Source organism: Callospermophilus lateralis, unplaced genomic scaffold, assembly GCF_048772815.1.
Source record: "Callospermophilus lateralis isolate mCalLat2 unplaced genomic scaffold, mCalLat2.hap1 Scaffold_105, whole genome shotgun sequence".
NCBI lineage: Eukaryota > Metazoa > Chordata > Mammalia > Rodentia > Sciuridae > Callospermophilus > Callospermophilus lateralis.
The window spans coordinates 2,174,721-2,246,809 of NW_027510702.1; positions in this window are offsets into that span (position 1 = coordinate 2,174,721).

Sequence of the window (72,089 nt, forward strand, 5' to 3'; positions counted from 1 at the left end):
TGTCTTTTCATTCCTGTGATATAATTTTGAATAATTCAAATTTGTGTTACTTATTGAATCAATTTCATCAAACTATATTTTCTTAAAGTCATTAAATTTATCTCATATTTTAAATACATTGCTATATGTATGAGTGCATAAATGCATTAAAAATACTCAGTATGTATAATTATATTAATTGTGAATAGATTAATTTGTACATTCCTCAAATAACCCTGTAATAGTCTTTCCAAGGTTCATAGTATTTTTTATACTTTCCAAAGTATATGTTTAATGATTAAATTTGATATTTTTCTATTTCTAACATTTTATTAATTTATTTAGCATATTGGATTATTACCCTGATACAATTATCTACTGTTCCCTGTAACTTATAAATAAGTAAAGTTTTGGTAGAATCTAAATAATATGTAAAACTATATCTATTTTATATATATATTAAGAGGTATGGGCCCTAACTATACTGATATAGACCTATAAAAATTCCACTAAACCCTCTTTGTATTGGGATGTATTATTTTTTTAAATATTACTATTTTATATATTACATATTAGTAGTATATAGCTTAACATGTAGTATAAATATATTTCCATTTATCTTACTCTCATTCTTTTTGTGCCTTTCATATATATATTATACCTAGGAAAAACTTTTCAAATTTTTTTTGTACTAATTTAGCTGACTTATTAAAAAAGAAAAAAAAAGGGACAGGATAAATAATGAAAATTATTCCAAAAATAAAACAATCAAATAAATTATGTTTCTCTCATGTATTTGTAAATTTGAAATGACCAGTTATTCAAGACCAGCTGCTAAATACTTTTAATGGTAGTAGAAATTACTCCTTAAGAATTTGTATTAACCAAAGTATTTTTTCTAACACACACACAAAATGATTGCTACAAAAATGTATGCTCCCATGTTGTCCAGAAAACACAAAAGAGGAAAAACAGCTTATTAAGAGATAAAGAAATTAGAGAAAATGGAATAATAATGAAGTGAAGAAATCAAGTGAAAAATAGTAAATTAAAAGACTAAGTTCTTTATTTAATAGACAAAACAGGATCAAAGCATATAAAGTCCTTTTAGCAAATAAAAGAGTGATAAATCAAAGCTTGAAATGCAGAAATAATGATGTCAGCTAGTTTAGAAGAGAATTAATGTTGAGATAGGTTAAAAATACTGCCATTCAAAATACACTTTTAAAAGAGAAGATAGTTTAATACTTTATATAATTCAAACCTACAAAGATATATGAATACATCAGGAGAATCTATCTGAAACTCAATTTCTCATCTAATCATAAAATGGAAAATGTCCTTTTGTTTGAAATGGTCTTCACTCAGTATACCAAGATATTATAGAAGCTAAAATCAAAAATATTTAAGAGATTATGGTAATAACATTTGAAATAGCATAAAGAAATGATAGGATTATCATGAATAAAAAATGTCATGAACTATACTTGGAATTTTATCTCATATTTCATGTGAGTGTTTTATGATAGCAAAGTACACTTTTAAAAGGAATATTTGAGGGCTGCACTTGATTGGAATTGTAACACAGAAATTTTGACAGATTCTGTTTTTGAGTACTGATTTCTTCCATTTACAGTTATATTTATGCATGCAATATTCTTTCAAAACGATTCCTTATCTGTCAATCAAGCAATTCTTTTTATATATTATAGCAATCCCAAATTATTGGGATAAAAATCAAATATGGTATATAAAAACATAAAGAAACCAAATTAGGCTGTGTCCATGTTTGTTATCAAGAAAATAGACTAAGATTTTAAAGTAAAATGAAGCAGCTCATTATACTCTTTTCTAAGTGTACGCAGTGTGTTGTGGGGCAGTGTGTTCTGGGGCAGGAAAACACACCCAAGTCCCTGTTTTGTCCAAATTTAAGAGCCTTTATTTAGCCAGCTGGCTGATAATGACTCCCCACAGAACCCATGACTGTCTCTGCAAGGAACAGCACTGAGCCAGAGCGTTTTAGGATATTTAAAAGCAAACACTGCAAAAAACACATCAGGGTTGATGTAGCTGCAAGAAAGCAGGTACAGAAACTGAATTGGGCAGTTAGTGATAAAATGCAATGGGTACATTGGTATTTCCCCACAGGATTTCCCAGGTTGGCATAGTGGCAAGCAAGAAGAAGGAAAGTGGGTCAAAATGACCTTAGTTCCATAAAATTTAGAGATTGGTTACTAACGTCTAGACAATCTATTTCTGACAAGGTACATTGCCCAAGAAAGATGGAAACCAAAGAGAACAATTTTACATTGTATAAGAATTACTATTTTGTGTTGGCAAGTATGCTATGCTAGGTAACTATTAATGGGTACAGAGGTGGGGCTTTCCCACGGGAGAAGAATTTCTTACATGATATGGAGTCTCAGGGTAAAATGGAGTCTGTTTGGCCATTGCCCATATAGTGTGGGCCATAACATGTGTTACGTGTGTATAATCATTTTGAAATAAATGTATGATTAAAAATGTCATACAGGGGTTGGGGTTGTGGCTCAGTGGTAGAGTGCTCATTTGAGACCCTGGGTTCGATCCTCAGCACCACATAAAAATAAATAAACTAAATAAAGATGTTGTGCCCATGTATAACTTAAAAATATCAAAAAAGTAATACATTTTACATTGACATGTCTTAATACTTCATACAATATTGTCTAAAAGTAAGGAATTAACCCTTTTAGTACTATTTAGTGTGAACTGCTTTTTTGGTTTTTGGTGGATGTTTTACAGAGGAACCAGGTAAATTATTAAAATTTGTAAATACTAATTTGTAACTACTAAAAAATTTCTCTCACTTTCAGGAAGGAGGATTCATCCATAATAACAAATTATCTCTGATATAAAGAAAAACATAAATAATATAATTTTTTTAAGAAAGTTTGTCTCTTTTAAACAAAAAATGTAAGCAAAGATCTATTTTATATATAGTTTATTGAAAATATGAATGTCCTTTCTTCATAAAAAAGTCAACATTTTTAGAATTTTTAGAGTTTAATAATTTTTTAAACTTCTTAAAGCTTTCAAATTTCTGTCTTATTTAATGTTCTAAAATATGCATGCCTTAAACACCAGACACAATAGTCTTTGTTGAGGAAACTCAAATAAATAAAAGATCACTTGCCTTCACATATTTTATATAGGAGTTGTAAACCTATACTACATACATGAAAGAATGCTTAAAAGTATTTAACAAATGTGTGACAAACTGATCACAAGCCCAAAATTAACAATGAAGGTTGAAACATGAAATGTCTACCACATCACAGACCAGATCGATATATAACATAAAAGTGGAAAATAGAGTATGAAACTAGAACAGGTCACTATAGAGATTTATTTTATATTTAATCTTTCAAATATTTCACAATTTCTTACTGAAAAGAAATATAAACATCACAATTCTTTATATTTTTATAAGAAATGTTCAGGTTATGGCTCAGTTGTAGAGCACTTGCCTAGCACATGTGCATCACTGGGTTAAATCTTCAGCACTACATGAAACAAATAAACAAATAAACATATTTTTTTAAAAAAATGTTCAGGGAGGGAAGATGACAGATTAGAGAAAGGGTGTACTCTTCTGTTGCTCCTTAGGTTGAGATTTAAACAGCAAGTATATGGCTTCTCAGGGAGGTGGGTGATTTAGGGAATCCATTGGAATTCAACATTGGAGAGCAAACTAATCATAGAGACACAGAAAGTCAGAAACTTTGAACATAAAATAAGGAATAATATATTAGAGACATGCCAATTTAGTTATTGGTGGTGGTTTTGGAATGGGTAACACAGAGTTATGGTTTAGATATGAGGTGTCCCCCAGAAGCTCATGTGTGAGACAATGCAAGCAATGCAAAATGGTTCAGTGGGGAGAGGATTGGGTTGTGAGAACCTTTACCCAATCAGTGAATTAATCACCTGATGTGCCACAGTCCAGCTGCAGCAAAATAACGGGGGTGGGGGTGTGTGTGACATGTGACGAACAACGTGTGTACATTGATACAGCAGGAGAGGGAGCCGTTTATTATAGGACAGGAGTGGTATTTATACATTCCACACAGCTTATCTTAATTAGCATAAACTAGATACAGCAGTCAACCAAAAAGGAATCTCCACACTTAATGGCTCTCTTCACAAACCACTACCTCTGGCATTTTGCCAGGTGCCATCCAGACTTGTGTACAGACTCTAACTTTTCTCTGGCAAAATGCCAGGCGCCATCCTGACTTGTTTACAACTCTAACACTGATGGGATTAATTGAATGGTAATTAAAGGCAGGTAGGGTGAGGCTGGAAGAAGTGGGGCATTTGAAGCATAGCTTTGGGGTATATATTTATACCTGGAAAGTGGAGTCTCTCTCTCTCTCTCTCTCTCTTTCTCTCTCTCTCTCTCTCTCACTCACTGCTTTCTGATCATCATGTGACCTACTTCCCAACATCACAGTCTTCCACCATGATGTTCTGCCTCATCTGGAGCACTGAGGAATGGAACCTACTCTCCATGGACTGAGACCTCTGAATCTGTGAGCCCTCCCCAAAAAACTTTTTCTCTGCTACAGTTGTTCTGGTTGGGAAAAAGCTGAAAAATGCTGACTAAAACAGATAGACAGAAACAGAGAAAAGCACTTTGAATAAATTTTGCTTGGGAGAACCTGTAGAATAGAGTGATATATGTACAAGAAATATATGGGATTATTGGCTGATGATTATATTAATTAACATGTGTGTTGGATAAAAGACTATAAGCAATATGTCCATGATCTAATGTGAACTGCAAAACTTAAGTAAACTGCGGAACTTAGATAGACTTAGTGATGTAAGTGTCTACACCCTGGGAATACAATATGTTTTTTCTTAGGAACAGCTACACTTGCAATTGTTCATTAAGCAACAGAACACAGGGGAAGAGAACAAAAAGGGAACTTTCTCAGGAGAACTGTTTTTAAACTATGAGGAGGCTTCGGTGAGAGGTGTCATAGTCAAGTTAATGGAGACTACTAACATTGATATATGATGTTCAAAATCTGTGATTTTTAAAGTCAACTAACATAAATTGAAGATAAGGGGTTCATTTAGGAATTCCCTCAGTTACTCTGTATTATCAAGAAAATAAGAGAAAGATTTTCCATAGGGTAGAATTAAGGAAATCACCCCCAAAGGAAAAAGGAAGGCAAAGTTTAGTGAAAGCCCAGTGGTTTGGAGGCTGAGGCAGGAGGATTGCAAGTTCAGAGCCAGCCTCAGCAACTCTGTGAGTCCCTAAGCAACTCAGTGAGACTCTCTCTAAATAAAAAACAAACAAACAAAAAAAGACTGAGTATGTAGCTCAGAGGCTAAGCAGATAACCCTAGGTTCAATCCCTGGTACCAAAAAACAACATCACCACCACCACCACCACCACCAACAACAACAACAACAAATCTTTCCCACAGGAATCACAAGAGGACAGTTGTAACAAGGAGGATTGTCTATGTTATTAGAATTAATAGAGAGGGTAAGTACAATAGAAAAGTAGTAGTTTTGGAAATGGAAATTTGAATGACTTAGTTTGGACCCAATACAAAAGTAAATAAGAAATAAGAATGAATTTGTATTATAATAACCATCTCCAAGAATTTTATCTATGAGGCCAAATTAGGATGGAATTAGGACAATAACTCACTCTTGTTGTAAAAACAAAAGGAGGACTCAATTTTCTGTTCATTATATGATAAAAAGAGTGTCAATAAAAGTATATGATAATTCAGCAGATTGAGAGATCTTATCTATCCTAAAGATGGTCAGCTTTTTATTTTTTAAATGTGAAGCGTCTGTGAGAGTTAAGTGCCATCAAGCAATAAGGCCAGGGCATGAAATTTCCCATCCAGAGATGGCTAAGAAGCAAATGATTTACATAGCAATGTGAGCTTCTTGGCATAAAATCTTCTGAAGGACTCTGTTGAAATGCAAATGACTTTATTATGTTGAATCTCATTAAACTTCATAAATAGTACAATGCACATAAATCCCATGAAAACTGTTTGTGCAGAGAAAATAAAATGAATTAATATGAGAACATGCATATATTAGGTAATACCTATAAAGCAGCACTATGGAGATATTGCATTTTGTCATTTAATGTTTATATTTTTCAAGATTTTATAAAGCAATCCATTCAAGCGACATGAATTGGCAGATGCTTGAAGGTGAATATTGCATGTGATTAGAAATGTGAAGATGATAGAGATAAGTAGCCTTAGTAAGTAAGCAACACCAGACAAAATATTTGTTCCTTTATTCACTCGATGTATTCATATTTTCAGTATCACTAATATTCAGAAAAATGTTTTCTCATTAAGAATTGATTCAATTAAATATATGAAACAATCAAAATATTTATGCAAATAATATTTTTATGGTTTGTAAAATATAAAGAGCCCAAATTATGTTATTAATCTGGAAAATTATAAGTAAATTGTCAACTATAAAGCTAATGAACTGTGATAAACTTTTCTCTTACTTTTGTGAAAGAATACAACATGAAGATGGTGTTTATAAATGACTTACATTGCTTAACATAACAGTGTAGACAAAGGTGGCCAGGAATACACCTCTAATAAAAAGCCTGAGTTTATTGTTGCACTGAAGGGAAACACACCATGAGATACTGTGGAATGATTCAGTAGGTGAGTTTTAGAGAAGACTTCTTACAGGGTGTGGGCTTCTGGGAGGTTGGTGATTGTGGGGATGATTTAGCTTAGTGAAAGACCTTGGGTTGGATGTTGTCAGAGAGTAAGTGTAGTTATATAATTGAGAATTTTAATATCTTTAGAAGGAAGGAAAACCAAGCCAAATGCTTATTATAATTAGCAAAGAATCAACACTCAATCATATCAGAAAGAGATTGTGAGTGTTTGGTATTTTGTGGCATGAACATGGTTGATCTGACTTTAGACATGATGAGGAAGAATTTCTGTATTTGTCTTGTTCCATAGTGGTTAGAGTGGCCCTGTATGATTTTGATGCTCTGTTAAAATGCCTGTGATCAACAAGAGGCAACCAAAATTTACCTGAGAGCCAGACCAGCTCCTAGGACTGATAGAGTCAGTTTAGCTCAGGAGTATTTCTTTTCTTTTTACATAAAGAGTGGAAGGTGACCACTCATAACTTTTTTTCTTCTACATATCTTATAATGTATGTGTAAAGATAGATGAGATTAACAGGAAAATAAGGTTAGGAGATTGATTCTATAAAATTAGCCCACTATGCTGACACCCCATATTCTTTCTTTGCAAAAAAAAAAATGCAATCTGCCTGCACCTCCAACTGAGTGGACAGGATATATCACATTCCTTAGCAAACTGAGGCAGGGGCAAAGGTCAGGCAGTCAGTGTAGGTAAGGAATGATGGGGGTCCAGAGAAGAGGATGACTGTTCATCATTTGTTATCAAACAGAGAGGACAATGGATTGTTAAACTCTGTGATCTTACTTCTGGGCACTTTAGGTAACTAAAAATTAATCTCCATATTCCTACTGTAGGCACATACACAAAGAGAAAGCAATAATAAAAGAAGGGTGCTGGGGTCCATAAAAGAGCAAGATGCAAACCCTCCTTGGATAACCAGATCTGGGTCCCCTTTTCTTCAAAAAAAAAAACCTATTGATATCACTTTCTTAAGTAAAACTTGCTTTCTATCTTTGTCCTGGCATTTCTCAGGTATTTAATCTTCAAAACCAGTGAACAAGGACTGGCTCCTTATCTTCAAGACTATTATCAATAACATGATAAAATGGCACATAAGCTGAAAATGATCAATTCCACAATAATATTGATCAACAGTAAAGGTTGTCAGCAAAGTAAGAAAAATGCAATAACTTGAAATCAGGAAGAATGGGAAATGAAAAGGTTAAAAGTCACCAAAATGAAAAACTTTAACAGAGAGGCACAAAAATAAAAGGCAACTTTAGAACTACTGAGGGAATTACCAGGATAATTGATTGAAGAATCACATTGTGGTAAATTGATGAGCTAATTTTAATTTTTGAATATTAAAAAGAAATACAAAAGCAGGAATTACTATGAAGATTAATAAACTATAACAACCTTGAAAAGGAAAAATCCACAGTGTGTGTGTGTGTGTGTGTGTGTGTGTGTGTGTGTGTGTATATATATATATATATATATATATATATATATATATATTAGATATGAATAATTATCTATAAACTATAATAAAAAATAACATGGTTTTAGAACAGAATACAAAAGTAGTTAAACAGAAGAGAATCTGGTGATAATATCACTTGTAATTATTGCACTGTAATGCAATGTGGAGAGGAAGGTCATTTCCTAGATGTCACTGGACCAACTGGAAAAAAAAAATATATATATATATATATCATATATATATATATTTAAATATTCACTTACAACACAATTTTCACAAAAACAAATTTAAGTTCATAACACAAATTTTAGTTATAATATAAATAAAAATATGAACTATGAGCAAAATAAAAAGAAGTTATAACAAAGGGAAACACCCTTAATATCTTGATTATAAAAGTCATAGAAATAAAACAGATGAAATTTTATAATATAATAAAATTATTATCATTTCATACACTGCTGATTGGAATTTAAGTTTTGAAACCATGCTGGATAACTGAAAGTGTCTGTGGAAGCTGGATATGTAAATACTCTGAAAAAAAGCCATTCCATTTTTGGAATAAAGTCAAGAAATATGTATATATTTCCCCCAAACATGTGTGCTAATAGTCATTAGCGTTCCTTTTATAGCAGCTATAAAACAAAAAAAAATGCAATGATGCATTTCCTTCAAAATGGATACAAGATGCACTGATACATTCACCTACCAGATGTGGCAGGCAGCATCTAAGATGGCCCCTAAGATTCTTGACTCCTTGTATTTGCATATTATGTAGTCACCTCCCTTTCAGTGGACTGAACCTAATGACTCATTTCTAACTCATAGAATATATGAAAAGGGATAAGATTTTACTTCTGAGATTAAGTATTAAAGAGATTGTGGTTTTGTCTTGAGTGTTTTCTCTCATTTCCTCTCTTACTCTGAGGGAAACCAGCACTAATGTGAGATGCTCTATGAAGATCCTCACAAGGCAGGTAACCAGCATCTCTGGCTGTCTAGTGAGCACATTTGATTATTAGCTATCCAGTGAGCACATTAAATGGCTTGGAATCAGAAATCCCTCTTTAGGGGCTTGGATTGTAGTTCAGTGTGTGAGGCATGTGTGAGGCATTGGTTCAATTCTCAGCACCACATATAAATAAAATTAAGGTCCATCAACAACTATTATATATATACACATACTGTCTGTCTTTAAAGCTTGAAAAGATGGCCACCCTAGACTGTGGGCTAATGGAGACCTGGGCCAGACTCACTTAACTGAATTCTGTGGCCTAATGGAGACCTGGGCCAGACTCACTTAACTGAATTCTGCCTGGATCCCTGACCCTCAGAAACTGTGAGAGAATAAATGTTTATTGTTTGAAGTTCAATGTTTGAGATAACTTACAGCAATAAAATAGTGGGATATGAGAAAGAGAGAGAGCTATGAGAACAAATGAATAATAATTATGTGAAAGAACTTGCATAAATATTATAAACAAAAATTGAAGCAAAAAATACAAACACAAAACAGTACGTGCTATTTGATTTCATCTACCAATAGAGCATATAGAGACAAAACTGGTCTATGGCAATGAAAATTAAAATAATAGCAGTCTTAGAGAAATAGACTGTCTAGTAGTTATCATAAGAGGAAGCTGTAGGTCTCTTGCTTCAACATTTGAAAATGTATAAAGTTGTTTTCTTTTGATTTTCATACTTTTCTGAATGTATGTTTTACTCAGATAATGATCACATTAAAACAACTTCTATAGTTTATTCTTTTATTATTGGACCTGATTTGGTTCATAATTTCATTGCTAAGTTTCTGTCTTTTGTTTTTTAATGTTTTTTTAATCAAAATATGGATTTTTTTTTACTTTTAACCAATTATTTTAAACCTTTGCATTTATTGTATTTAGTGATGACTTAATATTTGTTTCTTCCATCTTTTTGTTTGTTTGCTAATAATCATATTGTATTTTGCTTGTCATTTTTAAAGCTATAACTTAATGTTGGTCCCTGAAATTAACTCTCCGAACACTATATATAGTTATGTCTCATATCTATGGTTCTGCAAATGAGCAGGACTAACCCATTAGAGATGTCTTTCTTATACATTTGTCAAAGAAAAGAGAAAGATATATTCAAATTTTTAAAATCCAAAATTACTATTTTACAGACTACATGTTGGTCAAGAAAATCTTGTGGACATTAATCTAGCTTTCATCCATCTATCTGTCTGACAGAATTGTTGACAATTTTTCCTGTGTACAAAAGTAAGAGAAAGTGGCCAAGGATCTAGCATTTGAATAACTTGATTTGAAGTTCTATAAAAGATTTCACTGTGCAGTTATCACTTCCATTTGCCCTGATAATGGGTTTGCACCCCATGCAATGACAATTTAAAAAGTCATTTCCAAATGAAGTAAAGAGCTCTTAGAAATGTAGCCACAAGTGGTAGAGCCAAAATCTATTAGGGGGAAATCTGTAGATGATTTTAGAACTAAAAGGAGAAATAAAATTGGCCATAAAACATACTAAAATGTTCAAGTTCTAATAGTGTTTTTTAAAATAAATATTCTTAATTTTCTATTAAACTGTACAAACAGCTCTAAAAACAACCAAGTTCACAAGGGCAGCAGAAACAACAAACAAACCAATGGGCCAGTTTAATATTGCGTAGGGTACAGAAGAGAAAATAAAAGGTAATTACCTGAATCTTTTCAAAATTTCATCAGAGAAACTTCAGACAGTTGTGCCACACTGAGAAGAAAATCTGGTAGAATTAGATTTATCATTCTGAAATCACCTTCCAGTTGACAAATTCTACCATACACTCACTCTTTTTAATGATAAAGAAAATGAAGGCAGACGAATTTAAGAGTGCAATTTGGGCGCAGAAATGGACAGTTTAATAGAATTGTCCTGGGTACCAAATACTCTCCAAGGAGTTATAACAACAAACCACAAAAAAAACTAAAAGTAGAAAATTATTGTGTTTTGCATAAATGTATGCTTAAAAACCTCTAGAGGTGCTTTGGACCAATTTAAATTTACTCTCTGTGTTAATGTTATCAGTATTAAAAGCATTCTGTTCCTTTCCCATTTCTTCTACCAGCAAACAGAAAAACAATTTTCTTCTGTAAAATGGGAAGTTTTTTCAATTTTAAGTCTTGTAAGTTTATGACTTTAGATTTAAAGTTTACCATAACCAAATTTTTCTTGTTATTTTTGAGCTTTATAAAAATTATAAAAGCATGTCATTTTATATATTAAGATATATAAATTTATGTATGTATATATACATATATATGATTAAATGTGCTTTGTTTTGTCATTAAATAAGAACATATGTGTCTTGTATATTTATCATTAAATATACATATATTTATTGTGTGTTTTATTTTAAAAAGTATGTATGTAAACCAATATGTGGGTGTTTGAGAACTACACCATCTTACATTTCTTTCAGGTGTTGTTTCTATTACTTAGTTGGTCAACATCACTCTACTACTTTCTGTTCTTGTTGGTTATAATGTTTTTTGAGTGTTTGGCAAGTAATGTCTGAGAAGGATTTCATCCTAGAAAATTTCATAGTTTGATTATCCTTCAATCAGAAACATTTTATAGCCTGCCTCTTTTCAAAGTAGGTCATGGAGTCAAAAAAGGATTGCCTATATTTTTTAATATTTCTGTGTCCAAAACGTGATCACTTTCCTAAAATCTCCATATATAATTCCTGCTTACTTTATTGTTTTAGCACTCATTTTTAATATCCTTTTTAAATAAAAGAAATAATTTCTGGCAAAAATCTGGAATTCTTGAAATAATTTAACATATTAGTCAAATCCAATAACCTGTTAAAATAATTATTGAAAGCAATTTTTTAACCATACGAACTTTTTAGTTTTACATATGTGGCTAGACCCAGTAACTTTGGGAATCTGTCCAGTTCAAACTCTTTATAAAGGGTGCCAGTCATTTTTGTAACATGAAGATTAAGAATAATGATGGTCATAGTAAGAAGAAATACATAGAAAAGTACGCATAGCACCACCACGTGGCATATATGTGCTATATGCTTTTCCACATATTGACTCATTTAAACATCACAAAAAAATTTAGAGAAGGTATGGAGAACAGAAAAAGCTGGCATTATTCATCTCATAAGTAACAGAATAAGGAATAAAACCCAAGCAAATTTGTTCCATAATACACAGTCTTAAGTTCTTGTTCTTTCACATTATTGGATGGTGTCAATCCCTTATATCCTGCCTCTACTCAAATACTGTAAATAGCACAGAAAACGCTACACCACCTACCAAGGTTTGAATATAAATTAACACACTCTGTTTATCAACATTTTGTATATTTTAGGTTTGAACTTTTATCACTAAATCTGATGGGACATAAATATGCAAATATATATGTGTGTGTGAGTGTGTGTAAGAACTAGATATGAAATAATATTACAGAAAATTCTGTATTTCATCAACTAGTAGAGTATAAATTAAATTTATAATTCATTCCTTTTTCATATGCCCTTAGTAATGCAAATCATAATTATTATGATAAAAATTACATGATCATCACTCTTACATTATTAATCTACATAATAAAAATATAATTTGTACTTCACATCCAACTTGAAATTATTTTCCAGAAATAAGGGTGTTTTTATCAATAAATACTTATGAAACAAACAAATTTATGATGAATCTTTTTAGTGACATTAACTTAATGCATGTTTATAATTATCAATATGGAAATATTTTAAAATAGAAAACAAATTAAATTTTAAGATAGGCTTAGTTTGAATGCTCAGTATATGATTAATAACCATGTACCCATTACATGAAGTAGTTGCTTATCAACATACATCCACAATTTTTAAAATACATGTACATTATTATCTAGCTACCTACCAAAATATAGCTATCTAATTATCATATATATTTTAAGCACATAAAAATGCATAAGCCTTCTGTGAAAACACAGGTAGAAATATTAATAATTGAGAAAGTATTTGTCTACTTTGAGATCCTAAATGTCATTTAACTAACCTCATTTTTCACTGTCTGAAGGACAAATGGAAATTAAACCAAAATAAAGAGAGAGAGAGAGAGACAAGAGAGAAACATGGATAAATATGGTGCTTTAATTATGAGATCATGTGACTATCATCTCTGTTAATGAAAAAATTTTGTAAGCAGATTAGCATACTGAAATATGAATTAGAAGAGTGTAGTTATTTGAATGGTAGGTTATGAAGCAAACTGTAAAAAGCTTTTGTACAAAATACTTTCAAATTGATGCTGGTTTCTGATGGCAGGGGACTGACCTAATTAAGATGCTTAACTAGATTGAGTGAATATATATTTCCAGTCTGAGTTCTCAAAATGATTTCATGTGCTGGCAGTTAGGAAAATATAGAGACCACAGGGGGATTGATCTTGTGACCTCAGCTTCATTAGTTGAATACACTTAATGAACGGAGTTAGCAGGGTCCCAGAAATGGCTGGGACACGTGTCATCATTACTCATCTGTCTGTGTGTAGATATTTCACTGTAATGAAAGTAAAAGCTACCTCAGTGATTTTGTCCTTGTGTATAAAAAGGACAGCTCAACTCTGCCTCTTTTGCTTTATTTTTAGCAGTGTATAAAACTTCACCAATACTCTTTTGGTTTTTTCTCAGCTTGTTCTCATCTCATTATTTCATAAATCACAAATGTGCAGCTTTTAATGACTCATAGAGTATAGACATTAGAGTGTTTAATCAGTTCTTTCAGCATACTTTCTTTATATGATATCTTGTTATATATGACACACTGTGCTCATTTTGATATCCAGGAATCAAGATTGATGTGCACTATCATGAAAATATTATCAACAATAAATTCAAATTATTCTATAAAGTGTCATTATCAGATATACTCCCAAATACTGTAGGAAAATTCCTAATCCTTTAAACACTTCTCATCAAACAATTAGAAGTAGTAATGAATGACAGTAAATTGAGTATTGACAATTTAGAATTTAAAATGCCTTCTTGAATGTGAGGACAAAAATCAGCTATATAATATTAACTGAGAATTAGCAAAGTATAGGCTCAAGATCACACTAAAACTTCTTGACAGGTTACATTCAATTTTCCAATGAACTTTTAGAATAGCTTTAATAAAAGTCAAATACGGCAATGTCACATATTTTCCAAACAGTCAGTGTCATTCTCTCTCTCTCTCTCTCTCTCTCTCTCTCTCTCTCTCTCTGTTTCTCTCTCTTTCTCTCTCTCTTTCTCTCTCTTTCTCTCTCTGTTTCTCTCTCTCTCTCTCTCTCTCTCTCTCTCTCTCTCTCTCATCTCTGATGTACAGTTGCAACAAACTTCTCCTTGCTAGTGAGGATCAATCTCCTCCTCAAGTAAGTGACTCCCTTCTTTGCCTGTTAATTCATTGGAATGAGACGTGGGGGTGTTCAAATTGTATTTCAGATGAAACACTTTTAATTTCCCTAGTGGGAGATTCTTTCTTTTACAACAAAACCCACTAGATCAATGAAGCCTAACAAATGGGGGCAGAAAACAAATAATTTGTTCCATGTTATTTGATCATTAGAAATAATAGTGACAGAAACCCATGTAATACCCATGTCTAACTAGAGTTCTAAGTTCTACAAATGTGCTTTCCTTAATGAGGTAGACATACATTTTGAGATCACTAGGCTCTGTTCCCTTGGATTGGATGAGTTAAGACAAATATGGGAACTCCCAGAGGGAAGGAGTCTAGTCCCTAAAGGATAAAAAGTAGCACATTGCCATTGGAATGATTAGAGTTGCTGAGCTCTTGCTATATTGCTTTTTACTCAAGGACAATGTCTCTCCCTTAATCCAAATTATTTAGATATATACAGTAGGTGAGAATTTCTACTCAGGATACCAAAAAGTAGTCAGTACAAGATATGGCAGAAACTTATCTCCAACAGCTAGTTGATTTATTCTTGCTGAATCAATTTTATCCCTTCAGATTTGAAACTTGAGGATTGGACTGGCAACTTTTCTTTTGTATTACTAGACATCCTCCTTTGTAATGTCACAGCTATTTATGAAAAAGTATCATATCACTTCAGCTCCATGAATTGTTAGAGTCTGTAAACAAGTCAGGATGGTGCCTTGCATTTTGCCAGGGGGAGTGGTTTGTGAAGTAATGCCAGCAAGCCATTAAACGTGGAGATTCCTTATTGGTTGACTGCTGTATATATTTTATGTTAACTAAGGTAAGATGTGTGGAATGTCTCTGTTTTCCTACAATAACCTGCTCCCACTCCTGCTGTATCAATCTACACAAGTTGTTCGTCACCCCTGGTTATTTTGCTGCAGCCGAACTGTGGCAATGGATAAGTGGATAACTTTGTCACTTCACAGAGACAAATGTAATATTAGAGAGACAAATGTAATACTGGTGGCATGATGAAAGGTAATTAGTTCTTCAGTTTCCTGGAGTATAAGAACAGGAGCTAGGGTGGACATGGAAGTTTCCAGGCAATTAGAGTTACTATAGTCAGCCACATTATACTTGTGATAGTCTGAAAGAGGTCCATACTGTTCTTATTTCCAAAACATATATTTGGAAACAGCTTGTCAAAGATAACGTGAATCCACAGTCATAGGTCACAGTACAGAACCTCAGCTGATCCTAGCAAAAAGAATGAAAGAAAAAAATTAAAGACCTTTTCAAGACAGGTGTAGAGAAGATGCTTTACTATTGGCCTGTTCATAAGAGTCTGAAGTAATACTATGTAATACTAAAGCAAAAACCCTGGGTAGATTTTCATTGTCCTATCCCAATTGGGGGAAGAAGGTAATGTTCCTAATGAAATTGGCACTCTCTCTGATGGTGCCCTTGAAGACTGTTCTTCCTTCCAGTAAGACTTTGTGTATGATTGTGATTCTTTCTCTTCAGCTCCAAATTTTAGAGCATCCTCCTTGTGCTTTATGTCTGTATTGAATTTACTGGAGATCCAAGTAGCTTTGCTGGTGGGATAGATAATAGGACTCTCCTGTCCCAGTTCACAGGGTCAATCCTCTGGTTCTCATCATTTAGCTCACATCAGTTCATGATGTAAGAATCTCTGTCATTTCTAGATATTTTCACAGTTGATCAGATAGCTGGGTATGCCAAAAGTCTTCTGCCACTCTCAAATTGCAGAGCTCAGAAAGCTCATCATCATCATTCTTACCAGCAGTTAGAATTTGAAGTGATCCTCCAAAACCTCCTGCTTTTTCAGTAGGTCATTGTGGTGACTCTGTGTGCCCATGGGAAAGTGTTTCACTGTTATCTGCCCATCTCCAAGTGGTTTTATCACTTGTATGGCAAATTAATAGAGCTCACCTGAACTCTTCATGGTGCCTAGCATCTCTCTTCCTGCCAAGAATGACCTAGGCTTATTTTGGATTTTTCTTTTTCTGACTTTTCTTTATTTACTTCCTTTTCTTCTGTCACCACACACTTTCATTGTAGACCCTTTCACATATGCATTTAAGCACAACTATTCATTCAAGAACCTACTGCTTTATATCTTAAAGCATAGGACCATGTACAATGCAAATATTTTTCAGAAAACTGACTAGCTGTAAATGCTACATATAAAATAATGTATAAGGAAATTAATATTTTGGGAAGAAAATTAAGATTTATATTTTCAGTTTTGCTTTACTATATTTATTATTAACAATTATATTTTTAAATAAGATGTACTTATAATATTCAATGATGTTGGGCTGGGGTTATGGTTCAGTGGTAGAGGGCTTGCCTAGTAAGTGTGAGGCACTGGGTTCAATTTTCAGCACCACATATAAATCAATCAATCAATCAATAAATAAAGGTCCATTACAACTAAAAATGTATTTTTAAAAATATTCAATGATTTTAATTTTTTGGAATATAAAATTTAATATCCTGTAAATGATAAATGTCCATTTGTCCATAATCCTAAAATGTCATCTGTTGGGATGTACTATTTTGAATACATAATAACCACATTTTATATTGTGGCTTATTTTCATCATGCCATGTAACATGCACTATTTTATGAGTCTGTTCTTTCAGAGGATCTTCATTCTTGTTAGTTTTCAAGGATTTCCAGGTTCATAGGAGCTGAGTTTTTACTATAAATTTTATGACTCTAAAACCATTAGAAGAACATCAATGCTACTTTAAATTGGTTTTCTGGAGAAAATGTAATATGTTTGATGAATTAAAATAAAAAGATGAAAGCATAACAGCATATTGGATTACTTGTTAATTTTTCTTTCTCAAATGTTTTATATTGAAGAGGATTGATTTGTGAAGTACATTTTCAAGCCAATTTCACCTTTGTTTCTAGAAAAACTACATTTTGTCCTAGAATGCTATTGACATTTCATCAGAGGAAATAGATTTAGAATTGCTGCCCAGTAAAATCTATCTTAGCAATAGTTCTCTATCTTTCAGCAAAGACAATGCAATTGACCTTGGGTCAGAGGATAAAAAGCTGTCATTATGAAGTGACAGAATAACTGGTTGTTTTTCTCTGCTAAGTTCTTTTGCCATCACAGAGTTCTTTGAGTCATGCCTTCATATAGAAGAGGAACATATCCAATAACTACAAAAACCTGAATTATACAACTGCTTCATCTTTCTCAATTTAAATGGATAGGTTTATCAAAAATAAAAATAGAACATCAAACACATTCAGAGATCATAAACATGAATGAAATGGGAGTTAAAAGTGTATTGCCATCTAAAAATATCACAAGTCAATTTCATATAGCCAAAATTGTTTATCTTTGTGCTCTGCCTCATTTAAGCCTGCAAAGATAGAATCCATTTGTGCAATCCAATTAATAAAATAAGACCATTAATTTTCTCTTCCTCAATAATTATTTGAAATAAACTTCTTATATAGAAAACATTTGACATCAAGTAACCATTTAATTCCCTTAACAAGGTTAAACCTATTGTTTGAAATGCATTTATTTCCATCATTGTATTATATTAAATGATAAGGCTCATGCAACTATCCTGAAAGTTCTTTTAAAGGAGTTCTCCTGGTCCTCATTTCTACTCAGTCTCTGATCAGTTATTTCTCTGAATCTTTTCTTTTCATTCATTATACTGGGGGAGTTTATTCTCCACAAGAACCTTCTAGTTGATATACAATTATTTATTTTATGGTTATCATTAAAAGTAATCTCCATTGAAAGCATAAAACTTTATATAAATTTGAGAAATTATATCACTTGAATAACCATGTAAAAAATTCTCTGTAATGAATTGCTATGGTTTGGATATGAGGTGACCCCTAAAAACTCCTGTGTTAATGAGGGAGATTAAATTATTTGATTATGAATGCTGAATTATGAATTCACCAAATGGGTGCATTAATCCATTTGTTGGATCAATAATCTGAATGGATTACTGGATGGTAACTGTAGGCAGGTGGGGCATGAATGGAGGAAATAGATGTGGGGGAGATTGCCTGGAAGATGATATATTTGGCCCCTAGCTCCTTGCACTCTCTCTGCTTCCTGGCTGCCATACATTGAGCAATTTTGCTCTACTATGCCATTCTATGCAAATGTTTAGCTTCACCTCAGACCCAGAGCAATAAAGCTGAGGTTTATGAACAGTGCCTTTGAAACCTTGAGCCAAAATACTCTTTTCCTCTTCTAATTTGCTCTTGCCTGTATTTTTGTCACAGTAATGAAAAGCTGAATATGAAAGAATAAATATCAATATTTAATTTATTAAATTGTTTCACATCAGAGACTCCACTGATGCTTGTAGACAGCAGTTAGAGGTGGAAGCATTTTAAAACTATACCTTGTGTCTTTTTTCTTCAATTAGATGGCTTAGTATATTGTGGTAGGCAGAAAAATAGTGATCCAGAATGCCCACATCCTATTCTGAGCAAAAGCATTATCTTATATGTTGAAAGACCTTGCAGATTTAACTTAAGGCTCTAGAGATGTGGAGATATCATGGGACTTTGATAAACAAGTGTCCTTATAAGGGAATGAGAGAAGCAGCAGTGTTCGATGAGAAGGGGTAATTGCTACAGTGATGTCATTAAATAAGTGAGAGAGTTTGAGATCTATAGCACAACTAAGAAATAGCTTAAAACATCTTTCCAAAAATTACAAAAGACAAGAAAGATCAGATGAGTATATTTAGAGATGGGTATATGCAATTGTGGAAAATTTTCTACATTTATTTTGGTTCCTAAATGAAATAGTGAAAAGGGTGAGCTGAGACAAAAACAAAGAGCTCTTGGAGGTGAGCAGAGGATATTTGAAATAGCCATCAAGAAAGTAAAAAGAGAGAAGTAAAGAGATGGTTTTGTTTCACAAAACCAAAGATCACATGATATTAGGACGTGTCTTCAAAGCCATCTCATTCATCACCTGTATATGTGAAAAGTAAGTGTAAAGTTGGAGTTTTCCAAGGGTGGACTTTTTTGGTAAATGTATGGTAGAGGAAATGGGAATTGAAGATACTAGAACATAAGATCTCTATGTAATTCTTTGAAGAGAGCTCAAATACTAGTAGAAGCCTTCAAAAAAAAATTCTGCTTGCTCCTCTATCGTCTAAATTCAACACAAAAACTAAAACCACCCTTTTAAAATTTATTTCAGATCATTTAATACCTTGTTTTAAAAGGCTCACTATAAAACTTCTATGAGATCACCAGAGTTTCCCATCTTTTCCAACCAACTGACAATGGCTACCTACTCATAATAAACTAGCTGTGTGCATACTTGTAACTTGAGACATTTCCCTATTTGCATGAGCCATTCCCATGACAGTGAGCAACCTTTTGAGAAGTCTTTTCTTTGCTAACTAGACACATTTTTCCATTCTCTGCTCAAATCTTATATTTTTAATGAGGCCTGCCCCAACCACTCTGTTCAACTCTGTACCTTATCACTCTGCCACTCTCAGGATTCCACGTCTCTCTTGCCTTTTATTTCACTTTTTTGTATGTTACATAATGAACTGTTATATTAGAGAAACTTCTTAGTGCCTTCTAAAATGTCAATCCCAGAAATAAGGGGCCTTACTCTCTTTTATTTACTTCTATAGCTGAGGTGTATACTTATATAAATCATTATGTGGCCTACATACTTCACTCCATAAACCCATAAATTTTATTGCATTCAAGAGTACTATTGGTATTTTTTTTTCTCATTTACTCTGTTCCCTCCCGCACACTCCTCCATAAAGCCATCCTATTGGGGATCTGTTATTCTGATATTCCATAATGGGCCTATCTGCATCCAAAGACATATTCCCATTATGTAGACTCTTCTTCTAGAAATCCATCTTTCTGAGATAACCATTTCCTTTTGCAGTTCTTTTTCACTAAAACTATCAAATATGAAGACCATATCACATTACATTTATGATCAGAGTTCCTGATGTTAATTTTCTTTATTTTTGTAATGCATTAATTTCACAATGTACAAAAAATGCATTTTGAAGCAGGAAGAACTATGTAAGTGTAGTGCATAGCTATTATTATCTGTTGAGTAGTACAATACATAGCACAAAAGGGTTTGGGAAGAATTAAATGAGATAATATTTACATTTTTTATTTACTGTCAAATGTTTGATATATATATATATATATATATATATATATATATATATATATATATATATTTTTTTTTTTTTCTTCTTCTCTGAATTTTGACTGTAGTTAAGCCAAGTCTATATACCGTGGTTTAAACATTTAGTCTTTTTCATAGACACAAACTTCTTTCCATCCTCAGGGCCTTTGCAATGGTATTTTCCCAGTCCTAAATTTCTCTCTTCCCAGGGCCTGCATGACCAGCACCTCCTTCCTAAGATTTTGTTTTCAGGAAGAGGACTTCCCTTACCAGCCTGTTCACAGTAGCCCTTGACTTTACCCCTTTTATTCTCATCAGTTCTGTGTGTGTGTGTGTGTGTGTGTGTGTTTAAGTATTCATTTTGTAATGATTTGAGCAACCATTAAAAAAAAATTCCAGATATATTATTAGGCTATTTAGTCCAAGGACTGAAACTGTGAAACTTCCACAACAAGAAGAATCAAGACTCTGTTCTCCTAGTATAATGCTTAGCACTATTCTTTCTCACACCATGTATATTAGTTAAAAACAACAATTTCTTCTTTAAAATGCTCATTTGTGTGTTTTTCCTTTTGCTTTTTAAGAACATACTATTTGAATTATACAATGGATTTAAGAAATAAATAATATTTTTTTCTTTAGGATATAAATATTTGTATATTTTTTGTCCATGCATTAATTTATGCTCTTCATAGGACTATGGTTAAAATGATATAAAATGGAATTAATGAAATGATACTTACATATCATCCATTTAAAGTTTTCACTTAACCAAAAGTACAAAATTAAAATATAAATATATTTATCTGATGTCACACACTTCAGTGGCTTTACTGGAATGAAAATAGTGCCTTAAGCAGAATAACAGACTGCCTTACATCTGTGAATTTTCAAGTTTTGACCAATATCAGTGTGGCTTGAGGCTGTTGGACATGTGGTAAGTTTCACTCCTGAATTTTGGCATATATTTGTTTGCTATTTTGGGGGGAAAAATAAATGTTTGTGATGTGTGACTAGGATGTTTATGAGAAATTCATTTAGAATTTTTAAAACTCTTCATAGCTTTTAATCCTCTTTTTTTCTGTTACATTTATAGAAATAAAACCAGGAAACTTTTTAAAGCAATACCAAAACAGTGGCCAAGAATTTTGCAAACAATTTAGAAAAAAAATTTTTTTAAATTGTCAAACTTTGTGACTTATGTTGATAATTCTTCTTTACTTATGACATTCAATTCTTACACTATATTAATTTTCAATTACCAGATGACTGAAAGAGTAAAACAAGGACTTGAGATTTAACTCCAATTTCACACACCGAGTAAGTAACCTTATTTTTTCTCTCTCTTGGTTATGGGTTTTATCTTTAACATCTAGGCTATGTCTAATGCAGCACAAGGTAGTCTCTTCTCTCAGGAAATTTACAATCCTGTTAATGACGAGCTCTATGGAGATATAATGAGGAAGTCAATTCAATAAGTGATAGATGCCAGGAAAGCAGTCATCTCCAGATCTCTGACCGAGCTAAGAGGTTTAAATGACACAACCAGAGCCCTGAATAAACCTATTATTCATGCTCTCCTATGTCATGAGCCTGCCAGCCGAGGCGTGAAAATTTTGCCTTAATGATAGTGTGCCCACATTTCCCAATTTACACCCATTGTCCAACTTAATTATTAATAATACCTCTTTTTACTCTCAAATAACTGGTTTAAATATTTTTGTCCTCCTATTTAATGCTCTCATGAGCATCAGGAAACAGAAAAAACAAAGAACTATGCCAAATTACTCTTTCATGCTGGCTTTTCCTACCAAGCATGAAATGTATACATCCTGTTTCCCTGCTCAAGCAGCTACCATCCAAGTATGGACATGGTTTAACTCAAGGTGCAAACTGCATTGAGGAACTTACTCCTTGTGCATCAAAGGAAACCCTCCTTTACAAAAGATGAAGAGCTAGGCTTATAATTTTATCCTTTATATAAATATGACCTTTGAATGAAATTTTTTAAAATATCTGATTATAAATCCTGAAATGGTTCTTTCAAGCTACAACTCTTGCCATTCTGCTGACATACACTTGCATTGGCAGCACTATTATAATACTGCACTGTTTTGTATGATTCCTTATCCTTCTGACTTGTGCTTCTCCTTCGTAGCTCATTGTGAGAACTAAGGAGCCATACCTTCCCACCTCACTCATGTTTCCCAACAATGATCATAACTAGTAATCTAAAAGAATCTTGGATTCTCCACATGCTTTTTAGACATAAGTCGCACTGGAGATATTGTCAGACCACTGGAAATCCCTATTATAACGCCCTCCAGTTACTCCTGGATATGTCAGAAGTCTCTGAAAACCATCTGACCCATTATAAGATTCTTATTTCACTTACAAGAAGTTTCTTAATTTATTGTCCTCTACTTACCTCAAGAAATAACAAGTAAATCTAAGAGAACCAAAAATTCCTTTAAAATTAAACTATCTTGTAATACAGGACAAGAACCTTTGTGCACAATCATTTTGTATTCTTACTCTAATATCTAAGTGCAAATATCTCTTACTGGTCAATTTTCCATCAAATTATATATTTATCTGTCTAATTCTAACATAACTTTGACAGTGAATTAATCTTTGCCGATTGCTTTTGTGAAGAACGTGAGGAGCCAGCCATTTGAGAAAACAGGAGCTTAAAATGGCCATCATTAGACAACACCAATTGCAGACCTACAGGAATTGCTGCCACTCATTATGGTCCTAGGACACTGCATCTTGTTTTGTATATTTTCCATTTAAAAATCTTATCTACTCTCCCTGATGGTTTCTACCATGGACTGAGTGCCACTACACTGCTTGATCAATCTCCTTCTTACCCTTTCTGGGGCTACATAGAAAGTTTTCTGAAGAAACCATCATTGCCTTAGGCTTCTCTAGAGCTGTTCATGTAGGTTCTCAAGTATGCTGGAACATCTTGGATACCTTAAAAGCCACATTCATGTTCCAAAATGCACCTAACTCAAACTTTTCCGCCTGATTAAAATTGTTCTACCTTTTATTTTACTTATATTACCTGCTATTCTGTTTTATGTGTCTGCGTAGTTGGGTACATGTAATCAAAGGGCCACATACACATTTGGTGTTGTATTTGAATAATAGTATCACTTATCATTATTTTTAATTTTCAAATTATGTCTGCATTTTTAAAACTTCTTATGCCTAGTCTATACCACTGACTCCAAAAAATCTCAAATATTAACATTTGTAGAATAATTGCAAATCAATTTTAATGTTTGATTCTAAGTAACAACCTGATTATGCCACAGTACATACTTTGTTGTTGGTCAAATGCCCAGATATTGTTATAAAGATATATTTTAAACGTGATTTACATTAAATGAAGACTTTAAGAAAACAGATTCTTCTCCATGATGTAGGGTGAGCTTCCTCTAGTCAGCTGAATTCCTTAAGGGAAAAAGACTGAGGTTTTCTGAGGAGATGACAATTTTCCAGTAGCCTGCCTTAAAGCTTCTACTATATCTTCACTGGGTCTCCAACCTGCCATCTTGTCCTGCAGATTTTGTAGCCAATTCCTTAAAAATAACTATTTTTTTTTCTTTTAACCTTTCACGATATAAACATCTTGTCATTTGTTTTTCCTTTCTAGAACCCTATTATGCCAAATATGGATAACTGAGCAATTTGTGTTTTACGTGTATGCTCTTGAAAAGGTAAATAGAATAGAAATACTTAAAAGAAAATAAATAAGTAAAAGATCCTAGAAAATTTAAAGTTGAAAATAGATTCAATTAATTAATTGTAATTACAAAGAAGAGAGTACAAACTGATGAGTGGGAAATTTTTTATAGCATTATCTTACCACTAGTATCAACTGAGCTACTTCAGTGGAACTTAATTTGCTATAAACTCTCTAATTAACTGGCTGTAAATTCTGAGAAACATGATGACATTAACACAAATTCAAAATTGTTCTTCTAAGATTCCCTAGAATGGCCCAAAAAGTGAAGAAGAGAGAAAGGCACTCATATTTAAAATCATATGTCACTTATTTCAACAAACATGAATTACTTGTAATACAAAGAATAAAAGACTGAAACTAATCACCCTAGGCCATTTCCAGGAAAGATTTTGTGGTTCAGGTATTCAGATAATGCTTACTTACATTTGGAAAACAAAAATGTTTCCCTAGACAAATGCAGACAAATCCTTTTGAAGCCTTGCCCTTCCCTTCCCACTAACAGATTTATTCTTACAATCCTGTCAGGCTCTGTAAGGAGAAGCACACAGCCACAACAAGCAAACAGCTGTGGAGCTTGTCTCTGGATTTTCTCTGGCTTGATTTTTCAAAAGTGGTTGAACTGCTTGAACACAGAAGACTAGCTTATCAAAGGCTGATTTTGGATGCACATATGGGCCTCTTGTTCTACAGGAAATGTTTCTATTTGAGTACATTTTCCCTTGTGCAGAGCTTTTATTTGATGTGACTAGCATACAGTAATTATTTCTTCATGATGAAGAAATGCTATCTGAAGCTGTGATGATCTTCAGATAAGCTTAGAATTAGTTTTCTATTACCCACTGGCTGAACATTACTTTATAGAGTGAAAAGACATCATCTCCATCCATAGTGACACAGCTCTCTCTGAAAATAGAGTCTAAAAAGAGTGCCATGGCCACACTGATTGTTTGGAGTCCCAGATAAATGAAGAAAACTGCATGTGGGTTTCAGAGATTTTAGTGCAAGTAGAAGAAAGCAACATAGACTAAAGAATAAAATAAATTGTCCAGATTTGATCACCAGATCATTGGTTTGAGAAGATTTTATGTTAGCTGGTATAGACAAATTAATAAAAAAATTTAAAAAACATTTAAAAAATTATTTCTATTGCCACTGCCTGTACACCATAAGGTGACCACTTATACATCCAAACCTAAACCTGTTCAGAACATTCATTTTAACATATTTAAATTTTCATATTTTCTTTAGAGTTGTAAACTATTAAAAGTCATGATTTTGTTAATTTAACAACTGTAACAACCAAACTGAACATAGCTAACATATGTGTAAATGGGCTGTCTACTTTTTTATATATTTTTTTAAAAAAATGTGTAAAGATGTGAAATGAGAATAAACTTTAATTGTTAAGAAGTTTTTATATAGAATACATTCATTATATCTAATTCAGAAATATATTTTAAAACAAATTCTCATATTGTCTTTAAAAAATATGATGCATCTCACTGGCATTTTGGGTATCTTCTACCAGCCATTTCCACGAGCAGTAAGGAAGAGGGTGACTGACTATCAAGAACTGGTAGGAAAACGGGTTAAGTTTAGATCTATCTACTTAACCAGTGACATCTGCTTGATGGAAGGATAGCCTCTTCCCTTCTATTTCTTTCTGTCTCCCAAATCTTTTTTTAATTATTATTATTTTATTATTATTATCATTATTATTATTATTATTATTATTTTTTTTTTTTTGTAGTTGTAAGTGGACAGAATGATTTTATTCTTATGTGGCGCTAAGAATCGAACCCAGTGCCTCACACATGCTAGGCAATCATTCTGCCACTGAGCTACAGCCCCAGCCCTCTGTGTTACAGATCTTGAAATAGCCTGCACTGGGAAACTCTAAATCAGACCTCACACAGATAGGAGATGATGGGAAAGGTATTGCTTACATTCTTCTCAGGATATTTAAGTGACTTAGAAGACCCTTATGGCATTGCAGGCCAAGAGGAGACTCAGAATTTATAACTTCATCCAACATGTCTCTATGAATAAATTTCACCCATATTCAAGCTTCCTCAATATGATGATAAACATTCACTGCATCCATCTAACATAGTGGTTAAATAAATATTATTCATACAAAACAAGACTAATTCATAGAAAAATGAAATGAGCAATTGCATGTCAAAATTTACTCATCCTGCGGGATGTTTATAATTTATACATCACAAACCTCATTCAAAATCTGCCACTAATTCATTAAATGATGTTTAATAAAAAATATAAATAGGCTTAACCACTATTAATAAAACCATTCTAGTTAATAGAGGGGGAAGAATAAGGAAAAATACTTGCAAAGACTATTTAAAGGTTTCAAATATGAAATCTATTTAAGTCTTTCAATTTTCATTTCTTTATAACTTTTACAACAGCTCACATGGTTGATTTTTGCTATTCATATTTTTTTCCTCTGCTACTGGTTCATGTTTGTTTTACCTTTTTACACAATTCACCTGCCAGGTAAAGAACTGTGAACCACACTTCAATTATCCAAGTCTACAGTATTACTTATCCATTTTCTTCCAGACATGAAAGTCTTCTCTGTGTTCTCAGCCTCTTTTCCAATTTAAGGCCATGAATTTTTTTTAATAACCTTTGAGGAACATACCCTAACTCTTATCCTAGGGTATTCTTTCCGATAGTAATAATATTTTCAATTTGTTTCTTGTTGGATCTTTTACACTTTCCCTGAACATTCTTTCTAAAATCATGCCCTCATACACACAGTCCTCTCTTAAAGTATGATATTCACTGTGGGTTGAATGGCAGTCTCCAAAAAGATATGTAAACTTCCTTATCCCCAGGATTTGTGGCTGTGTAATTTATTTTAAGGAATCTTTCCACATCATGCACAAGAAGAATGAGGAATTATATTCCATTATATATGATGTATCAAAGTGTATTCTACTGTCATTTATAACTTATTTAAACAAATTTTTAAAAATAATTTTCAGATTAAATCATATGGGGTTATCTGGGTTATCCCTAAATTGACTAGTATCGTAGGAGATAAACACAGAGGATCAGCATAGAGAAGAGTAGGCCGCATGATGGGGGAGGCTGAGAAGTAGAGGCTGCCCCCCAATCCCAAGGAGTGCTTGGAACCTCAGGAAGAAGGAAGAGAAAAGAGACAATTCTCTCCCAGAAACTCTGGAAGGAGCATGACAACTTCTCACCTCTAGACTAGTGGAATAATTCATTTCTGTTTTTTTTTTTTTTTTTGACAGATTTGCGGTAATTTGTTATGGTAGCCCACAGGAAAGTAATACACTATTTTTCTTTTTTCATTACATCATACAAAACTTCCTCTATTTACTTTTTCAATTTTTCTAACTATCCTCTTTGATCTGTTCTCAGTGAAAGCCATATTTACTCTCTATATGACACAATTTAACATAGAATAGATTAAATATATATCTCTTTTCTTTATTAATATTGATTTATATTTACAAAAATGTTGCAAATTTATAATTATAAACTAGATTAAGAAACATGATTATTCTTCCCTTAAGATAACCAATTTTCTGACCTCAAACACAATAGATTTATTTGGAATGTTCCCATTTTATAGATACAGAAACCAAAGCTGTGTCCTCCTGACCCAATCTCTCTGTGTGGTGAACTTTCATCTATTTTTAGGGTACCAGGAAGGGCAAGAACTTATTCACTGGATTTATTCTGTAGTTTAATCAGTGGGAGTGGGCAGGGTAAAGTGTGTATAGTTTTTAATAAATTGTTGTCAAAATAGCTCAGTTGCAAAGTTGTTAAGAGTGAAACTCAAAGACCTTTACTTTGTTTTCAGATATCATAGATATTCTTATATCAATCCTTCTTTCTTAGACTCCATAATTTCAACCTAATTATTCATATCTCCTTAGCCCTCTTGATCACATGGTACAGATAAAAGCTCTAACAGCTTTAAATGAATATTAATAATTCGATAAAGTTATTAAAATGTGATTATATTTCCAATTAATGTTATAATTTTTAAACAAGATACATGCCAGAGAGAAGATGAAATGCCTTGAATTATTTCTGATGCATATGTGCATGCTTTATATTCTAAAAATTCAAGGTAGTTCTTAATGTACTTGTAAATAATTCCAATGCATAGTTTTCTAGCTACCCAATATTGAATATTATATTAAATTTCTATTTGATCAATAATTTTCAAGCAAATAAACTTCACATGATAGAACAAGAATCTAAACCTACTGTTTTAACATTAATAAGTCGATAACTGCACAAACTCAAATGATCATCAATTTCTTGCCCTGGGTTAGTTCTCTGTTTTGAAATCCAGGTCTATCTTCTGCCCTAGGGAAAGAAGTAACAGCTGTTGGTGCAAGTTGTTTTCTTGCTGGGAGAAAATTGAAACTGTTACAGCTTAAACACTGTCCACAGAGTTATTTACATCACAGGTGTTAGTCATCTGGAAGAAATTCTAACTTTAAGGAGATGTAAATATTTTCTGCTCTTCTATACTTTTAAAAATTAATGGGATGATAGACACTTCAACATTTAAGCAAATTTATGGTTATATGACCATTTGCAGTAAAATGATAGTGTTTTTTAAGAAAATCAAGTAAATTAAGATTGATATCAATTTTAAAATAAATTTTATTAATTTTAAAATAAATTAGAGAGGTAATAGTTCAGTATCTACTAAAACCTATATTAGATTTAGAAAGTAAAATAAAAACTAGTAAAATACAATTGTAGTTATGTAACACAATTTAAAACTCACTTTTAAATATTTTTCTCCTTGATATGAAGTGTGATACTTTCTTAAAGATTATGTGGAATCTGATCAATATATGTAATTAATTTTTGCTCAAAATTTTTGTAAGGATTGCCCACTTATTTTTAATATAATATCCCTAAATATATTAAACTATACAAAGTTAACCCAGGAATTCAAAATCGTAACTAGATTTAGGCATCCAACATTCTCAAAATACATGTCCCTTTCACATTGTCTTTTAACTTGTTATGGGAAGCTGCTTCAGAAAACACAGTCCTAATTCAAATCAAAGAGAGCTTTATTTACCTGGCCAGGGACTGTCACCCTCCAATATAGACTGAAGCTCTATGGGAGAACAATAGGTTCCTGGCCTGTATCCTGGGAACTTAAAGATGAAAACCACCACTCAGGGGCTTTCATTATCATCATGCAAGCAAGCCAATCACAGAAGCTAGAAAAAAGTAGTCAGTTTCACAACTCAGTTAACCACATCTTGGATCTGAGGAGGTGTTAGACAATCGTATCCTGAGTTTGAGCAGGTGGTTAGCAGGGATGAGAATCTACTTCAAAGTCTTGGTCACCAAGAACCCCATATCCTGATATCCTGGGTTGAATATATTTTATGGGGTACAAAGTATAGAAAACAATATATTATAAGAAAACAGCTTTCATTTTAGTTTCTAAGAAACAGCTCTTGTAACTTTTTTTTTAAAGAAGGCAGCAAAATGGAGTCTTAGGCCTGTCTATGACAGTTCTTGCTTTATAATTATCCTATCTCACTTGTCAAAATTTTATAGCTATAATCTATATTTTTTACAAATCTATAACCTATAACTTACACTCTTATTTATTGTACTAATCAGTTCACACAACAACAAACTACATTATTTTTAACAAAGTAAAAAAAAGCCATACATAAAAAGTATAAAGAAATTTTTAAATATCTCAACATAACATAATAACAAAAGCATTCAAGATTCTAACCTTGCCTTTAGTAACCAAGGGCTAAAAATAAAAAGTAATGTCTTCTCATTATATATAATCAATCCTGTCAGTAAAATCTTTCACAGAAACACCTCATCAAATATCTAAAACAGTATTTGCTATGAATGCATCTATTTTTTAGAGATATATATTATTAAAAAACTTGAATCTTTCTTCACATGTATGCTGATTTAAATGGAGGTCATAAAATATTTCTTTCCCTAAAAAGAAAATTTTATTTCACATTCATTACTTCTTAAATGATTTGCAGATAGAAACAAATGTAGGCATCCCTAAAATATGGTACTATTTTATGTGGAAACTAAAATATCTGATTATTTCAAAGTCATTCACGAACATTGTACTTGATTTATTTAAGGCACATAGTAAAACTAGAGAGCTCTGTAGCTTCTGTCATCAGTTTGAAAGGTGCCACCAGCATATAAAATAGTCATTGTGTTCATCACCACCATATAATCAGTTAAAAAATATATTTCACTTTAAAACTTTTTAATGAAGCACTAAATTCTACTTAATCTTGAACACTGGAGTATGCCTACTTTTCAATATTTAGTGTGAAGAAATGAGGAAGATCACATAAAGCACCTCTGCTGTCTAGTAAAGTACAGTAAATGTCTCCAGTGGAGCCAACTGTTTCAGTTGCAAGCTCAACTATCAACTTTTTTCAAAGAGCCCTCTAACTTGAGAAGATGACTAACAGAAAACCTATAGTTATACAGTCTTGTTTAGTTGGCAGATTTTTCTCAAAAATTCATTAAGTGAGCTTGTCACATCAAAGAAGGCAACTCACACTATTTGATGCCAGTGATGAAATTCAAAATCTCAGGAGAAAATTATAAATTTGGAAAACTTGAATCTGTCACTGTGAACTTGGCAGCTTCCTGACACTTACAGGCTTGTCTGATAAAATCAGTAGAAAAGTCTAAATTGTGATTTCTGATACATATACCAAAATGTGTAAAATCTTAAAAAAACTATATAACAGAATAAACTGATACTTTCAAAATGAACAATATATGATACTACAAAATTATGCATGAATAAAAATTTTTTCCTAAGTACAAAATAAGGTATTTTCAATTTTATTATCACAAAGTAAATTTAACAGTATAGTGTGGTTTTAAATCACACATTAAAATTAACCTTTAAGAAAGTGATTCTTCCAAGTATTGGTATAATGTCAAAGAAGGACGTACACCCATACTTTCTAAAAAGCCTATTAAAGTATAATATTCTCATTGCCAAATACATCTGAATAAAGACTGACTAGGTTCAGACATGAGAAACCAAATTTATATTACAATAGCTTTAATGCGGAAACTAATATAGGAATCAAACTATTTTTTCTTATTCCAGATTTCAAAGATATTTGCAAAAATGTAAAAAGAGACACTTTTAAAACTAATTGTTTCATATTTTGTTAAAAATAGTCATTTTGGGGACTGGGGTTGTAGCTCAGCAGTAGAGTGCTCGCTTAGCATGTGTGAGGCCCTGGGTTTGATCCTTAGCACCATATAAAAAAATAAGTAAATAAATAAATAAAATTTAAAAAGTTATTATGTCCAACTAAACTAAAAAATAAATATTAAAATAATAATCATTTTGATAAAACATTTTATTGAGTTTGACATGATGGTTTATTTTGTTTTCTTGAATGTATTATAGAATAAACAGTGTAACAGATGCTCAATTTTGGTTTCTAAAATGATAAATATTAACATACATTAACAAAAATATTTCAGAATACTCAAGAACTTTTGAAATGTAAGGGTCTTAAACCCAAAAATATTAGGAATATTTTGTTTACACAATTGTGTTTACATCCATATTATATACACTGACCTTTCTGTTCCCTTTTGTGAAATGTAAAGATAAACATATATATGACTATGACTTCTAAAACTTCAATTTCCTGATTGTTCAAGATTCTGGACAGGCTCTCAATTTCTTCCATATTATTTCCTATTATCCATCTCTGTTTACTTTTGCTTTTCTCTTTTTTATTTCACTCTCCATTCCTATACTATAGTCCTGTGTAAAAAATCTATTTCATTTTTTCGGGGGAACTAGGCATTGAGGTTGACTTCAGGGACACTTCGGCCACTGAGTCACATCCCCAGCCCTATTTTGTATTTTATTTAGAGACAGGGTCTCACTGAGTTGCTGAGCACCTTACTTTTGCCAAGGCTAGCTTTGAACTTATGGTGCTCCTGCCTAAGCCTCCTGAGAAGCTGGGCTATTTCATTTTTATTCTCCTAACTTCTCTTTTTCAAATTTGAAGCACTTTTTGGTCTTTGGATTTTTAGGTTTTATAAGAAAATCTTTATCCTAATTTTTTCAAGTCTGCTTATATTTTGATATTATTATTGATTTTGATGTTGTTCTTCTTGTATTGACTTTGTTGCATCCCTGATTTTTGTACATTTTTAATTTCTAAATTTCATGTTATATTATTTGTTAAACTGCCAGCTTATACTTGGTTTTATTTTTCTATTCAGTCTTCATAAAAACTGAACTTTGGCTTAGAAACTTTTAGTTCATTCATGTGCCTTACTGAATTTGAATTTGATTGAAAGAGAATCTGGAAGAATACATTCACTAGACTACCCTTGAAGATATGCATTTGTTTTCCATTTCTTCAATAAAAGTTTTAAGACAGAGTGTTCCTGAATTTATCAAAGTAGAAAAAGAAAATTTTTGGAATCAGAGTCCAGTTTGCCTAAGTTGCTTTCTTTTTCAGCTCTCATTATTTTATCCCATACTCTCTTCCCTCAATAAAATGATATTCTCTACAGCCTTCATCCAAAATGTGGAATAAGCAGTTGCTTCTTTCATTGACAATTAGTTAGAAATAATCAAAGTAAATTTACTGCATGTTTTATTATATTATTGGTTTCCTTGTCACCTTATTACTTCCTTATAATTAAAATGTAATGTTAGTAATATCTTTCTTGGGATAATGGCCAAATTATAGCTCAAAGCTTATTAATATATCCCAGAATAATATAAGGCCCACCCTCTTGTTGATTCATTGTGATGAGGAAAATGACAACCATTGGAAGATAACATGAATAAAATAAACTTTTAGTAAATATGCAAGATGAATTAAGAGTGATTATTGGGGATATTGTCTTCAAACTGCTTATAAAAAAATGTTAGGGAAGAAAAAAAAAACCTTTGTATGGTTACACAAACCTGTAATTCTAGAAACTCCAGAGGCTGATATAGGAGTATTACAAATTCAAGACCAGCCTCAGCAAATTAAGGAGGCCCTAAGTGACTTAGTGAGACCCTGTCTCACTAAAAATATAAAAAAATAAAAAGAGTTAGAGATGTGGCTCAATGATAAAACATAAAGCACCCTTGGGGTCACTCATCATCAGCAAAGAAGAAGAAGAAGAAGAGGAAGAAGAAGAAGAAGAAGAAGAAGAAGAAGAAGAAGAAGAAGAAGAAGAAGGAGGAGGAGGAGGAGGAGGAGGAGGAGGAGGAGGAGGAGGAGAAGGTGGTTAGCAGAACATCGTTATCTGTATAAAATTTTAGTTTTATTTTATGCACAAATATGCTATGCTTATTATTTACATGTAATCTATTTTTTCTTGCCACAATGGTTTGGATAAGTAATTGTTATAGACATATAGACCTCAAAACCTGAAATGCAAATAGAACTTTTTTAAGGGAAATATCAAATATAATACTCTTTTAGCGTTTGTTGAATATTATGTTTTTACCAAAATCTAAAGACTGAAATGATAATTTCACCCAAATAAAACTAAGAGAAGCTAATTGTTTAAACTGACTTAATGTGAATCAATTCTAAAATTGATAGTGATTGTATAGTCTAGCAGTGGTATTTGTGAACTATAATTACAAGTTGGATTAAAAAAATTAGAGTGCCTTTTAAATTCATTTTAGCTAAAAGTCCCAACTTAATATTTAAATTCATAATTAGTGTCTAACTAGTGTCTTCAGAGGTATTATTCACATGACCAGAAGGTCCTCAGATTGCTCTCCACTAACTATTGGGGAAGATATATTTCCAGACTTAGGTGGATATCTGTGTAGTTGTGCACAAACTTATGTGATTGTTCAGAGAACAAATTTTAGCAGTCTACCAGAATTAAAAATAAATTATCTTTGCCTGGGTTGTAGCTCAGTGGTAGAATGCTTGACTCACATGTGGAAGACACTGGGTTCAATTCTCATCACCACATAAAAATTAAATGAAGGTATTATGTCCATCTACAACTAAAAATAATATTAAAAAAATAAATTATTTTGAAAATGTGCTTGTTTTCATGGCTTTGGTGGATGGCTCTGTATCCTATAATAAAAACAATTGAATGTAGTTTCATTGCCTGCAATTTGAAGACAAAGGGAAGTATTTATTGATATGAAAATTAGAAATGCTTTAAATTGTTGGTTGTATTCACACATCTATCATTAACATAATATACTCTAAAGATTAAAATTAACTTGTGTATAATTAAATGGAATGTTTTGTGGACATAATAAATGTGTACTTATCAAAATGTAAGTATAATCATTTTTATAGAGAAGTAAAAATATGTCATATAATTCTATTAGCATACAAGAACAGCTATAATTGTGTCACCTCAAAATTTAAATTAATAATTTTCTACATTTTAATATTAAATCTCAAATGCTTTATTCCAGTTTATTTATTTTTATGAAAGAAGAAAAATACAATATAAAAAACTACAAAACTTAACATAGGCATTATGATTATTATTATTATTACAAGTTGTTTCTCTCCTATCCTCAACCACTTGGACTTCAATAACAATATACAATGCACAATTAGATATATAAACTACAGAAAATTATTCTCACTAATGAAGACTGTGATGTACAAGATGGAGATGCCCACAAATTTCATTTCTCATGCAGACCCTCTTTCTGGTTTGTAGAAAATATGGTATCATTTTTGCTGTGTCCTTACATCATAGAAGAGGTGGTAAACCTCTTGGGAGCCTCTTACAAGGGCATTAATTCCATCATGAGTTTTCTGTCCTTCATCCTTATGACCTAATTAACTTCCAATGTCTTCATCTTCAAATACCATAATCTTGGAGAACAGAATATAAGCATTATTTTTGGAGGGTCACAGACATTCAGACTAAAGCATTCTGCTTCTGGCCTCCCAAAATTCATATCCCTCTCAGTCACAAAATATACTCATCCGTCTCAGACACAAAATATATTCATCCTATTCAGGTACTTAGAAAGCCTTAACTAATTTCAGGATCTTAACATTTAATGTGCAAAGTCTCATCTAAATAACATCTAAGTCATATTTAAGTGAGAGTCAAGATGAGATTGTTCTGGGGTAAATTGCTTTCACCCAAGAGATGGTGAAGTCAGGCAAGTAATATGCTTCCAACATACAGTGGTGGGACTAAAATAAACAAATTCATATTTCAAGAGAAAAAAAATTAGAAAGAAGGTAAAAATGGCAGGCCCTGAGCAAGACCAAAGCTTTAAAATGTGAGGATAATATTCTTGGGGTCAATACTTTGCCCTCCAGACTCACTGGGAGTGGAGGTTGCACCTTAGTGATATACAGGGCCTATGAAAGCACCCCCACTCACCCAACAGTTCTGAGGGGCAGAAGTTGACCACCTAAGGCCCTAGAAAGCATTGTTTTCTGTCTCATCCTTTGCACCCCAGCTGCAACTATCACAGATTGGAATAACAACCAAAAATCATTCCTTTATTGGAAAGTTGATTGATGATTTTTACTATTACATAGACCATTAAAGAAGTGTTAATTGAACCTACAGCCAGAAGGTTATCAAAACATGTCAAGTGTGCCAATAATAAATACATGAAAAAAAGTCTTTGCTTAAAGCCACATGTTTTCTATTAATTTTAAGTGATGATTTCTTAGTGCAACAAACTATTAGGTAGTTTCTCAATAATCAGAACAGAATTTATTTATTCTTCCATCTGTATAGATCTTTTATGAATTTTTAAACCATTAATTTTTTTACAAATATCTTCAATGGCTACTTTTTTTCAGAGAAAAATCTATATTTGTAAGATATAACCATTCATATTTGAATAAGTAAAGCAAGATTGTACACTTTAATTGGGGGGGGGGGAATGATGGAAGTGTTTTTATATATCATTATGCTTTTCTTAAAATAATTCTCCAAGATGATTTTATTTTTCCCCTACCTTAAAAAAAAGACCCTAAATGAATCCTCACAATTTATTTATTTATTTATTTTTTGGTGGCAAAAGTGTTTGAATGGTTTCTCAAATGCAAAAAAAAAAAAAAAAAAAAAAAGGATTAGTACCTTTGTGGATTGTGGCTATTTCCGCTGATCTATTTGGAAATTTGCAAATCTCTCCATTCCATTGGACAGAAACTGGAAGCATCCTCTCAGCAGCACATCTCTGGATTCCAGACTGGGTATCTCGATTCTTCACACAAGCAGTGTCACTTGGGACCACAAAATGATTGTTGGAGTCTGAATAAATTCAGGCTGGTAAACATCCACAGAAACATTATCTTAGGCTATTTGTCCTGACAAGAGCCATAACATGATCTACATGTCTGCCACTCCTTCCATTTTGCAGATTAATTATTATGAAAGTCATGTTCAAATAATTCTAAAACCTCAGGTAAAACTCAGATTATATTGGCTGTGCATATCTGACTTTAGTATACCATGATAGACAAACACTTGTCTTCCTTGATGAGCAGAAGGTCATCAGGGATTGACATCTCTATAGTATTATCTGTAAATAGCTTAGGGGATAATATGCAATGAAGTAAATTGCTTAGAAGGAAGGTATTGATAAGTCATGAGGCCAAGTTTTATGCCCTGAGGGTCTGCAAAGGAGGTTTCAGTGGAGAAACTTCTGAGATGCAATTTTCTTTGGATTTTCCCGAAGACCAGATTTGACTGCAGCTTTGAATTTCTAAACACTTTTATGAATGTAGCTTTAGTCCAGCTAATTTTTAGTACATGAATAAAATATTTCAAATCTCAACTTTTGTGAATTATCAATATCAATCTTAGAAGTAATTTGCCATTACTTCGGGGTAGCACAAAGTTTAATTTTATGCTGTTTAATATGTTTAATAACTTGAAAAGAGAAGAAAGAGGCTCACAAAGAAAAAAAGATATTAAAAATTTACAACAGAAGAAATGTATAGGTTTTCACAAAAAAGCCATTTCAGGGCTTAATGTGAAATGAGTACCTTTCTTATATATTTTTTTCTAATGAATGAAGGAAGGCTCATCTTTCAAAAAAATTAAAATGATTACATTATGGGTATTCTTTATCTCTATTATAAAAATTTTATTCACAAAAATAAAGACTGTATTCTCAAAGTAAGTTATACTACAATTATATATAGCAAAATAAACATCCTGACTCAGTGAAACAAATTAAAAAGTTAACCATAAATGAAATTTTCTTCTTCCTTGACCTCATTCCTCTATCTCCTTCTCTGATGTCACTGTTCTTTTATTCTTTCCTGATTTTTTATAACTTTATCACATACACTGTTATCCCTAAACTCCATAGAGTTGATTTTGTTAAATTGATTTTGTTAATTCTTTAGATAAATCTATTGATTATTTCTCAAAAAGTCAAATGTTCACCATTTATTCATCGTTTGTAGTTAGTCAGGACCTCTTGATTGTTTGTGATCAGGGTTAGAACATGTATATCCTTCAGACCATAGCACAGGACAGTAGATTGTCTTTTCATACTTATCTTATTTGTGGTGGTTGTGCAGACTGCATTTTGAGAGGTAAAGCCATAGGTTGGAAACAGCTGGTTATCTGAGTCATTAAATGCTGAACAGACGTTCCCATGTATCACTTGGCACATAAGGTTCTGCATACAGAAAGAAAAACCATATTTTAAGTGATTTCAACCTTTCAGGAAAATGTACTATCATGACTTCTTCCTTGTGCAAGCATTATTATAAATTAATTTTGGGGTGTTTTATTTTTTATCAACATTAATTTCTAGGATCCATCTATATTGATGTTAGAGCTATAATTCCATTCATTTTATGTATTTGATATTATCCAGTCGTTGCTTTGAACAATGCTACTCTAAACAGCTTTATAATGTCTGCAGTAGCATGTGTGCATCATTTGGGAGTGGTATTATTGGGAGGCTCTTTATGGAAATTCTCTATAATACAACATGTGCTTCAATGTTTTCTTAAAGGGTTATAGCAATTCATCTTCATGACAGCTGTCAAGTGTTCCCTTTGTTAGAAAATCTCACCAACAGTGGAATTACTAGATGTTTTAATGCACTGATTGTAAAGTAGAATCTTGTTATGATTTTAGTTTTCATTTCTTTCATTGCTGATAAGGTTGAGTATATTTTTGTATGTTCAATAACTGATATGCTTAATTAGACCAATATGATACTTTTAAAAAAATCATTTCTGTAATTTGCTTATTTTTCTAATAGATAATTTTCCCTGACTAATTTTAAGAGCTTTTTATATATTATAAATGGTAAACCTTTCTTGCTTATATATTCACAAGCATTTTCTTCTAATTTACTATTTGAATCTTCATTTTACCTCTATTGTTTGATCGAAGAGTCTTAGCTTTGGAATGCATCAATATTGAGTGCTTTTATTTCTTGATTTTTAAAATATTGTCTAATTCAAGACATAAAAATATCCTTCTATATTTCATCTAAATATTTCAATTCTTTGCTGTTCATTTTTTGTCTTTAATCTTTCTGGTATTAATTTTGGTCTGTGATGAATGGTAGTTCAACTTTATTCATGTGAATAATAAATTATCTTATTTTTTTATTATTTTAGAACCTACCAATTTACATATAGTTTAAATGCAATATATGGTAAATCGAGTTTTTCAGAAACTGATATTTTTTTGGACTTTTCTCTGAACATGTGATCAAGTTCTTGCTTTATTATCCATATTTTTAGTTCCAGGATTACATAATAATTCTGCAGATCTAACAGGGAAAATTCATTCAACTACTTCTTATTATTAAGAAATATTGAGCAAATTTTGGCTCTTATTTCTTCTCTTTACATAACTTTCAGCATCATATTATCATTATCAGATTATCATAAAACATGCGAATTGACTGATTCTTCATCACATTGAATATTACTCAATTCCTGGGTATATGCCCTGTTTTCCCTCTTTTTGATGATATAATAAATAGTACTTTAAACATTGTATGATTTTATTTTGTTGCATAATATGCTTTTGAATTATTTTCAATATTTATTCATACCTGTAATCCTTGAAAAATGATTAACTCTTTCTTATTCAGCTATTTTTTAAATTACGTATGAAAATGATTTTCCTTTAAATTTACATAAGCATAGGTGAATATTCAGATAATGGATTTACCTTCTAAAAAGATCAAATAATTTCATCATTATCTCATACTTGTTAGGGTTCTAGGTGAGTTCAGATTTGAATCTTCACACCCCAAGGTAATTGCTCCTTTCAACTGCAGGAAGCCTGTACAAAAAGTATCAGCTAATCACAAATTCCAGAGATTCTTGCTTTTTTTTTTCAGATTGTTCCATTTATATTTTCTTATAGTCACATTTCAACTCAAAAAAAATAATAAGAGAATTCAAAATTGAAACAGCATTTGTATAGGAGCAAGGAGGGAAGATAAACAAGAATGGTTCATTTAGGAAACAAAGAATCTATGCAAAATTGGTCAGTATTCAGTAAAGTGGTAGAATGTGATTCTTTACTTTTAAAACTTTTAATTTGAAATGAATTATATTCATAGAAAACTTATAAAGCATTGTTATGGTTTGGATGTGAGGTATCCCCCAGAAGCTCATATGTGAGACAATGCAAGAAGGTTCAGAAGAGAAATTATTGGGTTTTAAGAGTCTTAACCCAATCAGTGATTTAATCCCCTAATAGGGATTAAACTGAGTGGTAACTGAAGTGATAGTGTGGCTGGAGAAAATGGGAATTGAGGTGTGACTTTCGGATATATATATTTGTATCTGGAAGTGAAGACCTCTCTCTGCTTCTTGATCACCATGGTCACACTCTGCCATGACGTTCAGCATCATCTTGTGCTCTGAGAAATGGAGCCAGCCTCCTATGGACTAAGACCTCTGAAACTGAGCCCTCAAATTAAACTTTTCTCCTCTAGAATGGTGCTGGTTGGGTCCTTTAGTCACAGCAGCAAAAATGCTGAGTGAAACAAGAGTAAGCAGAATTCCTGTATATGCCTCACACTGTTTTGTAAAATTGTAGCATGTCATATTGGTCAAAACTAGAAAAGTCATTTTTGCACAATAGAATCAACTAAACTATAAACTTCATTCACATTTCATCAGTTTTTAAGCTAATGTCTCATTTTTATTTGTTTAATTATTTATTTAGTTTTTGGTGGGAAGAGTACTGTGGATTGAACTCAGGGGCACTCAGACACTGAGCCACATTTCCAGCCCTATTTTGTATTTTATTTAGAGAAAGGATCTTACTGAGTTGCTTTGTGTCTCGACTTTGCTGAGGCTGGGTCTGAACTCACAATTCTCATGCCTCACCTCCCAAGCTGCTAGAGTTACAGGTGTGTGCCATCACACCTGTCCTAGTGTCCTGTTTTACAATTCTAGTATGTGATCCAGTATACCATGTAGTACTTGGTTGTCGTGTTTCCTTAGTAAACTCAGATCTGGGATATTTCTCAGTCTCTGTATTTTTCAAGATCTTCAACATAAAATATTCTGTCAAACACAGGTTTTTGTAGCATTATTTATAGTCTGTGTGAAAAATCCAAGTATTTGTGTATTTTTTTTTTGCTGTGGTCATCTAAAATATAACTATAACAAAAGCTAGAATAATAGATTGTGTTATGGTTTAGATTGAGGCATCCCCCCAAACCTCCTGTGTTAATGAATGTTTCTGCATGAAATGATTAGATTGCAAGAGATGTAACCTAGTTAGTCCATCCTAGTTTTATTGAACTAACTGGATGGTAACTGTAGGCAGGCAGGGCACAGCTAAAAGAGGTGGTCACCGGCGGGCATGCCCTGAAAGGATACATCTGCCCTGTGCTCCTTTCTCCTCCTTCCCTCCTTTTTGTGAATCTTTGCTGTTAGAGGAGTGAATTTATTAAATATCTAAGAAAATATTGAATTAAAAGTGAAAATAAACAGACCATTATATGACAAAAGAAATCTGAATCACCAACATCATAGCAATCAGGCCAGAAGCCAATCCACGGCGCTAAAGCCACTGGACAGGAAAGGTGAGGACTTGGTCAGTAGCTGCCTGACTCTTTCCTTATGCTTCCAATGCAACTAACCAGAGGAAACCAAATACTCTCCCCAAACCAATCATAAAGCATGCCATCTCATGTTAACCTTCCTCAACTTCTACATAAAAAACAACCTTCTTCCAGAGCACCTCTGAAGACTTAACTGATTATTTGTTATTGTTGTTATAAACCTTTCCCACTCACCTGCCTGCCTTTCAACCTCTGCCAAACGTAAGTGATGAGGGCTGACTCACTCTAAAAAAATAACTTCTGCTTCTCTCATATGGGTTGCCTTTGTTCATTTTAACATTAAATTTTGATGGTATAAGGAAATTATACAAGGGGTGGGGCTATAGCTCAGTTGCAGAGCACTTGTCTAGCATGTGTAAAGAACTGGGTTCAGATAAAAAATAAACAAATAAAGGCATTCTTCCCATCTACAACTACAAAAAAAATAAAAAAAATAATATAAACATATAAAAATGTTGTATAAAAATTATATAATATTATAGGGATGACTTTTTACCTTGTTTTAAAATAGTTTAAATGGTTTGCAAACTTATAAACATTATTATCTCATTTTACCCATCTATTAATTACTAGTACCCAAGAACCCCCAAAACAGATAGATGATAAAAAGAAAATAGACAGATAGACAGACAGACAGACAGATTGAATGATTTTACTTATAAATGTAGGCTGAATAGCAGTTTCCTGCAATTAGAGCAAGTGATGTTTTTTTGTGTGTGTGTGTTCTAGTAAGAAACTTCTTATTTGACTACTCCGGGGTGACTTTACTCAGTTTTAACAAACACAAGAATATGCTAGCAATACCTGCACACATTAGCACATTGTAATGTCTCCTGTGGAAATAATAATAAAAAAAGATCTTAATTATAAAATCATAGAGTGAGTTCATAAAAAATGATTTTTAAACATGAAAAAATCTTTATAAGAGGTTTGCAGTAGAATTCAGTATCATAATTTTTTTTCTAATTCTTAGAAAAAACCTTTATAATACCCTGTTTTTTGTATGACTCCTCTAGTAGGAACAGTGACATTGAAGTGTCCACTGTGAAATGGCTACATGCTTGAGAACCTATTACTTGGGAAACTTGGTAAAATTACCTGTATCCTTCTCTCCATAAAATAGCAATGAACATTCAGTAAACAGAAACAGCTGATGTTCCATATTTTTCTCCCTGTGCTAAAATCTTCCCCTGGGGCCTAAAGGATTTGTTAGACCACATGTTGTTTACCTAATTTTTATGCCAAAACATTAAGGAGACTCCTATGGGTAAGGATGCTTTGCCAAAATATTGGTTCTTCAGTTCAATATCACCTTTCTTCTTGGCAATACTGTTATTTGTTGAATATATGTTGTTGTTTTTGAAGTGAGCTCTCATTCAGTGTAACAGAAAACAGTCATGTTGAACTCTGTATCGCTTCACAGAGATTTAAGCAACAATCTGAGAGACAGTATAGAAGAACATCAAGCAAGAGTAAAAGGTGACCCTTATAATTGATGATGCAGATTCCAAACCATTTTCCACACGTATTAAAGAATGTAAGAAGTGAAAGACATAATTTAAATTTATTGTATACTTGAAATACAAAAGAAGGTGAGAGTTTTAGTGGCCAAACAACTTTTATTGCTAAGAAAACCAAGTCTAATAAGGTTCACTTCTCCTTTTGGATAATATATTTCTCAATATCGTACTAACAATTCAAAAACACTAAAAGTTTTGAAAAACAAAAGATTTTCATTGTTACTTTTGTTGTTGAAGTTATTAATGTTGATTTTGCTACAAAAAGTAACCCTGTATGGGCATGAAACTACCTAAGGTGATATTTAATTCACTTAGTGTTAACTATTCATGCTAAAAGCAACGTGAGGATGTACTGTTACAGAGTGCTGCCCATAGTGTTAAGACATTTACAATATATGTACCACTTATTAATATGTTGCTATATAAAACCATCTGCATTTTGAAATATGTGGTTTAGAGAAGAAATTATTCAGGGAGTGTTTAAATGCATTAGTGGTGTAACTAGATGAAAAAAATTAATTTTCTAAAAAATGATGTTGAGGAACTCTTTCATATCTATGAGAAAACATTTTCATAAGACTCTGTTTCCTTGAAGAGACATCAAGAATAAAGGAGAACTGTCTGAGAAAGATATTGTTGACAGTGGCAAGCTGTTTTAAAAGTTCCTTTTAAAATTCCCAAACATTTTTTTTTTTTAATTTGGAAGCTAGATGTAATGGAAATGATTTGGAAAAACATATATTTACACATGCACAAAGGTTGTAGACAAAACAGAACAAAAATAACATTTGAACAGTAATTCTTCAATGTTCATTTTTATTTTGAATTCATTTTTAAAGCCCTTATTTTTTATTTCATGGTATTCATGTTTTCTTCCCCCAGTAGCTCTGTGAATATGTTGTAGTCAGCTTTTCATCTTGGGGGCCAAAAGACCAGACAAGAACAAATGTTTATAGTAACTTTTATAATATTTGCTGAAACATAAATTCAACCAAAATGGCTTTAAGTAGATGAATTAATGATCAAACTATAGTATACCATTAAAATGGAATATTATTCAGCCACAAAAAAGTTTATGTGTTATGTAAAATATGGAGGAATCTCAAATGTTTAATACTTTAGTACTCAGCTTTGCATTATTGTGACCAGAACACCTGACAAGAACAACCTAAAGAATGAAACTTTATTTTGGCTCAGAGTTTCAGAAATTCAGCCAACTCCATAACTCTGGATCTTAAATAAGGCAAAACATCATGATTGATGAGCATGGTGGAGGAAAGTGCTCTGAACATGGCAACCAGGAAGCAGAGAGAGAGCTCTGCTCAACAGGAACAAAATGGATAACCCCACACATGATCCAGGTTACCTATTTCCTCCAGCCACACCCTGCTTAACAACTTTTACTACCCACTTAATCCATATCAGTGGATTAACCCATGGATTATGTTAAGGCTATCACAATCTAATCTGAGCATTCTTTCATTGTCTCGCACATAGCTTTTGAGAACATCAGATATCTAAGCCATAGCAAAATATATGAAGATATATCTTCCAAAATAATTTTTACTACAGCTAGAATCCTGATATAAAAGTTCAGTTATGCATACCTTCTAGAGATTACTGTGTATCATCGTGCTTATGGCTAATACTGTTCTGTACACTTAAAATTTTGCTAGAAATACAGATCTCATGTTTTCTGTTCTTGCCTCATTAAAAAAGCAAAATAAGAAAAAAATTGTGACAAAACATTTAAACAATAGGGTCACTCTTTGAAAGAGAGGCACTTAAAACAATGCATCTGCTTTTTTATTTTGATTGAAGTATAATTGACATTTAAAAATTGTCTATAATTGAACTAGTGTAACTCAGTGATAGAGTAGTTACTTAGCATGAACAAGGCCTTGTGTTCAATCCCAGCACCAAAAGTCAAAATAAACAAAGAAAAATAAATAAATATAATTGTATACACTTAAGACCTACAACTAGACAATGTTATACACACATATATTGAGGAAGATTCATCAAAATCAAAATAAGTAATATATACAAAATCTCTTATAGTTGTTATTTACTTTTCATGATTCTTGGATGTGTGTGTGTGTGTGCGTGAGTGTGTTTGTGCATGTGTAAGTAGAAAAAAAAATTTAATATCTTCCTTTTTAGAAAAGTTCCAATATGCTATAAAACATTCTTAATTATAATCACATTGTTGTACTTTAGACTACTTAACATATTTATCTTTCATAATGAAATTGTGTACCCCTTGATTAGCATGTCCCAAATCCCATACTTTACTTCCAGGTAACCACTTATCTACTTTCTACTTGTGTGAGAACAACAACTTTACATTCCGCATCTACTGTGGCATTTTTCTTTCTTTGCCCATTTCACATAATAATGATAATATAATGTACTCCACATTGATCCATCTAGTGGTAAATGACAGGATTCCATTCAATTTTATGGCCAAATAATATTTCACATGTGCCACATTATTTTTTCATCCACTATAGGACATATACATTGTTTGAAAATCTTGGCTAATGGAAACGATGCTACAACAAACACGACAGTGTGGATATATCTTTGAGTTACTAATTTCATTTCTTTTAGGTAGGTACCCAGAAGTGGGGTTGCTAGCTCATGTAGTAGTTCTATTTTCAAGTTTGTGTAGAACTTTCATAATATAGTCTATAATGCCTGTATCAGTTTGCATGCCTACTGAGAATGCACAATAGTCTCTTTTTCTCTATACCATCACTGACATTCATTATCTCTAACTTTCTGACAATACTCAATCTGACAGGTGTGAGACAGTACCTCATTGTGGCTTTGATTTGCATTTCCCTAATGACTAGTGAAATGTAGCATCATTCATTTTACCTATTGGTATGTTGTTTTGAGAAATTTCTATTCAGGCCCTTTGTGAATTTTTTTGTATTTATTTTTTAGTTGTAGTTGGACACAATATCTTTATTTTATTTAATTTTGTGAGGTGCTGAGGATCAAACCCAGGGCCTTATATATGCTAGATGAGTGTTCTACCACTGAGCCACAACCTCAGGCCCTTTTGTCAACTTTTAAATAGTTTATTTGGTGTTTTGCTATTGGTTTATATTTGTTCTTCAAATTTTTGAAAATTAATTCCCTAGCAAATACATGACAGGGAAATTTTTTTCCTGTCCTATGTTGTGAACTGCCTTTTCTCTCTATGGATTATTTAATTTTCTGTGTAAAATATTCTAGTACTTCTGTAATTTCCATTCACACACTTTAGCTCTTAATCCTTTGTAAGTAGGATTTTGTGTATAGTGTAAGGTAAGTGTCAAGTTTCACTCCTATGCATTTGGATTTGCAATTTTCCTGATGATGTCACAGAAGAGGTGATCCATCCCCACAGTGTGCTCTTTGTACGCTTATGGAGGATCAGGTGACTGCAGATGCACAGATTCATTTCTGGTTTCTCTGTTCTGTTCCATCACCCTGTCCATCTATTTTATTGCCTTTACAGCAAAACAGTCAACACCACAGCAGATTACTACAAACAATATCTGTCATAAAATCAGGAAGTATGATGCCTCCAGTTTTGTTCTTCCTACTTAAGATTGCTTTGGCTACTCAGGATATTTTGTGGTTCCATATGAATTTTAAGATGACAAAGAATGTCATTGGATTTTCATGGTGATTGTTTTGAATCTCCAATCACTTTGGAAGTATAGAACATTGATTTTTAAAATCAATGAACGTGGAATGTCTTTCCATTTTTTTGTGTGCCTGCATTAATTTTCCTTTATCTATATTTCATAATTCTCAGTAAACAGGTTTTAATATTTTTGGTTAAATGTATCTCTAAGAATTTGAATAGTATTTGGCTATTATTAACATATTTTCTTAATTTCTTATTGAGCAAAATACTGATTCTTGATACAAGAAAGGGTAAAAATGACAAATAGGATTTATCTAATCTTGAGCAATTAAGAAAGCAATCTGCTTTTAGCCCCTTTATCAAATATAAGATAGTTGTAGTTTTGTGGATGGGTTTCTGTGTCCTCTATTCTGTACCATTGGTCCACCCGCCTGTTTTGGTACCAGTACCATGCTGTTTTTGTTACTATTGCTCTGTAGTATAGTTTGAAGTCTAGTATCGTTATACCGCCTGATTCACCCTTCCTGCTTAGCATTGTTTTTGCTATTCTGGGTCTTTTATTTTGTCATATGAATTTCATGATTGCTTTCTCTATTTCTATAAGAAATGCCATTGGGATTTTGATTGGCATTGCATTAAACCTATAGAGAACTTTTGGTAATATCGCCATTTTGATGATGTTACTTCTGCCTATCCATGAGCAGGGTATATTTTTCCATCTTCTAAGATCTTCTTCTATTTCTCTCTTTAGGGTTCTGTAGTTTTCATTGTATAATTCTTTCACCTCTTTTGTTAGGTTGATTCCCAAGTATTTTATTTATTTTAGGATATTGTGAATGGGGTGGTTGTCCTCATTTCCATTTCAGAGGATTTGTCGCTGATATACAGGAATGCCTTTGATTTATACATGTTGATTTTATATCCTGCCACTTTGCTGAATTCATTTATTAGCTCTAATAGTTTCTTTGTAGACCCTTTTGGGTCTGCTAGGTATAGAATCATGTCATCTGCAAATAGTGATAATTTAAGTTCTTCTTTTCCTATTTTTATGCCTTTAATTCTTTCATCTGTCTAATTGCTCTGGCCAGTGTTTCGAGAACTATGTTGAACAGAAGTGGTGAGAGAGGGCATCCCTGTCTAGTTCCAGATTTTAGAGGGAATGCCTTCAATTTTTCTCCATTCAGAATGACGGTAGCCTGAGGCTTAGCATAGATTGCTTTTACAATGTTGAGGTAAGTTCCTGTTATCCATAGGTTTTCTAGCGTTTTGAACATAAAGGGATGCTGTACTTTGTCGAATGCTTTTTCTGAATCTATCAAGATGATCATATGGTTCTTATTTTAAGTCTATTGATGTGGTGAATAACATTTATTGATTTCCGTATATTGAACCAGCCTTGCATCCCAGGGATGAATCCTACTTGATCATGGTGCACAATTTTTTTGATATGTTTTTGAATCCGATTTGCCAGAATTCTATTAAGGATTTTTGCATCTAGGTTCATTAGAGATATTGGTCTGTAGTTTTCTTTCTTTGAAGTGTCTTTGTCTGGTTTAGGAATCAGGGTGATGTTGGCCTCGTAGAATGAATTTGGAAGTTCTCCCTCTTTTTCTATTTCCTGAAATAGCTTGAAAAGTATTGGTATTAGTTCCTCTTTAAAGGTTTTGTAAAACTCTGCTGTATACCCATCCGGTCCTGGGCTTTTCTTAGTTGGTAGTCTTTTGATGGTTTCCTCCTATTTCCTCAATTGATATTGGTCTGTTTAGGTTGTCTATATCCTCCTGACTCAATCTGGGCAGGTCATATGACTTAAGAAATTTATCGTTGCCTTCAATATCTTCTATTTTATTGGAGTATAAGGATTCAAAATAGTTTCTGATTATCTTCTGTATTTCTGAAGTGTCTGTTGTGATATTGCCTTTTTCATCCCGTATGCTAGTAATTTGATTTCTCTCTCTTCTTCTCATCGTTAGCATGGCTAAGGGTCTGTCGATTTTATTAATTTTTTCAAAGAACAAAATTTTAGTTTTTTCAATCTTTTCAATTGTTTCTTTTGTTTCGATTTCATTAATTTCAGCTCTGATTTTAATTATTTCTTGTCTTCTACTTCTTTTGCTGTTGTTTTGCTCTTCTTTTTCTAGGATTTTGAAATGAAGTATGAGATCATTTATTTGTTGGTTTTTTCTTTTTTTAAGGAATGAACTCCAAGCAATGAATTTTCCTCTTAGAACTGCTTTCAATGTGTCCCATAGATTACGATATGTTGTGTCTGTGTTTTCATTTATCTCTAAGAATTTTTTAATTTCCTCCTTGATGTCTTTTATAACCCATTGATCATTCAGTAACCTATTGTTCATTCTCCATGTGATGCATGATTTTTCCTTCCTTCTTTTATCATTGATTTTCAGTTTCATTCCATTATGATCAGATAAGATGCATGGTATTATCTCTACTCCTTTATATTGTCTAAGAGTTGCCCTGTGACATAATATATGATCTATTTTTGAGAAGGATCCATGTGCTGCCAAGAAAAAAGTGTAACTGCTTGATGTTGGGTGGTATATTCTATATATATATAAATTAAGTCTAGGTTATTAATTATGTTATTGAGTTCTATAGTTTCCTTATTCAACTTTTTTTTGGAAGATCTGTCCAGTGGTGAGAGAGGTGTGTTGAAGCATGCAATGGAGGAAGGATAGCATCTTCAACAAATGGTGCTGGGAAAACTGGAAATCCATATGCAACAAAATGAAATTGAATCCCTTTCTCTCACCATGCACAAATGTTAACTCAAAATGGATTAAGGAGCTTGATATCAAATCAGAGACACGGTGTCTGATAGAAGAAAAAGTTGGGTACAATCTACATACTGTGGGGTCGGGCTCCAAATTCCTCAATAGGACACCCACAGCACAAGAGTTAATAACTAGAATCAACAAATGGGACTTACTCAAACTAAAAATGTTTTTTCTCAGCAAAAGAAACAATAAGAGAGGTAAATAGGGAGCCTACATCCTGGGAACAAATCTTTACTCCTGATACTTCAGATAGAGCCCTAATATCCAGAGTATACAAAGAACTCAAAAAATTAGACAACAAGATAACAAATAACCCAATCAACAAATGGGCCAAGAACCTGAACAGACACTTCTCAGAGGAGGACATACAATCAATCAACAAGTACATGAAAAAATGCTCACCAACTCTAGCAGTCAGAGAAATGCAAATCAAAACCACCCTAAGATACCATCTCACTCCAGTAAGATTGGCAGCCATTTTGAAATTAAACAACAAACAAGTGCTGGCAAGGATGTGGGGAAAAGGGTACACTTGTTCATTGTTGGTGGGACTGCAAATTGGTGCAGCCAATTTGGAAAGCAGTATGGAGATTTCTTGGAAAGCTTTTAATGGAGCCACCATTTGACCCAGCTATTCCCCTTCTCGGTCTATTCCCTAAAGACCTAAAAAGAGCATGCTACAGGGACACTGCTACATCGATGTTCTTAGCAGCACAATTCACAATAGCAAGACTGTGGAACCAACCTTGATGCCCCTCAATAGACGAATGGATAAAAAAAAAATGTGGCATTTATACACAATGGAGTATTACTCTGCATTAAAAAATGACAAAATCATAGAATTTGGAGGGAAATGGATGGCATTAGAGCCAGCCAATCCCTAAAAAACAAATGCCAAATGTCTTCTTTGATATAAGGAGAGTAACTAAGAACAGAGTAGGGACGAAGAGCATGAGAAGAAGATTAACATTAAACAGGGATGAGAGGTGGGAGGGAAAGGGAGGGAGAAGGGAAATTGCATGGAAATGGAAGAAGACCCTCGGGGTTATACAAAATTACACACAAGAGGAAGCGAGGGGAAAGGGAAAAATAATACAAGGGGGAGATATGAACTGCAGTAGAGGGGGTAGAGAGAGAAGAGGGGAGGGGAGGAGAGGGGAGGGGGTATAGTAAAGGATGGGAAAGGCAGCAGAATACAACAGACACTAGTATGGCAATATATAAATCAATGGAAGTGTAACTGTTGTGATTGTGCAATCTGTATATGGGGTAAAAATGGGAGTTCATAACCCACTTGAATCAAAGTATGAAATATGATATATCAAGAACTATGTAATGTTTTGAACAACCAACAATAAAAAAAAGAAAAAAAGAAAAAGCTAAAAAAAAAAGAAAGCATTCTGAATACTATAGGGACAATATGGATGCTACATTCAAGCTCAGTGGGAAGAAAAGTTAGGAGGGAAAGCGAAAGCATCCTTTAGAGCAGGAGTAGAAAATGATAGCATTTGTATATGTAATCACTCACATCATTTTTCTTTGCTTTCATTTCTCTCTCTTTCTCTTTAATCTTTTTCCTTCATTATTTTTATCCTTATTTTTTTTTACCCTTTTTACTTTTTATGGGTATGTTCCAGCATTTTGTTTATAGATTGGCTCTTCTCTCTCCTGAGGCTTTCATAAAACCACAGCACTAATGAAAATTTTTCATTGGTTTAATTACAAACTAGAAAGTGGAATGCACCAGAAGAAAATCAAAGACATCATCATGAATACGAATTTGTTATTTCTAAAGTATGCCAGACTGTGGTATTGTTCCAGTGTGCTTATAAAGCTATTTACTTAACCTACTGTGACAACTCTGAAGTTTTCCTTATTTCTCTATGATTTGAATTTAAAACCTAGATATAGATTTTAAGAAATAGCCAAAAGAGTTTCATTTGTCCAAAAATTCCTCAGAAAGTTTTAGATCTTTGATCTATTCAGCATAGTTGATGTGATGTACATATACAGAAGGCCAAGTATCAATTATATGTCTTTTTGACTGCTTACTGTTTTAAATAAAATTTATTATATTTTTTTTCTGTAAACTGGATATATTAAAAAAATTTATATGATTTTAATCATGTAATCAAAATTAGTTTTCCCTTCATTTTAGTCTTAACATAGTAAAAAAATACACTTAATAAAAATAGTTAGAGTTAAAGGAAACTGCATTTCTTCTAGATATAAAATATATAATACCAATATAATATAGGTTTATATAATACTGATGCAAAATGAGCTATCAGAATTTTATTTCTCAATAAATGGTTGCATGCTGCTTTACTACCCAGGTTTATATCAGTAAACATTACAAAGAGGATTAAGTATTGTCATCAGTAAGATACCATAAATGGAATTAGCATACCCTAAAGAGAGATCCCTGCTATTGGAGCCAAATTAACCAAGATTAACATAAGAACAAGTGCTTACATCCTCTTAGTTAATGCTTAATTTGTAACTAATTTTCAGTAAATTAGTTATTGTCAAATCTATGGTACTCTTTTCTTTGTAAATTGATATGTGAATACATAGTTTTTACTGCAAGAGCATAATTCAAAATTGTGGCTACTGTATTAATATTTTTATTACTATATCTTTGTTATATTGAGATTTTTATAGAGCAGACAGGAAAAATTGTTGGTGTGTTATAACCTATCACCTTAATATGAATAAAATATAAATTAGAAAGAAAATGCCACACAATGAAATCAAGAAATATAATTATATGCAAATTAACATTTTTTCCTAATATTTGGCTTATATTAAAACTTAAATACAGTGGGTAACTTTTCTCTTAGGCAAATTATGTCATAATACATAAGGGCACAGAATAAAACAGATACTAAAAATATTGATAGACAATGTGTAACCTTAGTACTGAGGAGGAAGTTAACTCTGAACTTCTATAATTTTAGTCTTGAAGAGAAAGTTAACATTGAGATTTCAAATATTAATGCATTAGAATCACAAAGAAAATTTACAAAAATATTATCTTAGCAAAAGTTATATTGTAATTTAAGATATAACCTAGTATAACAGATATGAATGAAGAAAGATAGGGCAGAAACACACAATAGCATAGTAAAGCAATGTTTAACTGGGTTTCAGCTTCTTCATAGTGAAAATAATTGTAGTCCTTTTAAATAAGAGGGCAAAAATGTATATTGTCATCTTTCTCTTACAGTAGAAACCAGACATGAGTGCAATCTTCAGCTTCTACATTTAGTTCCTATGTTTGATAAGTAATATACTCATTAAGAAAGTTCTATTGTTACAAAGGAGTTGACAACAAACATAACCTTCTGTCAACTTAAGCATAATGAAATTTAGTTTGCTCTCTGGAAATAGAAATAGGAACTTCTAAATGTAACAGATGTGCTTAGCCATCTGCGTGGTTTACCAAGCAATTATTTATAAATATATTAATGAGAATAGTCTCTCCTTCCATAATTCCATACTCACAAAATAATATTTGTAACTTGAATATGGCTTCCACGATAGCCTAACTACAGGAAGAAAATGCACTCAGTAATCAGTGGAAAGAAAGATGATCTGTCTAGAAGTGATATTTTAATGTTAATAAAAAAGCCTATTGATTCTAATATCACTTATTTGTGTGCTTTGATCTCTCTCTGTATCCAGTATCAATTCCTTCATCATCAATTCCTCCCACCTTTACTTTCACCCATTCTTCCCTCCATTTATTTTTATGCTCACCTATGACTTTGACCAATGTGGGATTGGGTACCAAAGTTGGAAACATTCATTTTCTGTACAAGTAATGTCAAGGATCAATGACTATGCAACAGTTAACCTACTAATTTCAGTAATGTTTTGAACACTTTCTTGATCACCAATGGAATGGTGGTGTATTCACAGCTAAATTTCATTGAATCAAATACAACACTTAATTCTTATTTATTTATTTATTGTAGATAGAGGCAATAGGTTAAAAGATGACAACAACTTTTAAAAATATTGCTATATGGATATACTATTAATTTGAGATAAAACTTTATACTATGGCCAAATAAAATTTGACAAAATGATTCAGATTATAATGTGTTTACACTTATTGTGGCTTTAGTTTCAAAGAAAATTTGTCTAATTGCTGAGATGAGTATCATACATAGGTAGCAGTTGCTTCTGACAAGCAGAATTGAAATGTTATGGGATGCACAAACAGTGCTCTGTTAAGGAAGTGATATTCTTTACCACAAGGAATCCTTCAAAAAGTGGAAGTGGATGTTAGATTCCCTGGGATGCACAAACTGGAGGGGGAATGGAACAAGCAAAAACACAAGTGAAAGGACTTCACTATTCTTCTTCAATGACAGAGGCAGGCTTTCTCAGAGAAAAAGAGAGCCCAGTGGCAATTACTCTTATTAAAGAGTAAGAAACCTATCTCCTGCCAGCAGTTTTATTTATGTTATTTTATTTATCTGTTGCAATCTGTGAGGGGTAGTATATTTGTTTCCTGGCATTGCTGAAGTATAGTTCACAAAAATTTTACTTATTTCAGGTGCAAACTTTATGCACATTTTTAGTGATTATCACTCCATAGTCAATCTAACAAAATATCCGTTACTTCATAGAGTTACGTGCTCTTTTTTTGCATGGTTAAAACACACATACTGTAAAGGGATTTACAATACAACATTATCAACTATGGTCACTGTGCTGTATATTACATCTCTAGCACTGATTCATCTTGCAACTCAAAATTTTCACCCTTTGATCGAACCTCTTCATTGCCAACAGCCTCCAACTTCTGGCCATCAGCCTTCTATGTTACTGAGTTCAAATTTTTATTTCTTTATAATAATAATATTTTGTAGTACTTATTTATCTATATCTGGCTTCTTACACCAAGTATAATGTCATCCAAGATTTTATTTCTTTTCTGAGGTGGCCATTACTATAATTTTTTTCAATGTCTCCTGCATGAATTTTCTTAGTCTCAACTAATCTCTTAGACTTGTAAGATCTAAATATACAGTACTTAATCTACCTTTCATTAGAATAAAATAGGACAGGAAAAAATGACAATCAGATAACTTCAAGCATTTTTCATCAGCAAGATTTATTATAGGAGACCACAGAACAGTCCATAGCTATTCAATGAGTGACACATGACAGCCATGGTGCAAAAAAAAAAAAAAAAAAAAAAACAAAAAAACACCCATAAAGAGAGAGACACTCCTGGTTTATAGACCCTGTGTGTCAATAACAAGCGGATGATTATTCCAATAGTTCCATGAGAAAGGCTTCTGGTATCCCAGACTTTTAAACTTTATTAACTTCTGTAGAGGTAGCCTCCCACCAAACTATGGTTTCCCACTAAAGATTTATAGTTCATTTATTTCTCTCCTTTCCAAATGTCATTGTCTTATTAGGGATTATGTTTATTAGTAACAATGCTACCTTGTAACAGCTGGCATTCCCAGTTTATAGACAAATAGGTATAGAATCTGGTTTGCCCAAAGAGTAGAATAAATAATTTATTGGCTCTTTATTCAAATTCCTATTCAGCAATGAGCAAAATGAAGTGCAATGGGAGCAGTCGATGGCTATCAGACCACAGCTGAGTACCAGAGTGTGCTTTAATTCTTTGTCAACTTCTCCCTGCGTACTTTTGTTGAGACACACACAATTATTGATTTCTAATCTCTGCCTGCCCCACTTACTTTTTCAGCTGAAATTCATGGCTTAACATTTCTTTGTCCACTGCAGTAGATTAATGCCTTAAAGATTTTCTGAAGAAGAGAAATAAGCAGAAAATATTAAAGATATCCGTCATCTATAATGTACTAATAATAGACCCAGTATTATCTACTCCAAGTAGTATATTTTTTAAAATTAGTCAAATTAAATCCAAGTGATTATTTTTTTAAATTAGAAAAGGCACAAATAATCTAGAAGATTATATGTACAAAGAACAGTTTTAAAATAAGAAGACATACAGTTGTTTTTGTAATAATTTTAAAACCTTTAGTGGCAAGTTATGTTAGTTGAAAATGTATTTATCAAGAAAGAAACAGTAAAGCAAATCACCTAACAAACAAAAACTAAATAAAACCAAACTACAAATAAAAAAATAATAATACTATGTTTAAACCTAAGTAAGGAAGCTTACCAAAATATTAAAAGTTCAAAATTTATAAAAACGATTATATTTATTTAAGTCAAAAATTATGAATGAAAATCAAAGGATATTCATAATAGGAAAAAAAATCACATGACAACTGTAAAAAATGATATTTTTTCATAAAAAATAACACATGAATTTAAAAACATAAATCCCTTTTGCCAAAAACTATATGGGTAGATTTTATTTTTTTTCTTTTTAATTTTTTATTTGCTTTAATTAGTTACACATGATAGTAGAATGCATTTATGCACTCTGATATATCCATACATAGATGGGATGTAATTTCTCATTATACTGAGTATACATGTTATAGAATCATATTGGTCATGCAGTCACATATATGCATAAAGTAATGATGTTTATTTTGTTCTACTAACGCTCCTATCCCCACATCCCCTCTTCTCCTCTCCCTTCACTTCCCTCTACCTAATCTAAGGTAATGCTATTCTTCTATAGTGCCCCCCACCTTATTTTGAATTAGCATACACATTTTAGAGAAAACATTCAGCCTTTTGTTTTGGCTAAATGTCTGGTTTATTTCACTTAGCATGATATTCCCCAACTTCATTCATTTACTGGCAAATCCCATAATTTCATTCTTCTTTAAAGCTGAATAATATTCCATAGAATATATATACCACATTTTCTTTATCTATTCATCTATTGAAAGACACCTAGGTTGGTTCCATAGTTTATCTATTGTGAATTGATCTGCTATAAACATTGACATGGCTGCATCACTGTAGTATGCTGAATTTAAGTCCTTTGGGTATAAAACAAAGAGTGAGATTCCTGGGTCACATGGTGGCTCCATTCCAAGTTTTTCTGAAGAATCTCCATACTGCTATCCATAATGGTTGTATTAATTTGCAGTCCCACCAGCAATGTATGAGTGTACTTTTCCCCCAAATTGTCATCAACATTTATTGTTGTTGCCTGTGTTCTTGATGATTACCATTCTGACAGGACTAAGATGAAATTGTAGTGTAGTTTTGATGTGCATTTCTCCAATAGTGAGAGATGTTGAACACTTTTTCATATATTTGTTGATGGATTGTATTTTTCATAAATGTTTGTTTAGATGACTTTCCAAAGAATTCGAAAATAAGCAAAGTAATTTACTACTAATAGAAGGATAATTTTATGGCTAATTCGGAATGTATTTTAGCAGTAATCTCAAAATTAAACATACCTTCTAGAAATATATCAAGGATGTGCAAAAATTTACTAATCAATGAATTTTTCTAATATTTATTATAATTAAATGGAAAAAACTTAAATGTATATCAGTAAGCAACTGACTAAAGTTAGCTCAATCTATATTAGCAAATATTACAAAGAAGTAAAGATAAAATTTAAACCTCTAGATATGGAAATAGAACATCTTTAAGATAAAAAATTAGTTGAAAATAATAGAGTGGAGAAATACTACATTTACATAAAGGCAAAAGAAATACACAATGTTACTAAACAGTTCTTTATTAACAATGTACTAAAATTAAATTCTCAGAGGTAGAAGAGCTTAAAAAACATTTCATCTATGGAATATTGACTTTGAAGGGACTGCATTTTAAATGAATTGACAATTACCAAAACAAATAAAAATACAAATGAACCCCCTCTTTAGAATAAAAGCACACACACACACACACACACACACAAACACCCACAAACATATATACACACACATATATGATAAAAAATAATGTTGCTGATCTGTTTCTAAAATTCTATATTTTGCGAAATAAAGGATGCAAATTAAATTTACTAGAATAAACCAAAATCTTTTCTTTGGCATTAATAAAATGGAAAGCTATTTTTTAAAAACATAAATATAAATAGCAGACTAAATATATATTCTTTAAAAAGACTGCACATTAAAAGAATACATTTCAAAAGAAAACATATTAAAATAGTGCATAAGAAATAAAATTTCATGTGAGTAATTGCCAAGAATAAAGAAAAGTGGCTATCACTCTTGTTATTTTATTTCCTCCATGATGAAATTTTGATAATTTCACAATTTTAAAATTTTATTTTCGGGCTGGGGATGTGGCTCAAGCAGTAGCACGCTCGCCTGGCATGCGTGCGGCCCGGGCTCAATCCTCAGCACCACATACAAACAAAGATGTTGTGTCCGCCGAGAACTAAAAAATAAATATTAAAATAATTCTCTCTCTCTCTCTCTCTCTCTCTCTCTTTAAAAAAAAAAAATTATTTTCTAAGTAGCGTATCTTAAAATTGATCTACCAATTTGTTATGCTCAAATTGACATTCACTTTTCACATTTATCCAATGACATACTATTTTAAAACTATAAACTATTTTAATTCTACAAATACCATAATTGAAGGGAAATTTTCATAAATTTCAACCTTGATTTTATTTTAAGCTATTTCATTAACTAGCAAATATTTTTTAGAGCTTTTGAAATATTTCCTTTTTATATTTGTATTCCCTAAATAAATTAATCATCTCAAGTCAAATCTTAAATTACTTTTTTTAAAATCCAGATTTCAATTTTAACATAATGTACTAAATTTCAAGCAAGAAAGGCAAAGTTTATGGAGTATATGGAAATATTGCATTGGTCACAACACAATAAATGGTTATTTTTTAGACTACAAAATAAAGTAATTCTGCATTGTCATGCTTAATTATATATTGGACTACTTAATAAGTAAGCGTTAATTTTTTTTTCTTAAAATAGAAATAACATTATAGTATTATGGAAAATTAACCCAAGATCACTAAAATAAAGAAGACAATTATCAGTAAAAAAAAAATAAATTTCTTGAAGCAATTTAGAGTAAAATTGACACATTTGTAGACTCATAAAGCTTTCAAAATTTCCAAATTACTTTACTAGTCAATATGAAATGAAATAAATAACATATTTAACCATTAGCATACTGAGCCCATTTCCATATTATTATTATCATTTTATTTTTCATGTTAAATTATATTTTTATATTTTATTATTTTCATATTAAATTATAATTCAAACATAAGAAACAAGATATTAATTATGATTCAAACATTTGCTAAAAAAAATATTCTGCAAAAGAAAACTCTATTAAATATTTCATATTAACAAATGGTTTGAAGACGTCTACATAATCAAAAACATGCATTTAGTTATATTTCCACTAGATTTAGTAATCTATTTAGTCATATAAAATTGTAATAGTTGTGTATTTAGAAACATAACAAATATTCAATTTTTTTTACAAAAATACAGAATATGAAATTGTATTTTTTTAATAACAAAATAAGTTTTTCTAATATTTAACCATAATGTTTTAAGAAAAGTTTGTTTTTCTAAAAGCCAATACTAATTTTTACATAAAAATAAAATTCACCTACCTCTTGGTGCCTTTTATAAATTTTTGACATCAACTCTTTTGTTAAGGAAAAGTTTATAGGTGAATTTATAGCTGATGTATGACTAAATTCCAGTATTTCAGTAAACATCATATGTGATTTATACATAATACAAGGACAGGAATATTGATAAAAATTTTTGCTGGGTGTGGTGCATGCCTATAATCCCACTGACTCAGGAGGCTGAGGCAGGAAAGTCACAGGTTTGAGACCATCCTCAGCAATTTAAATTTTAAAATTTAAAAATGGCTGAGGATGTGCTCAGTGGTTATTGCCCCAGGTTCAATCATCAGTACCAGATAAATAAATAAATAAGTAGAGAAATAATTGAAGTTTGAGGAGCACAAAAGACATTGACAATCGAATATGTTTTTTTTAAATAAATAACAATGAATTAAATGAAACAGATAATTTATTTTTATTATTTTTATATTAAATTATAATTTAAACATAAGAAACAAGATACTGATTATTATTCTTCAGCCTTCTCAAGAAGCCCTATTCAACCCCAAATAAGATATTTATTTCTTTTTACTCAGAATGACCTAAAATAAATTATTTTCATGAATTTAATTATCTGGTTAGTATAAAGCTGTCATCTCTAAAAAACATAGGATACTTGAAAATTCTAAGAGATTTAAAATATTTCTTAAGTATGATAAAATGGTAAAATAAAAAATATATAAAATTTGTTATGGGTTGGATGTGAGATGTCTCCAAAAAACTCACTTGTGAGACAATGCAGAACAGAAATGATTAGGTTATAAGGTCTTTAACCTAACTGGTGAATTAATTCTCTGATGAGATTAATTGAATGGTAACTGAAAGCAAGTGGTATTGAAACTGCTGCTGACCGGTGACAAGTTCTTGCTTCCCCAATGTTGAAGAATAACACCAGAAAGCACACGCTGAGGCAAGGTCAGAGTAGAAATTAGAAATTTATTAAAGGACAGCAGAAAAGACTTCTCCCGGAGGAAGAAGGGGACCCAAAAGGTGGGAATCCATGGAAGTGAGGTTGTTTTTCCTTTTTATAGTTTTGGTGATGGAATGTAGGTTGGAAGAGGGGTGGGACACAGGTGGGCCAAAGAAGTAATCTGGTCAGGAAGGACTTCTGAGTCAGCACCTTCAAGTTTGCTGGGGGCTGTTTCCTGGGCTCCATTAACATTTCTTTGAGGTGGACTTTGGCCTAGGGCTTTTTCAGGACTTCATTAACATTCCATGAGTTTTCCTGCGTTTTCCCTGAGTCATTCCCAGCATGGCCTCCATCTTAGATTTCACTCAATATTAGACCCAATTTACCTAACTACACTGACTACCTACCTTTAAATCTGGCTTCATTCCCACCTCTAATTTGGGAACTCCTTACTGCTGTAAGGAAGGGGGGCAAAGAAGATCTTTCTGGCTTTTTCAGGCTGAAAAGGGACGGTGTGGGGCAAGCAGTTTGGAGTCCTCCTTTAAAAATCGGGTCTATCGAATGATCCATGATAGAAGTCTGATTGAGAAGTAATAGACTGGAAGGCCATTTGAGTGATGGGTGGTCTATAAGAGAAACAAGAATTCATTAGTACTGGAACCATATTGATGCAGCAATAAATCTCATAGCACAGGAATATGCCAATGAGTATGATGGCAAAGACAAAGACTAACAATGTTTTCCACCAGGAAGTAACAAGAACCAGGAGCTAAGATATTGTTTCCATGACAAAGTTGCTGAGGACATGGCTTCTATCTGAGCATGTAAATCTTTAAGGATATTTGTCACATTGCCAGAATTGTCAGGGATGTAAATACAACATTTAACTTTTAGGGTTACAGATGTCCTTTTCCTTAAGATACAGTTTAATAACTTAATGTCATCTGAGCTTGCAAAATCCTTTTACTAGTATGACCTCTGTGTCTAATAGAGAAATATTTAATTCTGTTACTTAGGGCTGGATAACCATACTAGCAAATAAAGGCCTTGAACTAAAAACTACTCTGGCAGTTCCTTTTGATAGTTATCAGGAATTCCTGTCTGCGAATCTTTTTTGAAGCCTTCAGTTTACTTATTTATGGAAGTTACATTTAACTATTATTTTATTTAAAATGCCCAGGAATAGCTGTGTTTTGGCTTTGACTGTCTTTGCTAAGTGTTTAAGATGAAGCAAGTCAAACTGACTTTTGTTTCTATCTATTGTTAACAGTCAGCTGAGTTTCCCTGGGAGTCCTTGGGAACTTTACAGCAGCTTCTCAGATCTGCTAGTGCCATTTGCGCTAGGATGGGTCCAGGCCTTGCTTGACCATGTGGCTTCCTTCGGAAGCATCAGGCATGTCTCCCTTTTCTGATGACCCTCCTCTTCACAGCAAATGCACTGATTGGCTTTCTGTCCTCCACTGGTGTCATTAAACTCCCTGATCGGGAGGTTATGTGGCCTAGAGTTGCAAAGCTCTTTGGAAAAGTCCCCTATCCCCTGACTCAGACTGACTCAGAGGGCAAGAGCCAAATTTTTAATTTTAAAACTTAATCTTAAACATCCAGCAAATAAGTTTTAACAGCCTTATATTAAGAGCACTGGGCTTTAATGTCTATCTCTCTATCCTGTAGGTGATAACTTCTTATCTTACATTAACCCAGGTTCTGAGTTCTTAAATCAGTACCTCTGCAAAACAGGCAATCTTTAGACCATTTATAAGAAAACTACAAAATAAAATTATCAAGAGTAAAAACATATTTAGTTCATATAATAGCTACCTTGTATTTTGGTGGAGTTATACATTATATCCCCTGTTTGAGATCCTATTAATCTTGACAAAAACTTTTGGACACAAGTTTAAATGTACTGAAATCTAGCCTACTTCTTTCATAGTCACTTTCACATGCATAGAGCCTTATCTCAAGTAAGGTGGGGCTCTTCATAGATCTTAAATACTATAGTTCTGAAACTGATCTTTGCTTTTTAGACATCATTTTACAAAGCCTACATAAATTGTTGTGAACTTGAGCAAACACAACATAATATCACATCTAAAACATGAATTAAAGAAAGGTTAAAAACTTTTAACCTTTTGTAGAAAAGTAGTAAAGTACTTTTGTGTTTTACAATAAAACCTTTACATAGATTAAGCCCTCATTAACTTAAAAATACACTTGTTGTATCTCAGTGTAAAAAGGTAACATAGAACTGTACATATCTTATTGATAACAAGTCCAGTTATAGAACACAAATGATTTAATTATATCTCCAACATGTCTTTCTTTTAATCCTAAAATTACCATACAACTTTAGAACACCAGCTTGATATAATGCTCTTTCTAAGGCTTCTACCTAACAGACTTGTATACCTGGAAGATGTGAACACATTAATAGCAACAATTACATTGATGTTTTCATATTAACCAAGTTTAGCTTTTAAAGAAATAACCTAGCACAATTCTCTAAAACAACAGCACTTGTTTAACCAGCTGTTTAATTTCTTTAAGATTACTTGCTCAAAAACTTATACTTGTAAGCAACTTACACAGACCTTCTTTATATCACTTACTTAAACTCTTTTAATTACTTAATCATATAGACTCTTATCCAGAAACACATTTTCCCTCTATGAAATCCATACCTAGAACCTTCTAGTCTCTTTTTTATCTGTTAACCTCCTTCTGTTCACATTTTGAAACAATACTTGTAAATTTTGAATTTAATCAGATTATTTTATAGACATCAACATTTTATTAGGTTTTATTTTTGAACACCTAGAAAAACTTATAAGCTTAATTTTAAAGACATCTTTACTTTTATCTGTTTACCCAATTTAAATTGAACCATTTGAATCACGTGAGTCAAAGATATTTGGATCCATTTTTAAAATTTTTCATGAGCGCTCCTCATCTGCCAATTGTTATATAACTGCATGATATATGAACATACACACATACAGACATACTGACATACAACACGTAACACAACTGTAACACAACACAATAGTAAAGGCCTTGTTGCTTTCTCAGGTGAAATCTCATTGCAATGTTTAAAAACTCCATAGTTGATCAAAAATAGAACTTATCAGAAAAACGTTAACTTGTCTGTAGGATCAAAATCATGAGCTTAAAAAGATGACTGGCCAGTAATTAGTAAACACCATATAATTTACTTTTTGGTTTAGTCTAATTTGAGTTCAGGTAAAAAGACACTTTTACTATTTTTTTCTTCTTGGGCCTCAGATCTATCTCCTACTGAGTGCTCCAGGCTTCTTCTATTTGCATATCAGCTTAAGCCCTGACTGAGGTCTGGGAAAACTGGAATTCTGAGCACAAACCTCATGCCTAAGGCATTTTAACCATAAGTCACAATTTTCAGGTTTGGATGTTGAAAATTATGATACAAGTTTAAGATATAATTTATAAAATTTCATACCTATACATTTTCCTACACTAGAAAAACTTGCTCACACAAAACTGAAAATAGGATCTTGCTTAATAATATAAAGCTGCCATCAGAAGAGATCCCTTCAGGATCATTAAGCCACTTTCTTTGTTCTGAAGTTTCTAAAGTAGTATTAAGTTACATTAAATCACCTGAAAAAATTTTAAAAGAGAACTACACACTACCATGTATATCCAAAATTAAGCTTTAAAAATTTCCAAGACTGTTGCTATTCAATGTTATTTCAATAAGCCAGACCAACGTCCCAATCCAACATTTTCTTTTCCTGAATCTTACACACTAAGGGGAACAGATACCAAATCATAATTTACTATCCTTGCCCAAATTAATGCACTGGTACACCTAGTGAAATCTTTTCAGGCTACCCAGTTCAAAATTGATGAAAAAATAAAACTGAATGATTGGGAGTTACTTGCCAACTTGGAAGTAGAGTTCTTTTAATTTTCTATCCTAAGTATCTAAGTTCTCTGGCATGAATTATCTGAAATCACAAACTAAATAATTACCTAACCCTAACTTTTTACTGCAAGATTGTGCAATGCTTCAAACTCATTTAGATACCAGATGTTACAATGAAACATCATCTTTTAGACACACATTTAGCCTAGATTATCCCCAAGAAACAATCAGACAACTAGATAAGAAAATATCTCTCCAGGTTTTGAACTTCCATTTAATTATGACTCCTATCAGTGGCACCATAGATTTCCCCATGAGTGGACCAGATGTTTTCACATAGGGGCAACTATAGGTGTAAAATTAAGGGTCTCAGTGTGACTGACTTTACTGCATTCAGGTGGAGTAATCTTTGCAGTGCAGGCAAAGAATGAGGAAATTCCCCAGGGCAAATGGCTCTGGCAGCTGCTGGGAAATCCTCAGTCTCCCCTTTACTTATAGGATTAGCACCTTTGGATAGACCCAATCCCAGGCAATCTGGCATATCTCCTAACTTTTCCAGCAGAGTCAGTTTTTGTCTGCCTTAGGTCTTGAAGGGGGAAGAGGGTATGTACTTTGATCGGCTCAAATTTTTCCCTTGATTTTTTTCCTCAGTGAGTCCAAGATTTTCTCTCTTCATAGCAGATATCATAGCTAAGTCTACTTTACACTGTTGGCATAATTTAGGATTTTCCCTTAGAGCAACGAAAATCTGAACATACAGCACCTCACACCATTTCCTTTTTGTAAATTTTATCAAACTGTAAAATTGTATTAAAATTAATATTTCCCTCAGGTGGCCAGGTTTCTCCATCAGAGTTTGTATTGAGCCCAGGCCAAGAAAATGAGGCGCTTTGTCTTGAGCGTCTGAGGTTCAAAACTATCCCAATTTTTCAATACGCAGGCTAGTGGTGCACCTGGCATATTGGAGAGAGAGAAGCTCCCATCTGAGTGAGAAGAAAACAGGACTCAGGCGCCCATGCTGCGCCAGAGAAAACTGTTCTCATTAGGGACGTCTCCCTAGGTTTTAGCTTCCTAAATGGTCCAAAAAACCCGTCTCGCACCTTGCTTTGCCAAGGGGTTTCTGGTCCCCTTTAGCAAAGTGCTAGGGTCTCAGTTTGCCCTGTGCCAGAGACCCTGGGAGGATTCAGACTTAAGGGCATTACTGCTTACCCTCCCGGCCACTAAAAACCCATTGTAAAGAGAAACATGCTCTCTTTTGTTGCCTTTGCTCTGTAGACTAGCAGATTAACTGAGGAGTTGATTCTAAAAATGCCTCTCTAGCAGCTTAAAGAGAGCACAGCTCATTTTAAACATTGGGTGGTAAAACAGACTATTGAAAGTTACCTATGCACCTTAGGGAGCCTGGGCAGATTTTTCTAATTATCTCATGCCTTTCTCAGTCCTACAACCCGAATTGCTAACATTTCTGACCTGTGAAGGAAGGGGAGCATCCAGGAGGGATTGGATGCGGGGTTTGGAGTGTTGCGTAGCCCATACGGAGGCAAATGTGATTGGGGCTTTCCCTCAGTGCCATTCATGTAGATGATACCCCTGGGGGCTGTCAGGAGGAGGCTCAAGAGAAAGAAACCTTAAGAATCATCTGAGAGTAGCCCAGACCGGAATTCCGCAGTTGTTCCAAACTCCTTCCCCCACCTCCACGCATCCGAGGCAGATCGGGATTCGGGACACCGTGTACTCACGCCAATTGCTCTCCGGGCCCAGACAGAAAAGTTGGAAGCGGCTTTGGCAGAACCCAACATGCCTGCTCTGTATTGAACAGGTGATTAAGAGCTGCCTAGGCCGAGAAACCTCTCACCCGAGTCTTGAAGAGTGGCGGCTGCACTAGTTGCATTTAAGTAGCCGTCAGGTGCCCACCTTACCCTCCAGAGAGAAAGATGCACCTCAAACAGACATGGGGTGCGTGCACTTACCTCGGTGTAGAATCTCGGTATGGGACCTCCAATATGAGACCGCTGTTGACTGGTGACAAGTTCTTGCTTCCCCAATGTTGAAGAATAACACCAGAAAGCACACGCTGAGGCAAGGTCAGAGTAGAAATTAGAAATGTATTAAAGGACAGCAGAAAAGACTTCTCCCGGAGGAAGAAGGGGACCCAAAATGTGGGAATCCATGGAAGTGCGGTTGTTTCCCCTATTTATAGTTTTGGTGATGGAATGTAGGTTGGAAGAGGGGTGGGACACAGGTGGGCCAAAGAAGTAATCTGGTCAGGAAGGACTTCTGAGTCAGCACCTTCAAGTTTGCTGGGGGCTGTTTCCTGGGCTCCATTAACATTTCTTTGAGGTGGACTTTGGCCTAGGGCTTTTTCAGGACTTCATTAACATTCCATGAGTTGTCCTGCATTTTCCCTGAGTCATTCCCAGCATGGCCTCCATTTTAGATTTCACTCGATATTAGACCCAATTTACCTAACTACACTGACTACCTAACTTTAAATCTGGCTTCAGTATGTGGCAGGGTAAGATTGATCATTGGGAGAGTGCCTTTCTGGTATATATTTTGTATCTGGCCAGTGGAGTCTCTCTCTGCTTTCTGATCATCTTGTGAGCCACTTTCCTCTTCCATACTCTTCTGCCATAATGTTCTGCCTCACCTCCAGCCCTCTACAATGAAAGCAGCCTTCTAACGACTAAGGCCTCTGAAACCATGAACCCCCCAAATAAACTTTTCCTCCTTTAAAATTATTCTGGTTGGGTCTTTTAGTCACAGAAGTGGAAAAGCTGACTAACTCATCACTTATCATTTAAAAGATAATCACTTCTTAAGATTCCTCATATCATCATTATAATAGTTACATAACAAGAAAGCATAATGCACTAAGCAGAATTTCTATCACTAAGGTAATATATATTGTTATATGCTTGTTAATATGCACATCTCTTATCCAATTTATAGTGAATATATTATTATGAGCATATGTACCACCCTCAGATTTACATGGGACCCTCACAGAATAGATATAAACTTCATTTTTTATAAAATTAATTAAACACAGAAATAAACCAGGAGAGCAATGACCAGAGCAAATGTACATTTCAACCCATGGAACTAGACTTTGCCAATTCTCTTTTATCATGGAATTCCAAAACTCATTTATTTTCTTATCTTTTAACTTTTAATCTCATCTTATCTACTTATATTTTCATAATAAGCTTATAATTAAGATGTTAAATATGTCTTAATTCCACAAAGGAGGAAAATGCTATAAATGCTATTTTTAGTTTGAATTCTATATTTAAGAATAATATTCTTATTAATAATTTATTACAAAAAATGTGATAGATTTTTAGAATATGGTTAAATTTTGAAGAGTTTTCTCTTGTGCATAGGTTCCAGGTCTAGCAAGCACAAATCCAATTAACATCTCTTCAGAATAAAGAAACTCTTCACTTAAATGAATAATTCATACTAGAGACATAAAGACTCAGAAAATGGATGAATGTTTTTTACTGTCCAGAACCCTGGACTTAGTCTTGCTTATACTATACTCATTAGTCATTGTACATTTAACCCTTAACACATTGAAACTTGATTTTTTATATAACATATAAACGTAGGTAGCAATTTAATGGGTGATATATTTATTTGTCTTGTTACATGTATACTTTTGTATTTGCAGTATGAATGATTTTAAAAATTATGAAGGCTCCGTAGAATTGAACAAATAAATAAATAATTTCCTAGTGTGATATTACCTAATGGATATGCACAGGTTAAGTTCCTGGCCTCCTGTTGGAAAGTTTTCAACATATACTCAGGGGAATCATCAACAATTCTGTTGCCAAACTATGAGACTAACATAAAGACCTTTTCAAGGACCTGTCTGCTTACTTGACCTGATTGCATTTACACCCTTAAGACCTTTTTGTTTTTCATGATAGCTACATGTAATACTGAAATACGGAGACTGGTTAGGTTCTTCAAAGGAAAGGTATCTCTGTGGCATCCATTCAAATGCATTGTTTCACAGGGGATGTATTTTAAAAAAAGGCAGATGGTAGCATTTCCCAGAACATCTGTTACCCATCATTCTTTCACAGAGCAACCCAGATGCTGTTGACAACTTGTATGTAAATCATGCTGACAATTTGTTCAATGTCTTTCCTGCTGAAACTGAAGTTGTCCTGGTCACACCATTGATCAGATATAAGAGATACTGGGTTCTATATGAATAGCTCCAACTGTGTTTTGATCAGGGAAAATAGCAATCATTAAATCACATGAACAATTTATCTACCTTGAAGTTATCTCCATATTTCCTACCTCAAATTTCCTAGCCTTGTCTGAAGGTGTACATTAGATATTAAATGCTCCACAGAATAAGAAAATGCGAAATTGCTTCCTGATACTTGTCCTTAGCTTCTTTTATTATTATTTGTTAGGGGTAATCATTTCTTTGACCTTGAAATTTAAAATTATTTTCATCTCAGTGAAATGACATATAAGAGGGAAATTATGCATGCATTGCGATATAAATGTCAGTTTTTTTTAGTTTGCAAATGCCTGCTATAAAATATTCACAGTACTGAAAGTTGATTTACAATCCATTACAGATCATAATCTATCTTATTCAATGATATTAATTTTCTAAGAAAATGTCCTCCAAATATTAACATATCACACAACAAGCTATTTATAAGCAGTTTCTCATGAGTATCACCATTTAGATCAATTCATTAAATTAGTTGGACATTGAAGATAGGAATTAAATAATTAAAATCAAAAAAAGTTATCTGGGTATAACTGATTATGTAGATAAGTTTATTAATATACTAACATACATATAGGTGAGAACAAACTTAAAGGCACACATTTGTATCATATTAAGCATAGGTAAAAACAAAAACTAAGGTTAGAATTTGACATGTATGATTTTACTGAACACATATGTCCAATTTAATCAGTATGAAAAGCTTCTACAACTCTATCTGTAGAAGATCACACTAGGCAAAATAACTGACCTGAAATTCTTGATCTCCAGTGTCTTTTTCCAAGACCTTGTGGTGGTATCTATATTTTCAGAGCCTCTTACTATTGGCAGAATTCATGATGTGGCAAATTGGGTGACCATTCATTCTAGCTTGCCCAATGTATTTCAGCTCTGGCTATATTTTTCTGCACAATTAATAATGAGCTCATTCACTCAAAAGTGTGCAGCTTTGGATGATAATTTATATGGCCATACTACTTATGAACCACCCAACTGTATTATAGTGCAATAACAAATCTCACTATCAATTCATATCTGGGAGAGTTTTGAAGCATCTTCACTTTGGTATAATGAATTATGCATCTAGAATGTTTGGGTCGATTTGCCCACCACAGATTTTAGTGCTTCCTTGTTATTTATCTTTAAAAAAATTACAGTAAAGTCCAGTTAATATTAACTTTCACATTGTGAATAAAAATAAAATGTAGATGGCTTCCCACATACAGGCAAACAGCAAACCTTACTATTTTTAGGACCAAAGAAAGCATTTCATATAAAGAAGTCTGTTTGCAGTTTTGGCTGACAACTTGACTTGTCTCAAATGCAGAGAAAAAGATAATATAAATGTGAAGTGTTTAAATGCAAGGTTTTGCTTCCCAATTTGTCAGAGCTTCCACTAATAAAAATGCAAGATTCTAGAAAAAAGATGAGACAAATTATTGCTCAAAATTGACCTGCAAATGTTTTCTGATATGAAAAGAAAAAGAAACTTCTTAAAATTTTATCACCTGCACATTCTTTGCCTTAGGTTTATATCAGAGTAACTCATCTCATTTCATTAGATACAGAAACTATCTTGTCTTATTGGTTCAAAAGCATAAAACACATTTGCTTTTCATGGATCATAAAAGGTCAAGATTTTATGAAAATTATTCATGTCAATAAGTCAATGAGCTATAAAAATAATAAACTTTTTTTCATAGGTAACTTCTTTCTCTGACCCATGATTAAATCCACGGATGCAGCATGCTATATAAATTTCAAATTCAATACATTATTTTTCAAACACACTTCTATTTGTTTAAAATACTGTAAAATAATATGTAGCTAGAGACCAAGATAACTTCAGGGAGTAGACAAAAATTGGTTTTAACACATATTAACCCCAGTTCAAGCATTCAGAGTTTATGACATTTGTCAAGTGCTGAGATTAAATTACTCCAGGGTTATTAGTTTCAAAGTTGTAAGTGAAGTACATGCATTTTTTTCTTTGTTGATCAAACACAAATATTAAATAAATATTTTCAATAATAAAAATAAAAATAATACAAATATGAATTTGGCTTTGAAGGGGATTGTTTTAATCAGTTTTTTCGCTAATGTGATGAAAAAACCCGACCAACAAAATTATAGAGGAGGAAGAGTTTATTTGAGTGCTCATGGTTTCAAGGTCTTAGTCCAAAGAAGGCTGGCTCTGTTCCTCAGGGCTTCAGGTGAGGCTGAACATCATGGTGGAAAAGTGGGGTGGAAGAAAGCAGCTCACATCATGGTGACCAGGAGGCAGAGAGAGACTCCACTTGTCAAATACAAATTTATACTCAAATATATAAATATATATGCAAAGTCACGCACCAATTCCCACATCCTCCAGCCACAACTGGTAGGTACTACTTAGTTACCACTTAGTTCATCCCTTTTAAGGGGTTAAATCACTGATTGGGTTAAGACTCTTAGAACCCAATCATTTCTCCTCTGAACCTTCTTGCTTTGTCTAATATGTGAGCTTTTGAAGGCCACCACAGCTAAGGCATAGAGGGATACTGGAATCCAAGTTCCTCATCTCTCTGCTCTTTGCTTCTTGGCTGTCAACAGATGAGCAGCTTTGCTCTGCCACCTGTTTCTGCATGATATATTGCCTCATCTCAGGCCTCAGAGCAACTGGGCCAAGCAGCCATGTACCAAAAACTTGGAAACCACTATCCAAAATAAATCTTTCTTCCTTTAAGTTAATTTTGTCTGGTATTGTTTTTGAACAGTGATGGAAAACCAATAAACATAATTATAAGTTCTATTTTCTTACCACTGATAGAAGATAGTTCATCCATGATCTCTTCCAGTTTGCAACAAAGATAATCTTTCCTTCGGTTTCCAATAGCATATTCCTTATTCTCATCTTAGATCTCAATAAAAGCAACTTTAATATTCATAGTTTAGGTAATGTACTTAGAAATATTGTTGATAATAGTATAAAGATAAAGAGGATGATGCTATGATTAATTTGCTATTAATTTGATTTTTGTCTTAGGCAGTACTTTGGAATTACAGCATTTGAATCAAATGTGTGCCTAGATTTGTAAGTATGCATAATATTTATTAAAGTAAATCCTAAATGCCGCAGCCCGGCTGGCTGCAGCAAAATAACCCGGCGGGTGACAAGCAACTTCTGTAGATTGATACAGCAGGAGTAGGAGCCATTTATTGTAGGACAGGAGTGGTATTTATACATTCCACACAGCTTATCTTAATTAGCATAAACTAGGTACATCAGTCAACCAATAAGGAATCTCCACACTTAATGGCTCGCTGGTGTTACTTCACAAACCACTCCCTCTGGCATTTTACAGGCACCATCCAGACTTGTTTACAGACTCCAACATTTTCCAGGCGCCATCCTGACTTGTTTACAGACTGTAACACCTAACCATGGAGCTTGTCTCTGGGTCCAACACTTCAAGGTGTGAAGACTCTTAAACTGAAAGAAAGCACTGGTTTGCTCTTCTAAATTTCAAGTTACAGTTTGTGAATTCATCCCCCAAGTAACTCAGTGACATCTATCACATAAACATAGAACAACTTTTTTACCATACTTTGTTTGATAAAGTACAATTCTCCCTTTCTGCTAAAGAAAACTGTGTTCCTATTTGATCATAGAAAAAAAATAAAGTTTATGATGCCAGTACCTAACTCCTTGCACTAGTAGCAAATGGAAGCCCACACACCAGAATTCAGCATAATACTGATGAATAGCTCTCTACCACTTCATGGTAAACATTAGTCAAATTC